At 35.7% G+C, this 72089-nt stretch overlaps 1 pseudogene; it reads left to right on the top strand.

Annotated features, from left to right (window-relative positions):
- Positions 1 to 45965: 45965 nt before the first annotated feature.
- LOC123815953 lies at positions 45966 to 51174 on the top strand (annotated as a pseudogene).
- The last annotated feature ends 20915 nt before the right edge of the window (positions 51175 to 72089 follow it).

The raw sequence follows: 72089 nt of genomic DNA, 5'->3' as shown, positions 1-72089 counted from the left end.
TATTCAGTTCCTTTGCCCCTTTTTTAATTGAGCTGTTTGCTTTTTGGGTCTTGAGTTCTGTAAGTTCTTTATAAATTTTGGATATTAATCTCTTGTCAGATGTATTGGCAAATGTGTTTTCCCATTTTGTGGATTGTCTTTTTATGGAACTCAACTATTAGTTGGCAAAGTCTGGATAGATTAGTAGGATCTGGATAGATGAGTGGGAGTTAGAAAAACAAGAGGAGATGGAAGGCATTTAGTGAAAAGAATAATATGCACACAGTTACATATGATAATTTAAATGATCAGATTATGCATTCCAAGAGATTCCAACTAGGTAAGAAAATAAATGATAGTTTACACATTATCCTGTGAGCAAAGGAAAGCCACAATTCTTTTTCTTAATAATATGAGAACTCGATCAGATTTAGTTTTAGAGAGATTAATTAGGACAAAACCAGTTTGCAGAAGATGACTTTTCTAAATATGCTGTGTTAGCTTTGGATATGTAGCCATTAATAATGTCAGGCTATTCTATTCTGTTATGTATATTTTATAGAGGAATTTTTAAGAGGCTATCTTGAATTAATCTTTGAATCATCTTTCATATAATTTTCATAAAATTCAAAACATCTGCCAAGAAATTATTTATCTGATATCCGATTTTGAAGCCTTATTTTCTCTTGACTAATGAAGGAATTTTCCTCCCCATACACATCCAGTGACCATTAAGGTTTAAAATACATCCAATTATAGAAATATCTTTCAAGTTAGATTTTGTTAAAAATTTTAACATACCTAACTAGAGAGAAAATGTCTTCTACTATATAATAATTCATATTCTTTTATTAAAAGTTTATTACAATTTTTCTATCTGCTACATGTGTTAAGACTCACTTATCAATTGTTCTGATATGAACATTCAATTTTCAGCAACTAACGTAATCCAGTTCGCTTCATATTAAGAGTGGGAAAATTTTTGTTAAAATGTTGAAATGCTACTTTCCTCTCTTTTTATCTCTATGCTATTGAATTAAATGTTTTTAAGAAGTAAACAACTCTATGTAATACTATTTTGTTCTCACATTATCTCCTGATAGTTTTTTTTATAATAGATCCAAGCCATTTGAGGTCTTCTGCACATTTCCCCTTTTGATCAAAACTATTAAATCAACAACAAGTATCTGAGTTAGAAAACTTAAACACTTTCAGTCTGAACTAAACTTATGCACATATGTGATATAATAGCTTTTACATATCCATATATTCATATATGTGTATACAAAATTTCATATATAAAGCAATCACTTGTTCAACACTTGTGTTGAATAAATGTTGACAATATCTATATTTTGTCTATCTATAGATAATATAACAATATCTATATTTTTGTTGTGCATTGCATTACATAGTATTGATTTTCTACTAACTAGTTGTGAAATATAAGTCATTTAAAATAACCAACAATAAATTCATGACCAATACATTGGGGTCATCATAAGTTTTTAAACCATGTCATAGAGCTTGATGAATGAGATAACTAGTGGAATAGCCTTTGGAAAAGCAAAATGTTCTATAAACATGGAAGGTTACATATATTTGTAATTATCATGGAAGACTCACCTCTGTGAAGATAAATTCAATATACTACTATGATTAATAATTAAATGAACATTTGCATATAACAGTTGTCTACACTACAAGTTTTCCTAGGTGATGTGACAAAATTTTCTGAGTCAAAAACAAGAAAACAAAAAACAAATGGCCAATTTTGCTACAAAATATTCACTTATTAATTTGTTACTTTTTCCTCACTCAGCTTTTTTAATTAAAAAATTTCAATTACAGTTTACAGTCAATATTATTTTATATTATTTTCAAGTGTACAGTATATTAATTAGACAATGAAATACTTTGCAAAGTGTTCCCCCTGATATTTCCTCTGCCCAACTGGCAACTTATACAGTCACATATTACAGTATTATTGACTGTATATTTCCAATGCTATACTTTACATCCCCCTGATTATGTGGGTTGGATATTTATAAACCAAAATGAACTATAAGAAAAGGAAACTAAGTAAGAAATTCTATTTACAACTACAATAAAAATATACGTAGGAATAAATTTAACCAAGGAGGTAAAAGTCCTATATTCAGAAAATTATAAGACACTGAGGAAATATAAATAAGTAAATAAGTAAATAAATAAATAAATAAATAGAATCATATACTGTGCTCATAGATAGGAAGAATTAACATTGTTAAAATGTCCATACTACCCCAAACAATCTATAGATTCAATGCAATTCCTATGAAAATACCAATGATGTATTTCATAGAATGAGAACGAACAATCAGAAAGTTTATATAGGACCACAAAAGACCCTGAATAGCCTCAGCAGTCCTAAGAAGGAAGAAAAAAGTTGTAGAAATAATTTTACCTGTATCAAATTATACTACAAGGGCATAGCAATAGAAAACAGCATGGTACTGGCATAAAAACAAACACGTAGATCAATGGAACAGAATAGAGAGCCCAGAAGTAAATCCATGCCTGTATGGTCAATTAATTAAGTTCTTTAATCAAATTTTAATTTAACTAAGATCTTTTAGTTTCAAGTGACAGAAACATAACTCTAATTTAAACTAAATGATTAATTAGTTTCCACTATCAGAATATATAATATTAGAGAAGTAAGTGTGCTTAAATTAGGTTGGCTTTAAGAGATCCAATGATTCATTAATATTTATTCTCTTTCCCTGTCTTATTTCCTGCTTGCTTTATCCTGTAGCAAACAAGGACATGAATGAATGCCCTACATTGACATCAGTGAAAAGAATTTTAGAAGGAAGTTACTCTTTCCTGAGAGATCCTGGAAGGCTTCAACTCCTCTCACTTTGTCTGAGCCCATCATTAAACCAATTACTGTGACCAGAACAATTCACTATTCTAATTGGCCAGAAAGGAAGTATGCTTTCCCTCACCTGGAGAGGAAGAGGGTATGATCAGAGCCAGACAGCCCAGACAAGGAGGATGGACAGAATAACAAAGCGATGCCAGGCAGACTAATGCATACATGCTTCACAGGAAAATGGGCACCTAATAAAGGAGAAAATAGGACAGCCTAACCTGAGTTCATGTTATTCCCCAAATTCTAGGAATCTCAGGGTGGGATCAGAAAATCCTTGCTTTGAAGTTTACTTCCATCACTTGATTAACCAGGGTTCTCAGGATGATGATGGTAATAATAATAATAATAAAGATTGCTAAAAAAGAAACAATAATCCCAAAATGGAGTCACTGGTGCTAAGCCCCATGTCAGCAAACCAAACCAAGATTTAATATATAACAACCCAATTGCAGTTTCAACCTTTCTCAGGAATGTAATCTTAACCAGTCAATCTAGAATATCCTGGTCAGCACTAGTGAGATGCTCGCCCAATAGACCCCATAAGAAAGCGACCTACATCTGAAACTATCCACTCTTTGCTATAAGAGCCTTTTCTTTTCTACTGCTCTTTAGAGTCTGTTTCTATCTGCTGGGTGGGATGCTGCTTGATTCATGAATTATTGAATAAAGCCAATTAGGTATTCAAATTTAATCTGTTACATTTTGTTTTTAATAGGGTGTATATAGTCTCCCTCTCTCTCTCTCTCTCTCTCTTCTATCTATCATCTATCTATCTATCATCTAGAAATAGGTTCATGCCATTGTGGAACCTGGCAAGTTCAAATCAGCAGAGTAAGCTGGCGGGATGGAAAATGAGGGAAAGCTTGCAGACTGAGTTTGGAGAGAGTCTGCTGGCAGAGTTCCTTCTTCTTTGGGGAAGGTAGGTCTTCTCCTAAAGGCCTTCAGCTCATTGGATGAAGTGTATTCCACATTATGGAAGCAATACGCTTTACTCATAATCTAATGATTTGCATAGTAATTGCATCCAAAATGTAGCTTCAACTATACATCCAGAATAGTGTTTTGCTAAAAACTGGAGTACTGTTGCCTTGCCAACTTGATACACGAAAGTAGTTTTTATAGTTACTTAGTGTTTATCTACCTTAGAAGGAAAATTTATTTTACTTAGCTTCAGTTTCATTTCCTATATAATGAAACTGATATAATCTATTTGTAAAACTATTAAGGAAATTAAACGGCTTGTGTGTCCTGTTAGCGTAGTGCCTGACACATCGTAAATGTTCAATAAATTATTGCTATTATTACATTTTAATTTAACTGGCATAATTTTTATTATATAATCCAATGCCATAAAAATTTATGTGCACTAGGTATTTGTTGTACATTTACATATTTAATCTTTCTATGTTCTTTATTACAAGACAGAAGCATTAAAAAAAGCTATTGGTGACAAAAAACACAAAATGATAGTATATGTTGAACCACTCAAATGGTCATTATTGGTGAATAGGCTATTTAAAGTACTTTCCCTATTATTATCTGCGGGGATGAACTAGGACCTGAGGGAGAGAATAGCAGAATGTACCAGCTCCAGCATTTAAGAGGATACATAACCTAACAAAATCAGTTAAAGAGAAAGGAAAAAATGACCCAACTGGAGCAGAAAGTATGAAATCTATTCATTATCATGACAAACATTATGAGGGATTTTTCAAATGAAATAGTAAAAAAAGGAAATATAATAAGTAAAATAGCAAAAATAATAATGTCATAATTTGCTTAACTAGCATGTGTGTCTAGAATTCTATCGATGTTTTCTTAAGATATTATAGCACCTATATTCAGTTTGCAAACATCGATTGAGTGGGTACTTCATTAAACATACAAGCTTCACAAATGCAAAGATTAAGCAACAAGCATCGTGTCCTGCAGATATACACAGGATGAGTTATTTGACTGTTTTCCCGTAAGCGTAAGAAGGGGAAACATATGAGCAACACATAAATAAATCCCCAGTACTTTCCTTCACAGGACCAGACAGTCAAACTTGCACAAGGCAAAGCAAACTAAGGGGCTATCTTTCCCTCTTAGCACAGCCTAGAGGCAGGATAACGAAAGGAGGCAACAGCAAAGAGGCATTTCTGTCCTGAGGCAGCTTCCGGCCATTGGGGCTGAAAAACACGCTCACCAGAAGCCTCAAGGAATGAATCTTTGCAAAAACAGCCCTTCAGAAATAATTCAGAACTTACTTGACACTAAATGTTACAAAACATTTTCTCCTTCATGGGCTAGAGACTTGCTGTTTTTGTGAATTTTGGTTATTCAGTTTTCAGTATTTGAAAGCATCAGAATTCTTTGAAAACAGTAGAAATTGACCAGATGTGAAATTGTATATGTGAACTTTTATTCTTGCTCTTAATCATGAATACTAAATTATTCCAACACAGTTTTTGAACATTTATCCTGCATGAGGCCCCTATCTACAGACTCTTGTTCACCCATGATGAGGCAGGGAACCTGCCTCACAGCATTATGGGAATGACCCATTTCCAGGCCATGCAACACTGATGACATCAAGCGCACTTTGTCTCTCATAGCCCAGAGGATGAACATGCCACAAAGGACAACATGAGTGTGAGGCTCAGAAACAGTGACCAACAGGATGAGGGCCGTAGGCAGCTGTCTTTGAGATATCAAGAGAATGGGGCTCCCACACAGAGTGTGATTAGCTTTTTGAATAAATCCACAGGCTGGCAGGGAACTGCACCTGTTGAGGAGCCCACAAGGAGGGTTGCTTCGTGAGGGACCTTATTCTTAGGAAAGGAGCAGAGAAGAAACTGTGTGGCTGGGCCCAGGTTTGACCAGATGTCAAAGCACCACCTAAAATCAGGCCCTGACTGATTTTATCATAAACCACAGCTTCAAATCCTCTCCCTGTTGTTTGTTTGTTAATTTGTATCCCATGGCAAGTGCCATCAAAAGCTGTCTTTTTAAACCACGTGTATAATGTTGAGGTTTCACGTTGACAGCCTTCAGCTGATTGGGGGCCACAGTCGTGTTTGTTTCAAGTGTTAACGAAATGTTTAACAGTGAAGTTTCAGCTGGGACCGGTCCTTTCCAGTTTGCCGCACACACAGTCTTTCTAAAGGAACACCCTCCGCTTATTCATCGTATGTGTTGCTCTTGGAATGCGTTTGAATTTGGGACTCTGAGTACCACTGATAATGGCATGACCCACAAGGCCTATTTCTCTTCATGGTGTGTCAGTCAAACAACACAAAACAAGTAACCAGAGTCACTTTCAAAGGGCTCCAGTTTCTTACAGATATTTCCCAAATAAAAAGAGTGGAAGCACAGAACACAGTGGTACTTCTTAAATACCTACCGATGACATGAGGTCATCACACACGGCAGAGCTTTTTCAGCCCTGTCTTTTCAAAATCTACCTAGTTTATGTGACCATTATTTTTCTGTGTCCTTTCCCAAATAATTGGCCACTGACCTTTTGTTGAGAGTTCTTCAGCTATAAGGCCAAAGGAATGAATAAAAAAAGCTAAACTTCCTAAGAGACTGTCAGGGAAGGAGACAGACCAATGAAAATTTTGAATTCTTTTTACAAACAGAAGAATAAAGGCTGGGTTATCTTAAAAATTAATGATGAAGGTGGCTTTTTATGTTTAATAATAATGTTAATTAGTTCATATGAGGAACTTTTTTATTACTCTCACAGGTAACTGGAGGTCTTAAAGGCACTCAGATTCTTGGGAGAGTCAATGGTAACAAAAAGAAGAGTAAAGGAAACAAAAAGGAATTAAACCAAGAAGAAAAGAGAAGAAGGAAAACATAAAAAGTCAAGAGTCACAGTGTAATGAAACACAGGATGAATAATGTTCTAATGCCTTTACTTTGCTCTTTAAAGTAAGGAATTAAATGAAAATCTTTTGAATGCAAATACTACTTTGTTCCCATCATTTTACATCCTAAACAAGTCCTAAAGAAATGTAGGATGCTTTTTTCTAAGAGTGAACTTGAAAGACACTATTAAGCTCCCCTACAATATTTTGTGAAATCCAAGCTGTACATTTTTACATTTAAGACTGATGAAATCTAGGGCACTTCCCAACCAGCACCTTCCAGGCAATGGGTCTGGAAGTGGCTCTCCCAGGAGAAGCAGGTACTTGCAAATTCAAACTTGCATAATAGATTTTATCAGCCTGGAAAGACACTCTGAAGAAAATGGTGGCACACTCATTTAAGAAATGCTACTTTTATAGAATTGTAGACTTGAAAGCTATATAATCTTATCAACCAATATCACCCCAATAAATTCAATTTAAAAATGCTATGTTGAAGATGCTTTGATGACACAGAAAAATGATGCTGCGTGGACAGACTGACATTAACCACTTTGAGATTAAATGTGATTCAGAAATACAACAACTCTGAATGAGCAGATATTTTTGAAAGCTTTAACCATTTTGTTTTATTTATATTTTCAATTGACTTGTGCTCCAGTTGGCTATATGATAAAAATGTATCTCAAAACTAGACTAATAAAGGTCACCCAACAAACAGGAGATAAAAATTCTAAATGATAAATTCTAAATCCTCATCTAAATGACAAGAAAATATTGTTTTATGTTTTAATTGCCAGTATTTTCTTATCATTACCTAAACAAATAGTGAATCACAGAATCAGTCTTTACTGCTCTTTGAGGAAAGCGGCTTCTTTGGGCCCTCATCTTGTAGCTACCATCCAGGTTGAGTAAGATAAGGTCAGATAATATGAGTGACTGGAGAACAATAAAATAGCTCCACGTTTTTGAAATGTACATATGTTTGTATCCTGTGAGGCATACACATAGATTTAAAACTTTTGGAATACTTGACATTACTGTGTATATACACATTATTCCATTTGCAAATCGCCAGAAAACTCTCAATGTGTCCTTATCTTTACTCTGGGAGAAATACATGTTTTAAATGTTTGCAAAAAGGTGAGAAGCAGTGGCACATACTTGTTGTTCCTTTTTATTTATTCTTTCTTCTTGTCTGTGCTTAAGTGGACATGTGTTTGGCTATTTTTTGAAATGTACTCAAGTGCTTTTTCTTTCGTTTTAGGTGGCTTAAGGAATGTTGTTGAAAAAACTAGAGATCATAATGACAGCAATATATTTATGATACTTCTACCATATTTTCCAAACCACAACTCACAGATAAAATATTTTCTGAGTTTGCTTTTGGGGTAAACAACACAAAATCAGCACTCTTAACCTTTGAGACCATGTTGTTCTCCAAGATTGGAAGAATTTTTTTAATCCTTGGAGTTTGGATTTTCCAAATAAAACTACCTTGGTTTGAAAAATACAGCAAGAAAGATATCTGTCTTCAAACAAAATGCTCTTTTTTTTCAACTTCCCATATATCTAAAATATAAAATCAGTCATTAAAAGCAAAATGACTGATTTCCATAGGGGGGAAATAAATGCTACAGTTTTGCTTGATATGAAAACCATGTGTGGCCCTGGCTGGCGTAGCTCAGTGGATTGATCGTGGGCTGCGAACCAAAGTATCGCAGGTTCGATTCCCAGCCAGGGCACATGCCAGGGTTGCAGGCCACGGCCCCCAGCAACCGCACATTGATGTTTCTCTCTCTCTCTCCCTCCCTTCCCTCTCTAAAAATAAATAAATAAATCTTAAAAAAAAAAGAAAACCATGTGTAAGACACACTGAATGAGTTGTAATTTTCCTCTGCAGTCTTCCACCAGAAATCACAGCAGTTTCTCCCAACCCCTCTTGCACGTGACATTACCATCTAACTGTTTCTCTTTGTCCTTGTTGATAAGTACTGCCCAACTGATGAAATTCCTCAAGAACATTTCTTCTAGGCCCATTTTTGAAACTAGCTGGGCATCCATGGACATCCTCCTGCTGGATCCCCATGTGCTTCCCCTCTCAACTCAAGCTCTCCCGTGGAGCATTTTCAGGTCCATCATTTGGCAAAAATAAAAAAGACTATGCTAAAGGTGTTGCAGTTGATTTTCTTCCACATTATTTTCATTTCCTTGGATAGCCAGTCCTTGTGGTTGAATTCTGCAACCGCTGCAGGGGTTTCCCGCCATGAACTGTCTTCCCTCCGGCTGTGCTCAGAGGTGGGGGCTCTGGTGAGAGGGTTTAGGCTTGTGACATCAGCTCCTACGTCCTCACTCCATCTGTCTGGATTTTTTCCTAACTTCGTTCTATCCTGCCTCAAAACTGTCTTAGATAGGATTTTTCTTCCCAATGTAACTCACAGTAAATATTGTTGCATGTTTTTTGCTTATCCTGGCATCTTTTCCTGAATGCAATCCTATCTTTCTTCTCTCTGTTCAATCAGGCTGAGTTAGCCGGTTCACCTGGCTGAGACTTTTTCCTGGCACGTACCAAATGCCACTCCTTGTTTCCTCAAACTCTAGAATGAAGCCCCACGTACTTCAATGTTTCTAAAGAAATTCTCTCTACCAGTATCTTCAAACTTCCAGTGAACTTTTTTTTGAAACTCTGTAATATTCTTCTTATAATATTTTATTAACTTTGTAAACCCTGGCACCATTGCTGTCAATATCACATTCACCTTAATCATGCCTTCTTGAAGTAAAATCTTAATACAGGCTACTCTGTCAATGTGACATTTTTATTAGTTCTATTATTTTTGTTGTGTATTTTCCATTACTAATCAGTCCCCATACAGTATTGTATTCAATCAGTACTCATGTAAGTTGCCTAGATTTGGGTAAAGAATATTGCTAGCAAAAGCAGTAATCTTTATTTGGCCTGTTTTTTGTAGATATAATTCAAACACACAATCTTAGGGTGTGGGAATACTTGGCATCTACTGAACTACACTGATCTTTGTAGGACTCTACAGAACAATGAAACAACAGAATAGCCTGGTTTATATATCTATTTATAATCTATCTGTATAACTATTTGGTAATATGTACATATATGTGCAGAAAAGCAGGTAGAGACCTAAAAGCAAGGAGGAAAAGGAAAATGAGGAAGAGGAGGAAAGGAGAGAAAGGGAGGAGAGGAGGAAAGGAGAGAAAGGGAGGAGGGTAATAAGGAAGAGAAGCAGAAGGAAGAGAAAGTCGTATGGAGATGATCTGGCAGTTTCCTTTAATGAACACCTTTCATACCCTCTTACTCAGTTTTGTTCTTTTCTCAAGAAAATTGGAAAATACTTGTCACATTGCATGTCAAGCAAAAAGTACATTCTGAAAAATGGCTCTTCACAGGTATAGATGTTGTGGGCAAAAAGTAAGTCCTTCCCCATGATCACAAGGAATGCATTCCACAGGCCCACGTATGGAAGACTGTGCAGTGGCATGGTTTATTTGTGTGGGGATAGAAGCTGCCCCCTTGGTTTCTAGTGTCCCTCATCCTCCATTTGCTCCACCACAGAAAGAGTCCAACTGCGTTTTCAGCGAGGCCAAGACAAAAGCTAGTTCCCAGAATTTATGCTTTGTATTAAAGTACAGTCTAGTCCAGAATCTGGCTAATTTACTGTGTGTTTCCAGCTGCTGTCTATTTCAGGCACCCTCCTGGAGGCCACGGGCTACATGGTTTCTAGGGCCACATGGAGACAGCAAGTGAATGCACTGTGCAAGTGCAGGCCAAGAGCAAAAGAGACAGAGAGAGAGAGAGAGAGAGAGAGAGAGTGCTTCTTTGTTCCCCTGGGGTTACAACCAGGAGCTTTAGTTTGGGTCCGATCACCAGGTGCCTTTTTCAAAAGGAGCAATGAACTTCCCAAGCTTCCATGAGCTTCAGATGGGGGCACCTCCCAACCAGGGGGTCCCTTTTTGTCCACACTAGACTGCCAGGTTTTTTGGTCAAGCACCTTCTCCTGCGCCATTTTGACTTACACACTGTGTGTACCAGTCTTGCCCTGCTCCTACCTGGAAATCTGTTATTAGAAGGGGTGGTGGGAGGGGGGGGGAGGAAAGTTAATCCACTTTATAGAGAAATGGTATAATTCCCTGGGGTGTGAAGCTATAGCTTCCTGGCTGAGCAAGCAAACAGGCTTTGCTCACAGTTTATTAAACTCAATGTCTAATTCCCTTTTCTCTCTTTCCTTTATCAATACCTAGCTAAACACCGACAGTAGCATAACCCGATTAAAGAATTATCCAGGAAATGTGGAAAAATGGCACAATCAGCCTGAAAAGGCTCATTGGGATTCAAGATATTTGAGTTTCTCTTGCCCCATTACTACAGACTTTCCTTGGCTGGGAATTAGAATTTTCTTATCAGACAAAAGAAAGAGGCAGGGTGCTGGCTGACAATGCTGACTAGCCAACGGGAAACATGCAGTCCTTCAGGGGGCATACTAGTTGTCACGTAGGCAAGAAACTGGTAATGAAACTAAATAATTTGTAAAATCAAAACAAACAAAACAGATTTCCAGTGAAGACCCAAACACTCCTTCAAAACTGATCACTGATGATTATTTAATCAAATTCATTGCAAAGCCTGCTGTTGAGAAACAAAAAAGATGTGTCTCAGATTTCCACTGATAGAGTATTATTGACGATGAGCTTTGCACAGCACTTGATACTGGGGATATTAAAGATAAATACCATTGGGTCCTTGACCTATAGGAATTATAAAAAAACTGAGGTAACAAATGAACACAATGTAATAATTCAGAGATTCTTTGAGTGTTTTTTAAAGCATTAGTGTTGCATGAGTTGCCATTTGCAGTTTGGTGGGCTGGGTGACTGTGCTCTGCTGTAGTTTCTTCTGTTGTACAAGGTGGACAAGACTAATTCTAGGGGGATTTTGTGTGTGCGTGGTTTTAAATTAAAACTTATCCACAAACTCAATTCCTTTCATGCAAAGTTATGTTAAGAATAGAGTTTTATCTTAGAATTGCTCATTAAATGGGAACCGTTGCTAATTTATGGGTAGTATTTTCACTATTATTATCCCATAAGGCTTTGATGTGATGACTACAACTGTGTCAGTCTCTGGGCCAAGGGAAATCTCAACAACAGAGGTAAAATAAAGAGGCTCCCAGAGGGTGAGGTTTAACACAGAAGTGGACGTAAAGAAAAGGAACACTTTTGTGCCCACACACTTGCTTATGCTTTTTTGTGAAATTAATTGTAAGAGAAATAAAAAATACTAACTTACACTCCCTCTATTTTCTGAAATCCAATGAAATACTAATCCCCATGAACATCTTGTTAAAAGCTGGAAATAAAATTACAAATACAGAGGCAATTTATTTCTGATTTTATTCCATAGCACCCCATGTGAGAAAAAAAAAAACATGCTGAAATAAACAAACTCATTTGGTTGCATTCAGATTGAAGAGAACACAAATTGTTTTTATTTTTAAATCCTAGAGAGTGAAAGAATAGGAATAATTTAACCAGAATGATTGTTTCCAAGATTCTTTTGCATCCGTTCATACACCAAAAAGTCTTAAATACATTATACTTAACATTGACTAATCTGATGAAGTCTGGAATCCTTCTTGGAATGACTCCTTGAGGTGAATGAGAGTTACTATTGAAAGAGATGTGTCCTCAAGACATTGCATCCTATTTCTAAGAGCTTGCTTCTCAAAATTAAGTGAAGGACATTATTTATGCTGTGAAAAGCTTAGAACTTGCTCTTTGATGTATCTTTTTTCAACATTAAACCTTTATCTATATTACCATTGTGCTAGATTCAAAATAATAAAATGGATTTACACAAGAAAATATATTGGATGGAATGATAAAAATCTGTCCACACATACTTACTTTTCCTTTTAAATTAAATTTTTAATGCCTCTTAGCATGTTTCCAAAGTTGATATCAGTCATCCTAATGCTTTCACATTTTACACGCACTGACCAACACTCAGCTGACACAGGTGATTAGCATACCAGAGAAATCTGAATACCAATGTGCTGTGGAAGTAGAAACGGGGAACAAAAAGTACAATTCTTATAAATAAATTACTTTGTTATGTATTATTTATGTAACACAAATTTAAACAATGTATAATACATGAGGAGAAATTTACTATGTTTGGAGGAAAAATAACTGAACAGTCTCCCAGGACCTTTATTAATATTTCAATATCAGTATTATTCTGCTGTATAATTGATTTTTGGAGAATATTTTGCATATGTTTTCTGAAATCTAATGACTAAAACTCAAAATTGTGAGAGTATACATGGGTTTGATACTACTTGTTTGGGGGCAAACTTCAGTCTAAAGCCAAGATGAGAGCCTTGTCAAGATGGGAGGCACTTCCAACAGCTTTCAGAATGATCCCCTTTAGGAGTTCCTCTCCACACATTTATTCTTTCCTTATGTCCTTTGCCCTAAGGGGCATGTCGCTGAATATACTGCTGTGTAAAATACCTGAAATTTTCCTACCCATGTTCCTCTCTAGGACTTTTATGGTGTTGTGACTTATATGTAAGTCTTTTATTCATCTTGAGTCAATTTTTGTGTATGGTAGACACAAAAAATTTTGTGATGGTGGTCATTTCATTTTTTTTGCATATAGTTGACCAGATCTCCTGACACCATTTGTATAACAGGCTATTTTTATTCCATTTTATGCCCCTGCCCTTTTTGTCTAATGCTAATTGACCAAAGACACTTGGGTTTATTTCTGGACTCTCTATTATGTCTCATTAATCTGTGCCTGCTCTTATGCCAATACCAAGCTGTTTTGATTATAGTGGCCTTATAATATAGTTTCATATCAGGTATTGTGATCCCTCCTACTTTGTTCTTCTTTCTCAGAATTGCTATAGCTATTTGGGGTCGTTCATGGTTCCATATAATTTTTTTTAATGTTTTTTCTATATCTGAGAAATATGTCATTGGTATTTTAATAGGGATTGAATTGAATTTATAGATTGCTTTGGGTAGTACAGACATTTTGATGATGTTAATTCCTTCACTTCATGCTCACAATCAATTGTATGAATGGAAAAAGATCATAGCCTGTTATTTTCCTTGTATTCTAAGCTTCATGGGTTTTTTATTTCCTTTGAGGGGAAAGCAAGAGAAGGAGTGTTGTTTTCAAATTCTTTAAAGGAAGGCTTGGCTTCATTATTTTACTAAATAATGGGGGGGGGGAACATGCTCTAAATGATCTGCCTTTGATTAATGCTCTGGATTACTGAATTTATAAACAATCCCAAGAAACTTTTTCCTTCTTTAACTAGTATTTGATCTCTCCTTTGAAAGAGCAGGAAGTGGGATTCAAAGTTTTATTAAGCTAAGGTGAAATGCTTTATATATGTAAAAAGGAATTAAATAGCTATCTGTGTAAAGAATGACTAAGTACAATAACTTTTTGTGCTCTTATTCTATAAGAAGAACTGTGCTAAAATTTTAGACAGACCTAAAAGGAAGTAGTTGTATACCAGTCTTCATGGCAAGATTGAGATAATGGAAATACTGGCAAACTCTTATTGAATGTTCAACATCCATTCTTCCTGGGTCACCTTTGTGAATCCTCAGAACAAACTCATAAGATACATACTTTTAGTATTATTATTCACAGTATTATCATCATACTTTTATAGACTGAAGGGAAATCTGAGACTCAGAAAAGCTAAGTGGCTCTGTACTCAAAATTTGTATATAGGCAATTTTGTTTTAGAAGCAATGTATTTATTGACTGTGCTATGTTGCTTCTCATATCATAGCATTACTATTATTTTTGACAAATGAAGTAATTGTTTTCAAGAATTAAGTTACAATTCAGAACCACAAGATAACACGTGAGTGGATCAGGAACTGAATTCCAACTCTAATTTACTCCAGTAACCACATTTTACCTCATCAGCATCAATGGAAGGGACACATGAGGTCAGGAAAACCATGTTTTATAATGTGTGCTAAAGTTCTAAATCTTAAAATTATAACTCATAAATCCAACTCCATAATTTCAGGAATAATTGCATTTTCCTGAAGAAATTTTTTTTTTTTCAGACAAAGTTTTGAGCATTTCTAAAATCATGCCATCAGACTGCTATTTTCTCTATATACTTGTAAGGTTATGTCTGACAAGTTTCTTGTATGAGGGCGTTTTTCTATACAAGGCACAAAATAACTTCCAAGACAGTATTGAATGAAAACCTAAATTTATTTAAAAGTGGCAAACAATCTTATAATTTTGTCATGGGTTTTGAAGAACAGATGCCCATAGGTTAGAAAATTCCCAAATTATACCTCCACATTTCTCACTTTCTTCCAGCATTATTTATCTTGACATTATTCATTTATCGATTCATATATTCAACAACTATTTATAAAGCACCTACTCAAGGCCAAGCTTTCAATTAGGTACTGGGAAGTTAGGAATAGGCATTAACCATACAGAGATTGTATTTCTGCTAGAGATACAATTAACTCTCTTTATGTGTGAAATAGAACTAGAATAAAGTTCAGAGGCAAATCATTTTATGAGGGCATAGATGAAGGGCCCTGAACCCAGATACCAGGACAGGAAGGGAATTTCCAATAGAAGAAATAGCAAGTATGAAAAGTCGGAAGTCACAAAAGCATACAAATTTGAGAAACTATACGAAGTGCTGAAGGAAATGGAGTTTGGATGAAAAACTAAGTAGTGAAATGTTGGAGGCTCAGAGAGAGTGAGAAAGGTTCTTCAAGATAGAGGGTGAGCTTAGCTCTGCATCTCTGAACATTCCCTCTGATGGTCATGTGGAACATTGGAAGAATGGAACCAGAAAACCAGAAAAAAAAAGCTACTTAAGAACAGAGGAATGATAAAAAGAAGGATGATCCAATGGAAGTAATGTGACTACAAAGGTGTTTTAGGAGTGTGAGAGCATCATGCTAAGTGAAGTAAGCCAGGAGGTGAAAGACAAGTACCATATGATCTCACCTATAAGTGGAACCTAAGGAACAAAACAAGCGAGAAAAATAGAACCAGAGACATTGAAATAAAGATCAAACTGACAGTACCCAGGGTGGGTGGGGGGAGGGAAATCATGTGGGAAAGAAGGGAAGGGTCGTAAATGAACATGTATAAAGGACTCATGAACAAAGCCAAAGGGGGGTTAGGATTGAGGGTGGGGGTGGGTAGGGAGGGAGAAAGTGGTGGTGGGAAAATGGAGACAAATGTACTCAAACATTAATAAAAAAATATATATGAAATAAGAGGAGTGTGTGGACATTAAGAATCATGGTGGACAGGCCAGTCAAATAAAAGCTGGATTGATAGACTGCTTTTCAGAACAGTTTCAAAATTTGGTCTATAAATTTTCACAGCAGGAGGTATACCATTATGCCAAAGTAACTGGAACTATAGATAAGCTGTAGATATGGGTAGGAATATAGATATAGATATATAGATACAGATAGATTCCCAAGAGTAATATGAACAATGTTTTCTATTCTATCCAATTACGTAAATCAACACTTGATTTGTGATTTTAAGATACCATTATTCATGGTGTAGTTGACACATTTATCCAAATAATTTACCCTTTCATCTCAACTGACCATTTGGTAGTATAAATACAATTTAGGGAGAAGACATAATTTTTCTCTTGTTTTTAATCACAAAAGGTAGCTCATTACATGTCTATAACCAGGAAGCAACAAAACGAAAATACTATCCTTATTTCTTTTTTAACTAAAGTGTAGCTATGGGGGAGAACAAGGCAAACCATTTAAAAAATATATTGAGAAGTAATTGAAATATAATACTATATTAGTTTCAAGAGTACGACATAAGGATGTAATATATGTAAATACTGCAACATGGGCATCACACTAAGTCTGTCACAAGTCATTCTTGCTTTAAGGATGTAAGGCTTCCTGAAGGGCAGCGGTGACTTGGAACCACTGACTGGCTTGATGCGGGGACTCATGTGCACCGCACGTGCACCTGTGCACCCAGCTCTGTTGTTCAGAGTTGGAAAACACTCCTGTTGGTGAGTTCCTGTCCAAATAAGATCATTACGTAGCTTCAACATCACCATCATGTTTGGATTCAGGACCACCCTTGCCCATTTACTCTCAAACATGAGGTACAGCCTTACGTCCTTCCCATTGTCATCAGGAAGAGGATAGAAGAAATAAGAAGGATGGGGGGGTATGATTATGGTTATCCTAAATCTACTTTGCATGCACAGCATAAAGCTTTGTGACTAGAAATGTTTCTAATATGCCAGAGGCAGTAATGACAGGTCATTTTATAACTGACACTGACAAATGGATCCTCCTGAAATCCCCAGGAATTTCTAATAAAATCTTGCTTTTTGTTAACTTTTTAAAAAGAAATTTAACATGACTGATAGTTGCTTTAGCTCTATTATGAATCCTGAAAGAAACATGAAAAAAGAATAAAGTGATAGCATTAAAAAATAGCAAACACCATTTCTTTCCATCTTTCATGTTATCTCCTGAGATTTCATATTCAAGCGATAGAGGAACTGACCCTAGTCAGCTTCTAAGAACAGACAAGATCACAGCTCAAGAGAGTATGTCTTTAGAAAAATGATACTTTTTTTCTTCCTGGCTATTGTTAGTACAAATGTCTCAATAAAGTTCTCGAAGTTTCCATTCCTCTCCTTGAAAGTTCTCAGTTTTCCATGTACTTTTGAAGAATGAATTGCACAGGTGGACAGGCCAAAGGTCCAAATGCATTCACACACACAATCTACATATTTCAATAAGCTATACCTAATAGTTTATAAGCCTAGTGTTTAAAATGTTTTGCTGAAGACTGCTAGATAAAATTTAAAGAAGCAACAATGTAGAAAATGATGGATAAATATTAGAGTTAATAAAACTTAATTCTCTGGACCTTTTACTTGCATAGACCTTTACAAGCCTCTGAAACTCATTTTGCAATTTGTATTTATAGTATTTTCATTTATGTTCTAAAGGAGAATACTCAGAATTGTATCATTCTCCAGTCCACAAAAACTTGATATGCTCTTGATTATAAAGAATTACCAGTTATGAATAATGTTCTCCTCCTTTTCTAACCCTAGTGGTATTAGTAGTCTTAGCAGTAGACTAACACTCATGCATGGATTCCCTAGCCACTGTTAATTGGATGGGAGGGTGGATGGATATATATATATATATATATATATATATATATATACACACACACACACACACACACCTTATGTATATATGTAAAGTCTAGCAACCACAGGCATTATTATTTCCACTACTACCACATAAAACCCCCTTGCCACCCCTACCTACAACCCTGCTTCTGCCTCATGTCTTACATGCAAATTTTTGGTTAGTCAAATACTATGTTCACAAATGATGCCTACACAATGAAGAAAACCAGGTCATTGACATTCAGGGCTATGCAGACACTCAGAAACCAACTTTATATTCAGCTATCCCTGAGAAACTACTCATCATATGACACATGCTCTCCTACAAGCTTTTACTGCCCACATAGCTAATCGCTGCAATTGCAGTAGCCACAATAAATAGGGGGTGTCTGATAATATCCTGGCTTTACCTTGAACAAAAATTCTGGCTCATTTTTCATAATGTTCAACATGATTACTCTGAATAATGCACCATTATGTCTTCTCAGGAATGTTGCCCTGGTCCTTGATCATCTACGGTCTCTTCTCAGCCCACCAGTAGGAAATGACGCAGCTGCAAACTGAATCAGTTTGTGTCACTTTTTATCAGTAACCATTCAGAGGCCATCTGATTTCAAGTGAGATCCAAAGTACCTGAAATGGCCTGCAATACCCTGCCTGTGTACGGCATGATCCTCACTCCCTGCTCTCTTCCCACTTTACCCCAGCCACACGGCCACCTTACACTGCTTCCCACAGCCAGAAATGCACATGTGCTCAGGGGCTTTGTAATTACTGCTCCCTGTCCTAGGATTCCCTTTGCCTGGATTTTGAATGCTTACCCATCAGCTCTTTGCTCAAATGTCATCATCTTGGTGAGATATTTCAATTAGTATTTTTGCTTCAAGTACAAGAATAAAAGCTCCCACATGCCTGTCATTGTTTCATCATTAATGTGTAGAAAACAGCCTGGCTTGTAGTAGGAACAAAATTAATATTTTATAAATAAATGAATGCATTATAGCTATATATTTCTGTACAATAAGGAATCAGTTTTTTTTTAGCTTTTACCATTCGAGAAATGTTTTTCCCTGATAAAAGTTTTTAGTTAATTTAGCACTTTTTAAGAAAAAGAAAGCACTGAGAGAGGAAAGATCTTCACAAGGAGACAGAAAAAGATACGTGAAGGTTAAAGCATAAATTCAACATGAAAGAATTTAAATTGTCCCTCTAATCTTACTAATCATTTGACTTTGAGCACGTCATTGACCTTTCTATGGTCCAGTTTCCATAAACTTAAAATGGGGATGATACGAGTACCTCTACCCTGTATTAGGTATGTGTTTATTATTTATTTTCCATAATTAAAACAAGTAATACACAAGTGTGTGACATATGGTTACTTTACAACAAATGTTAGATAGTAATATCTTCGCTGTAACATCTTGCAGAATGTAACAAAGAAAAGAACAAAACTCTTGATGGTCAGTATCCTAAGTGGGTTTGCGCACTAACAATGAATGAAACCCAATCCCTCAGGTATCGTTGAGCATCAGTCTCGATTATGACAGTTCTGTATTAGCAATTGCAGTAATATTGGTAACTGGCAAACACAAATTCTGTAAGATGTGCAGGTACTGACTAATTTAATCTCTGTAAGACATTTAAGAAGTAATTACTATTGTTTTCCCCCTTTTTCACAAATCAGGAAATTGAGACATAAAGTAGTTATTTAGCTTATCTAAGCCAAGATTCAAACTCAGGTAGTATACTTAACTATTACTTTGTATCTACTACATCTTCAATTATACTTAAGATTCTTTGTCGGGGACAGTGCAGATAAGAAAAGTAAAATCTGCTCACAGATCAGTGATTCAGGATTGATTGTGTCTGTCCGTGTGTGATACGCCTACTCTTCCAGAGGCTGACTCTTCATTTATTCTGCCCTTACCTGTTGTCTACAATGCTTTTAGTAGAATTTTCAAGTCATTGTTAAAGTTCTACATAAAGACAGAAGGATAGTTCTTACGAAATTTTATTTGGATAACTTCTACTCCTAATTTTCCTTCCTTTTTCCTTTTATCTGTAATTTTAAATATTGAGTACTGTTGAGACATTCAATGTACTCTGGTGACTATTCATATTGTAAAGATATGCATATGTACTGAGAATCATTGTATGTGTTATCTAAAATCAGGGATATGATTGCAATCTGTCATTTCATTGTCCAGGGAACTTTGACCTCTGTCTGCAGGTTTCACACACAGATATGCTTCCATTATTTTTACCAGACTGAGAGTGTGAGATTGATTTGGTAACCTCTTTCATCTCTCCCCTGTAACTCTTTTTTTGCGGTTTCCTGCTGGTTAGGCTCATAAAGTGCCCAGTAAACTGAATACCTAAAAATTATCTTTAGTCCACGTAATTTTACCAAGGCTGTTAGTGATCATAAGAATCTCACACTTTAAAAAGGTTCAAAAGAAATTATATAAAAGCCATAGATATTTATGTATATATTCACTTCTATGGCAAAAGTAGAGATACATTTCTTCACTTCTGGTGTATTACAGAACTTCCATGTTCCGCACTGGAAATGTAATTGGGTAATAAGAAAAATGACACTGCTAAATAAAACTAAGTTGACAGTCCCTGAATTTTCAGGAGTCAGATACTAGGGGATTTTTGTTTTATTAATTCATTTATCCATTCATTACATGATCTTTATTGAATGGTTATGAGGTACCCAGCAAGCTAAACATAAGAATTTCCAGATTATTAGAGGTTAAAGGGAAGCTGACCTTTAACAATTGAAAGTATGATTACTGTTAAATACATAGAAAAATCAAATACTTTATTTGGGAGAATAAAATAATGTTTCCTGAGAGATAATACATTAATAAGAATTAGCCAGGCAGAGACATATGAAGAGATGGGATGAAAAGTTAAAACCAAGTGGAATATGCAAGAATCTGCTTACCAGAGAGAAAAAAAATTCAGACAGCTGAGAAAGAGAATATTAGGGTCAGGATTAGAACTTAGAAAATCCTAGAGTGTAAAACCAGTTCATCTATCTGACTAGCTCTTGAGAGTAACATGGGAAAGACATTAGAAGCCCAGTATCTACCAGTGGGGATATGGCCTTGCCTTCACTTTGCTGCCTAATGCTAGTTTCCGATGCTCCTAATCTAAGTGATTACTATTCGCATGCCACTAACCTACAGCTTCCTGCTCCAAATACTTGTGTCCAATCTTTATGCCATTCATTCACTCATTTATTCATTCATTTGCTCATTCATTCTTTCACACTTTTATTCATGCATTCATTCATATACCATATATTGCTTTTATTAAATTATTCACTCATTGTGTGAGTATATAAAGCAAATGTTCATTGAGTTTCTACTATGAGTCACTCAAGATAGAGGAAATGCCTGCCTCTATGGAATATTTTAATTATAGAGAATAACATAAGTGACCCCAAAATTATATGTATATGAATAGTTCATATCATTATAAATATATGCATATATAAATTCTACTATCTCATTTTAGGCAGAAGACTGACTTAAATCCTAATCCATATGAATGAAACCAGAATATTTTCTCTATTCTTGCCACTTTTTGTCCCCAAGAAAATAGACTGGTGTTAAATGGAAACTTTTTCCAGTTTAGGCTTTCTTGGTTTTTGATAGGAACTTAGTTCAATTTCCAGTGATCTCTAATACTAAATATGACCCCTAGAACTAACCTACTTTATAATGTGTCATCTTTGCCACTTCCACTACATTTTCTTGTTACTTAACTACTCAGCCCTTTTGCTCCTTGAAGTCCAAGCATGCTTCATATCCATACTTGGTTAGGTGACTTCAACACAGTGATTTCTCTTTCATCTGAATACTCAACAAAGATTGTTTCTAGACAAAGCTTCTATTGCTTATAACTGTGTATTTATGTTATAAAGCCAAATTAACTCCTACATCTTGGTGGCATAAAACAAAACTTTATTTCTCACATCTCTACTTGTGTAATCCAGGTTGTTGGGAGCTTGCTTTGCTAGTCAGTCAGGGACCCAGGAAGATAAAGAACCCACCATCTTGTTATTCCAACATCTTAACACACAGCACCATGCCAAGCCAAGGATAAGGGAGCAAGAATCATGCCTGTGTTCAATTGCCTGAAATCAAGGATATGTATTTTATTTAAACAAATCTAAATGTAGGCAACTCCAGCTTTATTTGAGACCCAGTTATATTTGATATATAAATATCCACTTGTTACATTTATGTAGTGTTTAAAAAGTGTATTTCTATGTTTTCGCCCATTTATTCTTTTAATAAAAACATCTTTACCAAGAATTATTATACCCTCTTTAAAGAGGAGAAATAGCAGTCTCATAACACATGTCAAGTTCAAGATCACAAGGTCAGAAGGGATAAGATCTAGCAGGTCTAAACATCAAAATAAGGCCTGCTTTATTTTGAAATAAATTTACTTCTGTTCCCATTATACCATTTGTACCTTACTTAGAGTTTGTTCGTTAAACACATGTAAAGCAACATATTTTATGAAGATCAATGAGAACGTTCAGATAATATGATTGAATGTCCTCATTTGATAGATGAGAGCACCAAAAGCAAGGAAGGTTAAGTGTCTCAGCCAATGGACTCAGCTAACTTCAACTTATCCAACTTCAAAACTCATGCTTTTTTCTACTACTCCACAATACCAGTAGGTTAAGTGTTATTGGGTATGAAACACTCAATATATTTATAGTCAAAAGAGGTTTTATCACTGATGTATTATGTGACGTCTTCACTAGCTTGGTTGGAGACCTTCATTCACACCTTATGAGATTTCCATTATCACTTTATTGTCAAGGTTTTGGACCAAATTAACATGAAAACATGCTGTTCTTCTCTCCGTCTATCCTTATACACCTCAGACTCTGCCCTGCTGTTAGCAGTTCACCTGTCCATTTCTGTTCTAAATTGGCTCTTCACTAAGAAGTGATTCATCAATGATTATATTCTTAGTATTTCAACCTGCTAAAAAATTGGCAGCACAGTCTTTTTATAAGAGAGCTATTGAAAAGAGCCAACACAAGGGCATGTTCTGAAAAACATTTAACTCCCCACTCCATCACTCTCTCATCATTTTTTTTTCTTCTTAAATTCAGAATCATTCCAAACTCCTGGCTCCTGGGATGTCCAGAACTGATAAGACAGCTGAAATCCTTCAACTGAAAATTCAAATGCTCAAATTCGAAGATTCTCCATATGTAACCTTTATCTTATCCAAGAATGCTAAGGGTGACATCTCAAGGATGTATACTCATTTTCTTCCTTTATCTTTTCTCATTTTTCTATGATTAACCTAGTCTCACTTGGAACCACTGAAGTGTTACTTTTGATCAATGGTGGAGGGACATGATATGCAGTTCACAGTTTTTCTCATATAACTGTCCACCTACAACAAACTGTATTTATAGCATTGTATATTAGAAAACTATTAGCCCTAGCTGGTGTAGCTCAGTGGATTGAGCATGGGCCTATGAACCAAAGGGTCACCAGTTTGATTCCCAGGCAGGGCATATGCCTGGGTTGCGGGCCAGGTTCCCATTAGGGGGTGCATGAGAGGCAACCACACATTGATGTTTCTCTCCCTCTCTTCTTCCTTTCCCCTCTCTCTAAAAATAAATAAATAAATAAGAAAAATGAAAACTATTAACTTTATACTACAATTTAAAAGATATTAATAATAATATCCAAGAGGCATGGGAAATGACATTTTTTCAAGGCAACAGAAAAACATGATAAAGGTAATAAATTTGAAAGCCAGTGATGGTATTTGTTCAAAATTTAATATACCAAATATTTTCTGTGGGTAAAATTTGATATGTAGTCACAAGTGAGCATTTTTGTAAATTCATTAATATATCTCAGTTCCACTGGACATTATTACATCAAAGTAACATAGTATTGTTCTTAATAAAAGCTCTGATTAGATTACATCTATTCTTTGCATTATGAAAGTTACTTTCCTGGAATAAATACTTTTGTTGGGCACATCCTGTCCACATCTTCTTTAGAAACCAAATCTTAGTTATATTTAGGAAGGCTGAGTAAACTTAAGTAGTGTACAGAAGCGTGTTCCCTATAGTATAACTAGCATGCAATTAGTGACACCCAAGATTTACTTAGGTGTCACAGATATGTGGACCTTAGAATTATAAATGATAATCATAAATTGATTTAACATTCATTTGAAAAAATTATAATATAAATTAGCCAAGGTTGTGGTAGGCTATTAACAAGTTAGTGAAAATTGTTTAATAAGAGAAATATACAAAGATGTGGACAGAGTTAAAAGCCCAGAGTGATAAAGTCCTCCCGGCTGAACAGGAGTGGGAAAGCCTTCCCTACCCCTAGAACTGGTGAGACATGTGGGAGACAGATGAACAGAGACCTACTGCTTTAGAAGAGAGTTGTGCCCTTCGGTATAGGAATCTGGCTGTTGACTTCTTGAGAAACAGTAAAGCAAACCAGGGCAAGAAATAGCTATACCTTACCCTTTTCCCATTTTTACTCTCCAAAACCTGAAGCCATACGAAAACAGAGGTAAAAGGAGTGTAACTGATATGGTCCATCATCACAGAGAAGGGTAGAAAAGAGGAGAGAGTAAGTTAATATGATCTAAGAGTGTTAGCTAAAGAGGCAAATTGAGAGTATCAAGCACATCAGTTTTGCTGTTTTAGGAGATATTGTTGCTTTGATAGACATATAAATGAAAATGAATCTTTATTAACTTCAGTCAAAAAGAAGTTAATTTCATTTCCAAAAATTGCAGTGAAAACTCTAAGTGTGAAACTTTAAGAAAAATACAATCCACTGATATTATTAGAATTAATAAATGAACTCAGCAGTATTGCTGGACTAAATAATAAATATAGAACCCTGCAAATGAATGCTATATTTCATCACTAAATGAAAAGTGGCTAGAAAATATAATTTTTATAATGATATCATTACAACTGCTGCAAAAACATGAAGTGTCAGGAATAAACTTAACTTAAATATATAAGATATTTAATGAGAAAGTTATAAAACTATGATACGCAAACTAATTTTTATGAAAGATCAAAATCATTTTTATGAATTGAAAAACTCATTAAATTTATTATTGAAAAAATGTTGTCATAATTCATTTTTAATTCCAGTACACTCTAAATTAAAATAAACATATCAGTATTTTATCATACTTGGAATGCTCATTTAGATTTTATATTGATTATAAAGGGACAAGAATAGCCCCAGTCACACTAAAAGACAATGAAGTAGAAAGACTGACCTATCAAGCAATAGTGAGTACCTCAAGTTATGAGACAGAGCTATGAAGTTTTGTATATAATGTAAAACAGAGGGTGATTATTTTAATTCTTTTAATCCTCACTCAAAGACTTTTTTTCACTTGCTGTTTTTTAGAGAGACAGAGAGGAAGGGACAGAGACATACCAATAGGAGAGAGAAATATCGATTGTTTGCCCCCATATCTATGCAGACTGAGACCTGTACCCAGACCAGGATCGAACTCACAACCTAGGTGTGTGCCGTAACCAGGAATTGAACCCTCAACCTTTCTGTTACAGGAAGATGCTCCAACCAACGGATTTACATGGGCCATGGAAACATAGTGAAATATTTTTTTATAATCTCACTTTGAAAAAGATTTCTTATGGAAGACAAAAAATTTACTAATCATATTTCAAAGGATGTATTTGATTATGTTACAAGTAAGAACTCTTGATAAAAATCATTACAAAGGAACTAAAAAGAGTTGGTAACAACATATATGGAGGGGAATAAATAAAATGCAGAATGACTCAAGGGAAATACAGTAGTCACCCCCTCATTTGTAGTTTCAAGTTACCCACGATCAATCTCGGTCTGAAAATATTAAATGGACAAATCCAGAATTAAACCATAAGTAAGTTTTAAATCCTGTGCCATTCTCAGTGGCGTGCTGGAATCTAATGATAGTCTGCTGCGTTACCCTCAAGACGTGGATCCTCTCTTTGTCCAGAGCATCTACGCTCCATACACTGCGCATGCGTCAGTCACTCAGTTCACCAGATTGACTGCCACAGTGCCACAGTGCTTGTGTTTAGGTAACACTTATTTATTTATTTTTTAAAATAATGATCCCTCAGCACAGAAGAAGTGATGACGGCCATTTGGACATGCCAAAGAGAAGCTTTAAGTGGAAACTTGAGTGCAGTAGAATAAGATATTTTGAGAGATACTATACTCATGTCACTTTTAATACATTATCATAATTGTTCTATTTTATTATTATTACTGTTAATCTCTTACTGTGCCTAATTAGTAAACTGTATTACAGGTATGGATGTTTAGGAAAAAACAGTATGTGTAGGGTTTGGTGCTATCCTCAGTTTTAGGCATCCAAAGGGGGTCTTGGAACATATCTCATGCAGATAACGTGGTGGTGGGGGGGGTGGCTATTCTGGACAAAGAATCCATTAGAATAACGGTTGGCAGAAAACTTAACCAGGCACTTCACAAAAGGGTAATATAAATGACCAATAATTTCCAGCCTCATTAATAATCAGTTATATACATATTACAACCTCCCACAAATACCATTTTATATAGTTTTAAGAAGTTTGAAAGTATCAAATTTTGATGAGAACGCAGAGGTGTTATAAATTACTGGCCTCAATTTTTCACCCCTTCCCATATCTACACCTTTGCCGTGTAACCAAGTATTATCTCCCACTAAAGGGAGAGCACCTTTACCCTCTTTTGATTTTGTGATTAACCAGGTGGTCTGCTTTGGCCAATGGAATGTTAGTGAAGGTAGTATCACCAGTGGCTCCTGCCTCTGCTATCATCACGGAAAGAACAGGCCCCCGTCGCACCCTGATCTAGATGGGATGAGAGGAAAGCGGAACGAAACTAGGGCTTCGAGACTGCAGTGTCCATCAGAGACAACCCACGGATTATATAGAGAATCAATGAGTGCTGTGTTTAGCAACTGAGTTTGGGGTGGTTCAATGAACAGCATTATTGTAGTGGCAGCTAACCAATGCAGATGCAATGGGGCCTCTCACAAACTGGTGGTGACAGCACAAATTGGCACAGCATCATGGAAAGTAAATTTTCATCATTTGTCAAATATGAATAAGTATTTAGTTCCCTAAAACCCAGAAATTCTATTCCTAGGCAAATTCTTTAGAGAAAGTCAGGATACATTTAAAAGAATGTACAAAACTTCTGTAGTAGTCAAAACTGAAAAAAAAATAGTAAATAGAATAAATAAATATATACATTATAATATATTCATAAAACAGAATATAATGTTACCCTGGAAATCAACCTATTTGGCTATACATATCAATATGCATTCTGTGAACATAATGTTAACCAAAAGAATGTTGCTCCAAAACAATATATTTGGACTCTGTTTTATAACATTCCAATACAGGTAAAACTACATTGCTCAGAAATGCATTATAATATGGGTATATAAGAGACATGTCATCCTCTTGACTGACTTGCCTTTTGGCTTCCTTCTATTCAAGGGCATTTCCACCGTGAGAATCCCAGTGAATCCAACCCCTAGATGTGCAGCTGAATACTTCCACCGCCGTCCTGACACCTAAGTCATGAGTATGCAGTCCTGGCTCAGACAGTCAAACTTCTAGTAGAAAGTGAAGGCAGGGCAATGAAAAAGTTAAGTTGCTATAAAGCACAATGTTCTCCGTGTTTTTGAGTGTCTCTCTTAGGCAAGGTTTTGTCTGACATTCCAGCAGCACTCTAGTCTCCTTTGGATCTTGATGTATTTTTTTTTCATTCTAGTCCACCAAGCTCCTGAAACTTTTCTGTGCAAACTGCTACAGATCCAACAAAGGCTTCTCCTTAATGAGCCAGAGGTGATCCCTAGGTCTCCCTGCTAGGAAATCTGTGAGGTACAATCTCCCAAGATCTTAAAAGAGACATAGACCATTTAGGGTCTTTCTTTTAAATCTGGGTAAACAAGGTATTTAGAAAAAGAATACATTCACCTAACCTTACTACCAGGTATGTGAGGTCCTGGGCAAATCTGGGTCAGGGATGGATTCAAGCTTTCATGAGAGACACTATTACATGAATTACTTTGAAACCATGTCAGTGAGAAAAAAAAGGCCTTTGTTTTCTTTCCAGAATGTGCCATGAGGTTTGCTCCATGCCGTTTTGTGTTTCCACAGAAAATTGCCTCATTAATTTCTGTGACATTATAAAAGCAACCACATTACCTCATGTGGCTGGAAAGTATATCCAACTACCATTCGCTTGCTTAACTTAAGCATCCTCTGTGACTACTAAAAGGGAATTTGTCCCTTTGAAACTGTTACATACTTTTAGTTTTCATATTTAGTAATACAGAGCCCTTTGAAAAGCCTGGAAGGGTTTATAAACCATGATAATTTGTAACAAACAAAAACATAAAAGAAAAATGTTGTGCAGAACAGAGTAAATCCACATGAGACACTGGTTTCACATTCATTTTGACTCTGGCAGCACAGTAAGAGCGCCAGAGAATCAACAAAGGGAAAATAAAAGGTAGGAAAAACCAAAGGGCTGACAAAAGTTCTGAACATGAAATAAAGGCGGCAGCACAGAGAAAAAAACAAAGCTTAATAAGGCAAATAAAATGAAAAACAAACAAAAGTAACCTATCAGGAAGATAATTGACCAAAGCGGAAAATAATCAAGCGAAGCTGAATGATAGAGAAAAAAGGAAAGGAAGAAAACGTCAAATTCAGGTTTAATTCTCTCGAGCAAGAAAAGATACACTAAAAGAACAGGGTGAAGAGACCCTAGGAAAACAGAAAAACTATAATAGTGTGTGCAAGTTTTATTCCTTAAATCTTAAGATAATTGAGAGATCTGAGATATGCTCATTCCTTATTAAATACTCACAGAGACATATCTTGCTGTTCTCAGTACCCTGTACTTTTTGAGTGTCATAGGGTATAGAGGACTCAAAAGCAGAAGCAATCCCAAGTGGAGTTTTCAGGGTTAAATTAAGCTTTCATAAGCGCTTTTGTATGGGCATGAGATGAGCTTGAGAAGACGCACATGGTGGCATAGCACATTCTCAAAATCGGTAACCTGTCAGTCTAGAAACCTTTTAATAGTTTATTCAGCAACATATTTAATTGACAGATGCTTTCCTTCAAACTGGTGTGGGCCACTCTAATCATACGTCATTTCCAAGATGTCTGGTTGCACACAATTAAATTTAAGTAGGCATTTATTTGCAGTGCATGGGGATTTTCAAAAGAACCTCACAGGTATTAAAAGTTTCTGATTATTTAGGATCTCACAGTGTTACCACGCATTTAATAGGAAAAGGTAAGGGATATCTTACTTTATACCGTGTCATCTTCCAGCAGCCTTTGTCAACTGGATATAATCACCCGTGGTAGGGTTTGTCTTCATGTCTGTTGAAGTATGAGAGAGGAGAAGAGTTTAACTCGATGGAATACCAAGTGAATCAGTAAAAAAAGAAAAGATAAAATAAAAAGTATAAAAAAAGACATGTTCCAGAGCTGGAATGTATAAAGAATGCAAGTAACCTTTCATCCTAGGCCAAGTACTCTGATTTTTTTATTTTATGGGAAATAGAAAACCATCCAATTTGAGAGCAGCTTGGAAAAACTAAGAAGCCTTGAAGGAAACCAAATTAAAAACATTGTTGCTGGCTTTAAAGAGGAAAAAAAATAAAGATAAAAAACGTGGTGAGTGATGCATTTATAGTAGAGCCAACAGATAAAGTAGTAAGTACATCTGAACTACGCTGAAGTCAACATTGGTTTACTTCCCTAATTTAACTGAAGGCAGCTCTGAAACCAGTTAGTACCCAAAATCCCCAGGCCTCACTGACAGCTGCCCAAAGTTCTGGATTGGCTATAGCGTGCAGAAACTAATCTGGAACTTCAGACGTACTGCAAACTTTAGAGTTCAGGTAAAGTACATTTCCCTCTTTTGGAGGAAAGCTGTTGTTCACTTTATCTGTGATTTATTTATTTATTTATTTATTTATTTATTTATTTATTTATTTATTTTGGTCAGAGAGCCAATAAAATGATCAGTTAATCAGCCTGAAGTTCAGATTTTCCTTGAATGGTTATGTTGAGATTATGGAGTATACTGGGTAAAAGAGAGCTCATTGTCTGCTCACTTACTCACCAGAAGTTTAACATGTTGAGGAACATCTTGTATTATATCTGGACCCCATCCATCATTAAACTGAAATGAGAAAGAGACTGTGATATGCAAATGTGCTAATGCCAAATGGATACATGTATTAAAGATGGTGTAACCATCTGGACTCAATATGGGACCCAGAATGTTACTATTTATCAAATTATAATCTCCATACAATATTTTATATCTGTAATTCAATGTTGATAACAGAGTTGTTTTCAGTTTCTCAAAGTGGGCTTCCACAGTAGTGTAGGAAGTTAACACATTTATTAGAGAGGGTAAAGATTGGTGGAAAATGGAGAAACTTCACTAAAATCTCTTTGGTTTTGTAGGGTAAGCAAGCACAAGGACAAATATTAGTCACCATCCAAGTGGCATTAGAAAATTTAAAGAATAAATGTATTCAAAGGTTATTCTTATCCCCAGCTGTCTGAACTCACTTCCCAATCTTCAAATTGCTTTCCTTTCTCATTATTTATTTAAATATCAAACTGATTTCAAAGTTGAACTCAAGCTCCGTCACCCCCATGAAATTTTCCTCATCATTGCCATCTACTCCATTATAATGAGGTCTCTCTTCCTAAAACTGGAGACTGATCAATGGGTTTTGAACATGTGCTATCTACCTGTGCAAGAGAGGTCTTCACTCTTTTCTTTCTTCCTTCTTTTCTATCTAGCTAACATCTTCCTTCTCTTTTTTTTGCCCTTGAGCAACAATTTGTCATTCAAAATTGTATGCTAAACACAAATAAAAGATATAAGAATAAAATACAAAAAGAGGAATAAGGTTAGGTCCTGTACCTTGTCCAGCAGGCTTGTCTTGTACTCGCAGTTCCTCTATTAAAACCTGAAGATATTTCAATAGACCAGTAACAAAATCTGGGGGAAAAACAAATTAATATAAATCATTCTGTGGTAAATATTGACATTATCTTCACTTCCTGATATTGCTAGTTAGGATAACCAGTATTCCATTCCCCTCCCCCCACCACTGTTCTTAGATCATTTCTGGCAAGAGTACTCATTCACAAGAGCACTCAATCTATCCAGACTCCTTAGCTCTTCTCAGGGCTAGTCCAGAGAGGCATCTGTAATGGCAGAATTAAATGTATCAACCTGGAAAGTAAGAGAGAAGTAGAGGGAATGATCAAGCCCCTGGAAGCTCCTTCTTAGCAAGATGCCCTAGAATCTCACAGTTAAATTTCCATAATTTCCTAAATTTTCTTGCTCCCTGAAATATATAATCTTTCTTCGGTCCCTGAGTTTCTCAAAGGCCAAATACTAGAACTCAAAGTTCCCATTCAATGTAATTACCACCAAAGCAGTTATCTGGTTTTGTATCATATTCTTTATTGTATTTCCTATACTGCTTGGCATAGACTTATGAGGTGCTAAAAAGATTTTCTTAATGTATAAAACTTTTTTATTCCTAAAAGTTTGTAATAGAGAAAGTAAGATAGGGCAGGAAACTAAGCCATGTATTTCCTGCCACCATCACATTCTTTCTAGTGTTAAAATCTATTTTAAAACTCAAAATTATAATATACTTACATAAAAACAATTCATCAATATGTATTGACTACTTAAAATATACTATGTGCATTTTTCTGAGTGATGTACATGCATGTTATATCACATTTATAATTACTGTCATCCCACGAAGGAAATATGGTTTAACTAATTTTTCCTTGAATGCACTGGGTGACATTGGTTAATAAAATTATATAGGTTTCAGGTGTACAATTCTATAATACATCATCTACATACTGTATTGCGTGTTCACCACCCCAAGTCCAGTCTCCTTCCATCACCATTCATGCTCCCTCTTCTACCTCCTCCACCCCCTACCCCTCTGCAAATCACCATTCTGCTTTCTGAGCCTGTGAGGTTTTTTTCTTAATCCCTCACCTTTTTCACACAACCCCCCACTCTCTGATAGCTGTCAGTCTGTTCTCGATGAGTCTCTTTCTATCATGTTTGTTAGTTTATTTTGTTCATTAGATTCAACGTATGAGTGAAAACAAATAGAAACCTCATGTCAGAGAAGTTAAATAACATTTTTCAAAGTAACATTCCCCCTCTTAATAGGAGAATTATGTTTTGACTTCAGATTTAGGCTTTTTCAAAGTCCATATCCATTTTAATGCATTTACAGATGAGATTGGGCCACTTAATGCCAAAGATAGGAGAGGTGAAGCTGATTGAAAACCATGAGTTGTAGGCATGAAAGGGGCTATTCCTCTAGTTCATCAGATAAAAGTGTAAGATTAGAGACTAGTTGAGGAAATTGGCATCATTCACACATGCTCTCTCCTCTTTGCTGGCACCTGAACTTTCTTAGTCACAGCAACATTGCAAGGCATGGCAACTGGTATCAGTAATATACACAGTGTTTATTAACTAAATCCCTATGTGATATTGAACCTTCAGTGCCAACCAAAGAACCTACAAACATGGTCAGTCTGTTAGTTGAGACAGCCTGATATGACAATTTTATCTTTATAAAATATTTTCCATTCTGAATTTTAAATCTTTGGGGACTGATCTCTGTTTCATATATCTTCTAATAATTGTCTATAATGGTGACTTTCTCATAACAGATTCTCAGTAATATATAGTCTTTAGATTGACATCTAGACACTTCCTTTGATGATAGAATTTCAAAATTTCACTTGGTACTTGGTAAGGATGATGTCTTCTATATGAGGTCTGTCTGGAAAAAGTCCAGCCATTCATAACAAGAATAGTTTGTGTGACATCAAGGTCATCTGGCAGCCAAGGAGCGTGGCCTGGAATGCACATGTGTGAACAATAATGACATCACTGTACTAGCCAGTGGGGGTGGTAGATGTTATTGAGTGAGCATGTATTCTGTGTGGCCATCACATTCAAAATGACTGAATGAGTAGAACAAAGAATCTGCATCAAATTTTGCATGAAGCAGAATATTCCTCTGTGGAAACTATTCAGATGATTCACAAGGTCACAGCTATGGGCAACTGGTGATTGGCAGCTCCATCACAACAATGTGCCTGCCTATGCATCACATTTTATGCAGAAGTTTTTGGCAAAACATCCAGTCACCCAGGTGACTCAGCCCCCCTACAGCCCAACTTTGGTGGCCTGTAACTTCTGGTTTTTCCCAAAACTAAAATCACCTTTGAAAGGGAAGAGATTTCAGACTACTGATGAGGTTTAGGAAAATATGATGGGACAGCTATGGTGATTGGGAGAACTGTGTGAGGTCCCAAGGTGCCTGTTTTCAAGGGGACTGAGACATCATTGTGGACAATATTCCTTGTATCTTTTATCTTCTTCAATAAAGGTCTCTATCTTCAATTACATGGCTGGATACCCTCTGGACAGACCTTGTATATCCTGAGACAATTGTGATGTTTAAAATATTCATACTTGTTTATTTGTCTTTCAAGAAGTATTTAAACAGAATTCATAATATTTAGAAGAATATTTTCATTTCTAAAATGTGTCAAAAGGGATATGTTTAATTTTATTTTTATCAAAAATAATTATCATATAACATTGTATTAGTTCAGGCATACAAGAAAATGATTCAATATTTATATATATTGTGAAATAATCCCCATAATGAATGTAGTTGACATCTGTCACCATAATCTGGATGTGGCCCAACTCTCCAAGCAAGTTTATTTCTGCTGGATGTTACATCCTTGGGCAGTGCTGGAGATAAGGCTTGGGGAGTTAGAGCAGGGCTTCACGTCTCAGAAAGTAGGAGTGAATGGAGTCTGGGATGCATAATCAATCTTGGGTGCAGGCACGAGTTGAGGGACCAGAGCTGAGGACCTTCTGATTGAGTGAAGAAAAGGGTTCTGAGCTCAAGACTAAACATGCGTGTGTTGAGAAATGCAGTCTCACAGCATTTGGAATTTAAAGTGGCCATAGCCTGGGGTGGCATCTGATAATGCAGAACTGTGTAACTAGCCCGTCATCAAGCCTCCTGTCTTGGGATCATTGCTTTCCTTGGTTAACATCAGCAAGGTGCAGGCTCTAGGTACTGCCCACCTTCATACTTAGCAAGAGTGAGAGAAACCCACAAGCAACTGTTGATCCGCTGTTGAAAACTCAGTCCCCCAGCAGCAGTTGTGGGGTCCCATCTAGCAGAAACCTATAGCCCAGGATCTTACATCAGTTCTGGGTGGGGAGCAAGGCACCTCTGAGAATTGACATGACCCAGGAACAACTGCTCTGGCCATTCAGGGGCCAAGACATATCCCTTATGAATCTTACATCCTTAGGAGGTTCTGTGTCCCCCATAACAACTGAGCAGCTGGAACTCCTACTTCTGGAAGAAGTACCACACCTGGTGCCTTCTCCCAGGCCCTCAAAAAAAAAGTAAAAGAATTAGAAAGAAGTATTTTAAAAGATAATCAATTTAGCCTCATTGGCTATTCCCAGACTACAAGGGTTTGGTCCTAAGATTAATTTATTTTTTCTTTCTGTACTAACTTCCTAGTTTTCTTATTTACAGAGCACCCAAGTTTAGAGGTTCAAGTTCAAGTTGAGCTAGTACTTAGAAACTGAATTCCAGACATGTATATCCAACTACTTTTTCAGTATTTCCTTTGGAATATGTAATTGGTAACACTATCAGACTCCACCCAAACTGAGTATCTTACAAATATTGCTCATCTTAATAATGGAATCTCTTTTATTCCAGTGACTCAGTCAAAAATTTCAGAGATAACTTTGAATCTTGTTTCTGTCTCATTCTTTATTGAATCCATCAGCAAATTCTACAGTTCAATCATCAAAAAAATTCTGAAGTCTATTTTCCACCAATAATACCTAAGTCAACAACATATTGAAATATGATCATTGAAATTTCTTCTTAAATGGCCTTTCATTTCCCAATATTACCACCCCTTACACATATATACCTCTAAGTCCATGTTTTTGAACACTATTATTTTAATATGTGAATCTGTTCCTGATACTCTTGTAAATAAAGTTCTCCAATGGCTTTTCATCATACTTAGAAACATACATACATTTTCCCCTTGGCCTGTAAGTTCTGACATGAGCTGGCCTCTGATGGCCTCCCCTTCTCATATCCCATCACTTCTTTTCTCATTAAGTTCTTGTCACACTTTTACTATTTAAAAAACTCTCCTGCTTTGGGGTCATTGCACGGACTTCTCCCAATCTTCTTTTTTCTAGATAGCTCATGACTGCTTCCTCTTTCATACAGATGCCAGTTCAAATGTTTTGTCATCAGAAAGGCTTTTTCTGAGATCTCCCCAATTATATAGAAATCTTCTAAAATAAAAAAGAAGTTCTTCCTTTTTCTAAAAAAGTTATTTTACATGTGTTACTATATGACAGCATATAAATAAAATATATATCTCTAACTACATCACCAGAACAACGCCCTCTGTGTCTCTCACCTTCCAACTTTTCCATGATAAATGTATGTTAAAATCCAGTTGATTTACGAGATTGAGAGTCATCAAATGGACTGCAGTCTTATGTTTACTTAGTCTCAAGTTTGAATGTGGCCCAGGGTGCTATGTGGTGCATGCATCGGACCAGGAGGATCATGCATGGGAACTCCGAGCACAGGTCTGGAGAGGATATTATTAGCTCAGTGATGTCACCTTCTCTGGTTTATCCAACATCTTGCTTATTTGTGGGGCTGGAAGGATGTGGTCAAAAGTAGAATTTTGGTATTTTAAGGTTTTCTCAATCATCATATAATGGAATGATGAAATCTCATATTAAATACAAACACTTCGTGTGTATGCTTGTCTGTTTTTATACCCAAGATGAAAAAAAGAAGAAGACATAGATAGTTGGTATATTAATTAATTGGAAAAATGAAAGTTACTATAAAAGATATAAGCATTAGATTCCCCAACTAAAAAATGTTTACTGAGCAAGAAAGAAAAAGAAGAAAAAAATCAATCTACTAATGCTATGTGTATCTTCAGCAGACAAATTTGTGCCATGTCAGATGGCAGTTAGACTTATATCTGCTCTTTAAGAAATTCAACTTATTCTTTAAAGCCTGACTCAATTATTCTAAAAACTGTGTCTAATTTTTTCCAGGAGAACATGTGTCACTCAAAGAAATAATTTCAAAGTTTGCTGGGGGCAGGGTGGAAATGGGAGAGACGTGGGGAGCACTGGAGGGTGGGCTGGGATGGGAGTAAAAGTCAGAAAATTGTACTTGAACAACAATTAAAATTTTAAAAATGTTTTAAAAAGTTTGCTATATTGCATCCTTCTTTATTTTTTAATTTTTTCATTGTTATTCTATTACAGTTGCCCTAATATTTCCCCCTTTGCCCTCCTCCAGCCAGCCTACCTCCCTCTTCCACAGTCATTCCCCACGCTGTTGTCCATGTCCACGGGTCACTCATATGTGTTCTTTGTCCAGTCCCGTCCCCTTTATCCCTCTCCCCCCTCAACTCTGGTCACTGTCAGTCTGTTCCATGTGTTCATGCCTCTGGTTCTACTGTGCTCCTTAGTTTATGTTGCTCATTAGATTCCTCTTATAAGTGAGATCCTATGGTATCTTTCTTTAGTCAAGTGGCTTCTTTAATCAGTTCTTTTAAAATGAATTTAAATTATTCTTATGTTACCAAATTAACTGGGTATGTTGGAGTCATTTATTTGATAGGTAGATAGATAGATAAAATGTATTCAATACATTTTATTAAAATATATTCAGTACATTTAAAGAGAGAAATGCATCTCTCTTTCTCCCTTCCTCTATCTAGATATATAGATAGTCCTTCCCCACTTCTGTCAAATATTTCTTTTTTTAAGATTTCATTTATTTTTATTTTTAGAGACAGAAGGGAGGGAGAAAGAGAGAGAGAGAGAAACATGAATGTGCGGTTGCTGGGGGCCGAGGCCTGCAACCCAGGCATGTGCCCTGACTGGGAATTGAACCTGCAACACTTTGGTTCGCAGCCCGCACTCAATCCACTGAGCTACGCCAGCCAAGGCTTGTCAAATATTTCTTATAATTATATTTTTAAAAACTGATTGATCACTTTTTACCACACTCATTAATTACTGGTTTATTGAGAGTAATTAAACAATGTGCTTTTGTTGTCCTTGTACTTATTAGTACTGAATTGCTTTTAGCACAGTAGGGGCCCAATAAATGTCCTTTGAATAAAAAAAAGTGAATTGTTACTGCAGCATATTTGCCCAGACTCTTTAGCAGAAGTTTCACCTTCATTCATTTTCAAGGAGACCACATTTCACCTGAGTTTTTTTTTCCTTTCTCTACGAATAGTAATCAGAAAGAATCTTTCCCTCAGGGTCTTTCTGCACCGACTCACTAATAAGTATCAATTGCCTGTAACCGCATAATATCTTTGCAAGAAAACACTTATAAATTTCTTAAAATCTCAAATGAAATACTTATAGACATCAAACACTGTTACTGAGTTAGAAAAGGGGATTTTTAAAGAAAATCCATGTGCTTTTTGGACTCTTGTATTATAGATCATAGGAAAGAGTCTAAGCTTTCTACACGTTAAGGTGACTTGGTCTGAAACTATTCATAACTGAATTACTGATTCATTGAGAAAACTTCGATGACAGATGAAATACTCACACACTGAAGGTAAATGATGTCAGTGAAGAAAACAGTCATCATGACCTGCACCAGAAAAAAAGTTAAGATTCATTTAAAGGGAAACACTGTGCAAGTTGCCTTAATAAGTTTACTGTATGACAGGTACTTCTCCAACAGGAATTGAAAAAAATGATACATGAAAAAAAAATCACAGAAACTATCATTGATTTTGGCAGAGAATAATGATAAGGGAATGTGATTCCATGTGATAGAAAACATAAGGTGAGAAGAAATTGAAAGGGATCAGTTAGCCCTTGGCAGGGCCTAAATATGTAAAAGGGACAACTAGACATCTATCCACTCTTAGCAAATTTCAGGTATACAATATAGTACCGTAACCCTCATCACCATGCTGTACATTAGATCTCCAGAATGCATGCATCTTGCATAACTGAAACTTTGTATCTTAGGCCAACATCTCATTTTCCTCGTCCAGCTCCCTAACTCTGGCAACCACCTTTCTAGTCTTTGGTTCTATGACTTTGATTGTTTTATATTTTACATGTAAGGGAGTTCATGCAACATTTGTCTTTATGTATCTGGCTTGTATTTAATCTTCTCACCATACATATATACACATGTGTACACACACACACACACACTTTGCTTGTATCACACAAGAATAATTTAACATTTCTGACTCTGTGAAGAGATGGCTGCTGGGTCATAAAAAAGAAAAACAAACATTTTGAGGGAGATTGAGAGAGGAACAATATCTTAAGACTAATATTCAGAGTTCTCGGAAACTTTAAAAAATATAAAACATTGTCAGGCTTCATTGGGAAAGGAGGTGCTGTCACACGCTGTATGTAATGGCACATGAAACAATGGAGGTTTAGTGTGATTAAGTAACTTCTCATGTGTTCTTTCTGATGGGTTGGAGCTTTGATGTAATTCCATAGCTGATTCCAAAATCCTTGCAGATTAGTCTATTATTTTGATTTTTATATAAAGAATGTGAGCATATATTTCCGTCATTATATTTTAAAACTGGTTTTCTATATAACAATGCATAACAACAAAATCATGTGGAATTTGATATTAGGGACTTAGATTTGAGTCTGAGGTTTGCTGTCGATAGCTATGGATCTTAGAAAAGTCACTTAGACTCTCAAAGATTTAGTTTCCTCATGTGTAAGTTTATATAGCAAGATATAGTCACAGAATTGTCAGGTAATAAGAGATGATGTGTTTAAAAAGCACTTTGAAACTAGAAGGTACAAAATATATTTTCTGCTATGCCACATAAAAAAGGCACTTGGGAAAATTTCATTAAATGCCGCGTTTAATTTTTTAAAAAAGTCAAACAGAATGATTTATTTTGCTTTTAAAAAGACACTTCATATCCAAAAGAACTGCTTTCCTAAATGATGCTATGAACATAGAATTATACCCAGGGGGTGGGTTTCTCTAAGAGCTGTTCCCTCTGCAAGACGTTTGATAGGTGTGAACACATTTGAGCCCTGCTCCTAACTATGCATAAAAGACGGGAGAGAATGGCAACATCAATAGGCTCCTTATTTCTCTTGCTTTCTAATGGCACTTTACACTGTTGAGATAATATTCAGAGCTGTGGACAAGGATGGTATTTTTCTCTCACAATGAAAAAAAACCTCAGTGTCCGACTTTGACAGTACTTAAGCAGTATCTTTTCTTGACTGACAACTTTTAAGCCAACACTACTTCGCCCAAGGAATGACTGAGATATCGGACTTCATAGTTAAGGATGTTATTTAGGAAATCCAGGGGGTTGTGATGTTCTTACTGTTTAACAAGTGTAAGCAAGAGATCCCACAAGGCTGCTGTACCAAATCCCTTTTTCATTCCACTTAATCCCCTTCACCCTTTCTTCTCCTGAGCCTTGGCTACACGGCCACTTTAGTTCTTTGAAGATTGTTTTTCTGCCGTCCATCCATGCGAATCACTGCAGGCCAAATTCTGCTCTTACAAGTACAGGGCAGACCAGGGGAGCTGCCAGGCTGGATCTAAAGGCTGAATTTAGCACCACAGGTGGCAGCTGTTCTCTAACAAGTGTAAACAAACCCATCAGAAGGAGCAGCTCAACCAGGCGAGTGTTCTTGTTCGGGGGTCTTTACAAGACCAGTGGAGGGGCCAGATAAATATTTTTATAAGACCTTACAGAATTCATTGTATTTTTTTCTTATTTTTTATTTTCTGTATTTCCAGGTCCACTGTGACTTAAAAAAAGGAATAAAAACTCTCCAGATTGCTTAAAAGATTGTAGAGTTTTTTTTAAAAATAACATCTAATAAAACAGTAATATTACTCTAGTTTATATTCAAAAATATTTTCAAGTTCTCTCTTCATGACATACTTAGGGTGGCTTCTAATAGATAAAGTTGATAAATTTAATTTTACGGTTATAAAAGTATGGGTTTCAAAGTATTTGTAAATGAGAGAGCTAATTCAATTATAAATCAATCTGACTGCATTCATTGTATTCAACAAATATGTGAAGTATTATTTTAAATAACCTAATGGGACTCTTAATTTGAGTTAATACAATTTCAGCAGGTGATTCACCCTCTTCTTAGAGTGTAGTAGTTAATAATTTTTTTTGCTACATGTCTAACATCTGTGTAATGCTCTTAGTCTACAGATTTTTTCCTATTAGCTTCAGTAATTCTAGCACTATATATAAATTGGTAATAAAAAGATATTTAAGCATGCCACTTACAGCAGAGAAAATAAATTAACTTAATTGCATACATCTTGAAAAGAGAGCAAAGGTATAAATCATTATTTCCCCCCCAAACAGCTCAAACACAGCACTAATTCAGTAAAAGCTAACAGATGCTCGTCTAAAGGAGGGTTGGTTCTATTATATTATAAATTTATAAACTCTGAATTAAACTCAAAAACATTTTTTGTTATTTCACTTGGCATAGCCTTCACCTCATCTATTTTGCAACCATACTCAACCATTTCTGTGAGCATCCTAACTACTAGTGATTTGAGCTCTGCATCTGATAGGTTGACTATTTCTCCATTGCATAGTTCCATTGCATAGTTGCTATTTTTGGAGCTTTGATCTGTTCTTTCATTTAGGCCACATTTGTCTTTTTGTTTCAGCACACCTGTTATGTATAAGGGGCGGAGCCATAGGTATTCACCAGGGTGGGGCAACCCACATCTCTGCGTTATGTTGCTATATGTGGGGGAGGGGTCTGAGAGGGAACAATGCCACTTGCTTGGCTCTCTGCTATCTTTTAGTCACTTATCTCACTCCCACAAGCAAATTGGGCCCTCTGGTGCTGATTCCCAGGTGGGTGGGCTTGTGTATGTTCTAGAACCTTGTGGGTCTCTCCAACAGACTCTGTGTGAAGCTGAAAGTTTCTCCAACACACCCACCTGTTTTTTCAGTCAGAGATTTTGAGGCTTTATTTCCCTGTGCTAGAAACCTGGGTTGCAAGGTCTGTCTCACTCCTCAGTTGTTCCTCCTGGTTTATCTGCATGTAAATGTGGGACCGCCTGGTCCTCCAGCCACTGCCTTGTTGTGCATCCTTTCTGCTCTGGCTGCCTATCTCCACCCCTCCTACCAGTCTGGATGAATGTTTCTTCTTTAACTCCTTGGTTGTCAGACTTCCATGCAGTTTTATTTTCTGGTAGTTCTGGTTATTTTCTGTTTTAAATTTGTTGTTGACCTTTCTTTGGTTGTGTGAAGAGTCAAAGTGTATCTATCTATGCCTCCATTTTGGCCAGAGTTCATTACCAAGCCCTTATTATATGAAATGTTAAAGGTACTTATCTAAGAAAAAGATGACCAAAAATATATGAAGAGTAAAATGACAACAGACTCACAACTATCAACAACTGAATCTAAAAACAAAAAGAAAAGCAAACTAAGCAAACAACTAAAACAGAATCACAGAAATAGACATCACATAGAGGGTTGTCAGCAGGGAGGAGGAGGGGGAGAATGGGAGAAAACATACAGGGAATAAGATGCATAAATACTAGATACAGAACAGACAAGGGGAGGTTAAGAATAGTATGGGAAATGGAGAAGACAAAGAACTATACGTATGACTATGGACATGAACTTATGTGAGGAAATACTGGTGGGGGGGGTATGCGGGGTGGAAAGGAGTAAAGGGGAGAAAAAATGGGACAACTGTAATAGCATAATCAATAAAATATATTAAAAATACAAAAAAATTAAAAAGAATGAACATTTTAAATTAGATTAAAAAGTTAAAAACAAAGTTTAAACAGTTTATTATTGTAACATTTGACAGATTTCAATATAATAATAGGCATTGTGACTATCTAAGACAAGAATGTAAAATTTGTTATTTCTTTATATCATTCATTGTTAACATCCCCACCTCTCGGAAGGAGGGTTGGGTGAGGTGGCATCACTGCTAATATCCATTAATTTGTGAAATTTGTGTTGTATTGGAAATATTTTTGGAAATGTTTTAAATCATGAAAGCCTTTATTTGTCTATTTGCATGAAATCATTGCTTAAGGCAGCTTATATATTGTGACAGACCAGATATACTACTAAATATACACTTAGTACAGTCATACATATAAACGTACATATACAGCACATTGATTTATTATGCATCATGCATCATTCCATCATGCATCCCTACAGTCACTGGACCGCCCCTCACAGTTTGGTTGCAGCCTTGTTGCTGCACCCACATAGCTATCTTTTCTTGGGTAGGTCGTTATCGATATTGCAGCTTGGTTTCTGTATTTACAAAATAAAGCACATAGATTAGATTAGCAGAAATCAGCACATTAAAATCACCCAGGGATTAAAAAAAAGCGATTTCTAAACTTTACCTCTAAAATGTTTTATTTAATTTGTCAAGGTATTTTGCAAAAGCCCCCCCAGGAGATTCTAATGTGCATCTAGGCAGATGCACACTTAAATACTATGATGATTTATATCTCTCAAGTATAGTTATTTATATCATTGATCCTTTCAATTCTGTTATTAACCCAAACTTATTAGAATGTTTATTATGTGTTTCCACAAGGCTTTTGATGTTCAAGGCCCATCTAATTTCTACTGTTTGGATGATAGCTACATGAAAGTAATGAACCGAAGATAGTTGGTTGAATATGACAAAGTCCCTCATCTCAATGTGTGTGCCAGAAAATTGACTTTCTTCAGTGTTTTGAGCCATGGCATATGAAAATATGACTAAAAGAGCTTTACTTGTAACCTTGACTCACTGCTGTTGCTCAATACCTTTTTTTCCAATTTGTTTTCTAGATCCATAAGGAGAGCAACCTTTAGCCAAATGAGTCTATTCTGACCTTACGCTGATTTTCCATAAAATGCAAGGGGCTTTGCCTAAAAGAAGGGATGGTCAGAGGTTGAAGAGAACACATTTTAGCTCTCATGCATTGACCAAAAGTAATCCACTGTCTTAAAGGTGGTTTTTAGAAACCTTGGAAATAGTTTCTGGAGGATCCTAAAAGGGAGTGAAAAAATAGGACGTAACAGAGGCAAAAAGGTGGGTTTAGATTAAATGTGGCTGTTATTGTAGGTATTTAACTAGAAAAGAATTAAACATTGAGCTTAATAAACTTGGCAGCCTTGTAGCCAGGAAGCTACAGCATTTACAGGGTCACTCACTCACGCACTCCAGTGGCTGCCACTGAGGAGACTTTCCTGGGATCACAGGAAATACCAGGGGACTGTCTGTCCCCTGGTACTGAACTGTTGGGGGAAGCAGGAGAAAGTGCTTGACCATAGAGGCCTGTCAGTCTCACGAGGGGGCAGGCCCATCATAAAATCTTGGGAAGTTGATTGGTTATTTTGGAAAAGCTCCTGGTTATACCCCAGGGAAACAAAAATCTCTCTTTTTCACTTGGTGACTCACACTTGCCCCATTCATTCCTGTGCTCTTTTTTGCTCAGGAACACATGCCAGTGTGTGGGTTTAGCAGCTACCAGGGCCCATATTAGACTGCATGGGATCCAAAGGACTAAACGTTAATGTGAAGCAGAATTTATAGACACTGGCCTTGGCTTTGGCTTTGCTGAGGACACAATTGGACTTTTTCCATGGTAAGACAGAGGGTGATGGGACATTGGAAACACAGGGTCATCTTTCAACCCAAATAAATCTTACTACAAAACCACACCTCCCATACAGGCCCCTGCGATGCTTTCCCTGGGATCTGTTGGAAGAACCTGATTTACACTGACAACATTTGGCCGGCTGGGCAGGACTGGGAGGAGTGGTAGACTATGGTAACTGGTCGATCTTGACTCTACTCGTCTCTCACTGCCTTTCTGTTAGCAACAAACCCCATCTTCATGCAGCAGGAATCTCTAATGCATAAGTATCACCAGAGAGATGTGTCTTCTTTTGAGGAAAAGGGCCAGGCTGTTGAACTCCTTTATTGGTGCGTCACTGACCCACATGGCTTTGGGACTGAGGTGGGTGTGAAAAATCCCACAAACATCTCTGAGAAAGGTGGTTCTAGGCCAGAGAAATTCTCCAAAGAGGAGTGAAGCTATGAACTATTAACAGTTACTACTCAGCAATTGAGAGGACAGGCTGTGTACTGAAGGGGCATAATCTAGATGGGGCACTAAAGCACCGACAATAGTCTACAAGTAGCATTGCTCAGGTACAAGGTACACTTACAGTTACAGATGCGTTTATTCCATGACAGTGGAACTTCAGGATTCTAACTGGTCATAGTTTCTATGTATATGTTGAATAAAAATTATACAATGAGATGGGTTGATATACATATACACAGTGAAATGATTACTAGAATCAAGCACATCACCTGCTCACAGTTACCACTGTTGTGTGTGATGAGTAAACCTGAATTCCTACTATTTTAGCGTACTTCCAGTATTTAATACAGCAGTATCATCTGTAGTCATTGTGCTTGTACATCAGCTCTCTAAAATTACTCACCCTACAGAACTACATAAGTTCATACTTTTGACCAAAAACTCCCATTTCCCCTACCTCCCCACTCCTAGTAATGACAGTTTTACTCTCTGCTTCTGTGAGTTTAATGTATGCACCACCATTACAGTATTATTTTGAGTTTGATTATAGTCTTACCTCACAGTTTTATATTTTAAATATTTTCATGTTTCAGTACTTTTATTTCAACTTTAAAATTCCCTTTAAAATTTCTTTCAAGGTGCGTCTAATAGCTATGAACTCCCACAGCTTTTGTTCATCTGTGAAAGTCTTTATCTCTCCTTCGATCTTTAGCTCCTATGAAGGTGGCCAGGGATGTTGCTAAGTATTCTACAACGCACAGGGTAGATTGCAACATCCACAGTGAAAAATGATCAATGCCAAACCATCAACAACACTGAGGCTGAGAAATACTTGTCTACAACTTTTGAATAAATATAGTTAGCCACTCAATTTTCCAGAGCTATATGATAGTTTTTTGTTTTGTTTTGTTTTGTTTTTAAGGATTCCTATTTTTCTAAGCTTTTTGGTATTTTCCTCCAAGCATGTCATGGAAGGTCAGGTATCTATACTACATTTAAAGTGGACCATCACTTTCCCCAATCTTTCAGGTGTCATCTCATCAGCATGTTAAACAAGATCCAGGTGCCTCTGCCAAAACGTTGCATTCTAAGGCATGAAACAGTGTATCTATATCAACCAGATCTCCTTTATCCAGCTTTATATTCTGCTCATCTCCGATTTAGTACTAAAGGATTCTCAGCCAGTCTTATTCAGCCACATCCTCCAAGTACACGCTAGCTATGTGCTACAGCTTCTTTAATATAAAATTCCTCTTTTAGCAGATCCAGCACTTTCCCAGTCAGATCATGCTGAAATCTGACCTTAGTTATTGCTTTTATGCCATGAGAGAAAGTGAGATGTGTTTAGGAAGGCCGGTATCGGAAGACATTCACCTTTTTGAAGCTTCCCTTCAGTTATAGGGTTGAAGAAGGCTTGTTTTTTAACCCATTTTTTAACAGAGCAAAGGAAGCCACTTTTGTTAACCCAGGAGGTTCAGAAAAATAATTTGTTTTAAGAGTCTCACATGCGTCTACACAGAAATCTCCACCCTCAATGCACCCTTCTTCTTCCCTATCCGAACCATGACTTTGGCAGGAAACAGTGACCTCGACCAGTGATTTTCAGCTGATGTGCCACAAGAATTTTTAGGACATGCAATACCTGACTCGTCAGAGGCACTGACTTCTTTTCACTTACATTGTCTAGTTAAAAAATAACAACAGCCAACACAAATATAGTCAGTGGTATAAATGAGTCAAAATTATAGCTTTTTTTTTTGGTCAGATCAGCTAAAAACACATTTTTGGTGTGTAGATGAATTTGAGTAATTAGTTTTCATGTGCCATGAGATGAAAAAGGCTGAAAATTGCTAGCCTAGGCTGATATTTGATCATTTTTTTCCTGTCATTCTTCCAATAAAGCACAATTTTTCAGTTTAGTGTTTTGTGATAAGAGACTCTGAATCAAATGTTTTAAGTCTGGTGACATTTTTCAAACCTAACCTCTCCATTCCTTCCTTTCTGCTCACAATCTTCTACTAAAGCTTGGGTGCTGCCTTAATTAGTACTGGTAGGACTCAAGTCACATGCATGGCTCCATCACCTAACTACAAGAAAGCTTCGAAACCAGCATCTTCCCCTGGTCTCTCAAGACATTTTGGGTCTGCTGGGAAGCTGGACTGCTTTCTTGTAAATAATAAATATATGGAAATAATAAATCTTTTCATAATCTCTTAGTGTGTGTATGACATCATCAATTTCCATACTCAAACCACATTTTGAGTAGTGATACTTTCTACTTATGTACAGAGGCTGTAATATCTGCCCTCCAGATATACAAACTTAAGGTAGATTGGAAAGTTTTCAAAAATGCCTTTGATGCTCACATTTTTAAAAAGTGTGAAAAATAGATGGCAAAAAAGCCCCATGGCCTTAACAGTATCCGCCCAACTCCACAGTGCTTGTGGGAATCATTTCCCTCAGACACCTCCACTGTCAGGAACATCTCACCAGGTAGAATATGTCTTCTACTCCGATCTCATCCCGGTTTACAAAAACAGAATGTGTCCACAGTCACACTTCTAGAGCATGCCAATGACTGTCAGTGCTTGACCCAGTGCCCATCATAGGGTGGTCACGGCCATTCAGGAAACAAGTTATACAAATCTAGAATTCCCTCCTTAAAGTTCACTTTTTGGGAGTATATCTAGTACCAACTCTCTTGGGTCGTATTCTCTAAGCAGTGTCCCAGATGGGATTTCTTACATAAGAGTTCTTTTCAAGAATGTGCTTTAGGTGAAACAGAAATCTGGAGGGAAGAAATTAGAATTGGTCAGGATAAGAAGCTAGGTACAGCCTGATCCCACAGCTTTGGAGCATGAATGTCTCTCCAGGATTGTTACCATCTTGAGACTCAAGGGCTGGACTTCATGCTCCCATATCAGTTACTCATTGGCTGAGGCTGTCTCTCTTGGAAAGCATAATTACCACCTAGCTGTATCTGGGCAAAGTGACTTCCGTTGCTGAGGACACCTTTCCAGAATTAACAGCTAAACTCCAAAGTGGCTGGTGGACAGGTAAACCAACCTAGTAAAGGGGAATCTGTGTGATACATCAAGAATATGTACTACATCATTAGACAAATGTAAGTGAGACAAACACTCCAGCTAATTATTGGAAAGACATGCATTTTACCAGTTCCAGTGGGCTAGGGGAGAGTGATCCAAAATGAAGTAGAAAAGGTAGGTAGGGGTTATTCAGATAAGCTATTTAAGGCTAAGATAAAAGAGTCTGAATTTATCTTAAAGGTGAGGAGAAGATTTTAAATGAATTTAAGAAAGGGAGAGGAAGAATCTGGTATTATTCTTTTATAGTTGATATGTTGAAGAGAGTCAATAAGCCTTTGTCAGTGACTCTTAGCCTGATGAAGAATATTAAAAAGAATTTTCAAAGGAGAGTTGGGGAGTAGGGGTGGTGACATACTCCTTCCGAAATTATTAATGTTTTGATATGAAGATAAAAGGCAAGGTGGCAAATAAAAAAATGATTGTAAAAACAAAAATGTCACAGACTTCTCATTTAGTTTGATGAGATAAAAAAATATGTAATGAGAAATAAAATATTTTTTAAAACTTTTTTTGCACACTGTTAGTTGGAAGGCAAATCACACTTATTACAGTGTGGCAGTTGTATCTAAAAAACAAGTTACCCTGGGGAGGGGCCTATGCTGTGTCATTCAGAACATGGCAAGAAGTTTTGGGCATTATCCTGTGACAGAAAGACAGGAGTTTCTCCTAGTGCAGAGTCTCCATATGCATGTGAACTCTGTTAATGTGATTTTATTTCACAGGAGACAGGAAAAAATATGAAAACATATTCCAAAGTGTCCCTATTATTTTATTTTGTAACACTCATTACCATATAACTATTTTATTAAGTTTAATATTATGCTGACCAAACATATTTTTGAGAAGTACTTCCTCATAACTGACAAATTTTAAATAATGTTAGATATAGCTGCCATATAGTTTATTTTAATAGAAAATGAGCTTTTATACATTGTTCTCATTTTAGTGTAATCATTTATAATATGTCAATAGTCTTACTTGTAGGAAGAAAGGTATTTTATAGTTGGGATTAACTGTTGCAGTAATTATTAATGATGTGCAGTATGTAAGATGTTAACCACTGAATAAAATATAAAAAATTAATTTTTCACCTTTTAATTTACCTACATAAATATAGTTTCATTGACACTTGATGATAAATAAATTTTATGTTTAACAATAGAATTATAGGAGAATACAAAATAAATAGATGAAAAGTATACTGTGCTGTATTTAAATATAAACAAAATATACCTTCTTTTACATTTTATGTATAGTAATATGCATATATCTTATACATACATTCAATACCATTATAATGACTACAATAGGTTTTTTATTTAACTGGAACTCTCCTACTTTTAATTACTTGCAATTTCTCATCATCACATTCCAGTCAATTAAAATATAGGCCATAAAGATAAAAGATAAATAAGCTTTTTTCCCCCTATGATATTGATATTCTGAAATTAATGATTCTGCAGGGGATGTGGGCATCCCAGGCTACAAACAGATCGATGGTCATGAATGTGAAATCTCAGCGATAGGATTTTGAATTGAACTGTGAAATGAGTGAAGTTTCACAGATAATGCAAAGAAAACAAATATATATTTTGGAGCCACATTTTCCCTGCAGTTCCTCATTATCAAGCATGCACTGACTCTCTTGCATCATATGCACTCGCTTTAGGAAAAAATTGAGATTTCACTGCTAGAAAAATAGCCAAGATTTTTAGTTCAACTGGAATTTTATGGAATTCAGCATTAAAGAAAACTTCTCTCCAAGACAATTTTTTTATAACACATTTTTCAATAGACAACAACTGTAGCTCTCAGCCAGCTTTTCATCTCTTATAATTTAATTATGTATAGTTTTATGTAGTTATGGGAAATAAAAAGTGAATAAAATACTTTTCATTTATGTTTAACAGTGTTTGAGACAGTAAAATGAGAGATACTAAATATTATCAGCTGGATTTTATCTATCCCACCAAAAAAGACATGATGAAGTTCTAATCCACAGTACCCCATTACCCCAGAAAGGGAACTTACTTGGAAATAGGGTCATTACAGAGGTAATCAAGTTAAAATGACATCATTAGAATGGGCCTAATACAATGGGACTGAAGTTCTTTTAAACACAAGAAACATGGATGCACAGACACACATAGTGTGAAGATGCTAAAAGAGACAAAAGTAAAACATCATGTAAAGATGGAGAGAGAGATTAGAGTTACACTGACATAAACCAAGGGACATCCGGGGCTATCAGAAGCTAGAAGAGGCAAACAAACAAACAAAATTTTTTATATACATATAAAAAATTTATATAAATAAAATTTTTAATATATATAAAATATATAAATTAAATATGAAATATATAAAAATATGTGTCTATATATACATATTTTATATATATTTCTATACAGCATCCAAAACATAAGGAATAAATTTCTGTTGTTTTTAGCACCCAATTAACTAATTTGTAAACTAATAGTAGGAATATAACTCTGATGATTAAATGATTAGATTAAGGTAGAGAAATTCAGATTGAAATAAAGAAAGAAAGTGCACTAGAAAAGGAATAACTAATAATAAAATACTTTAACTTTTTCTTATTTTAATTAACAAATAAGTTTGTTCAAAATAATAACAGCAGCAACTTATTTGATAAATATAGCTAATAAGTAAAATGAATAGCAGTAATGATACTAGGGAAGCTGGGTAGGGATTAAGAATGTTTGTAATTAGGAAGAGTGGCTGGCCGCAGTGCCAAGTGGGAGAGGCAGGAAAAACAAGGGGAGCAGGACTGGTGGGGGGGGGGGGAGATGAGGGGTGGGGGGCAGTGTTGGCACCGTGGTAGGGATCACCACCATGAAGGCAGTGGAACTCAAGTTCCAAGTTCTACAGCAGCAGGCCCATGATGCAGAGGAGAGGTCCAAGCACCTCTAGCGGGAACTGGAGGGAGAAAGTGGGTCCTGGAACACGCTGAGACTAAGGTAGCCTCCTTGACCCACAAGATCCAGCTTGTTGAAAAGGAGTTGGAGGGTGCTCAGGAGGGTCTGGCCTCTGCCCTTCAAAAGGTGGAGAAAGCTGAGGAAGCTGCTGATGAAAGCGAGAGAGGTATGAAGGTCATTGAAAACTGAGCTTGAAAAGATGAAGAAAAGATGGAACTCTAAGAAATCCAACTCAAAGAAGCTAAGCACATTGCAGAAGAGGAAGATAGGAAGTGTGAAGAGGTGCCTTGTAAGTTGGTGATTATTGAAGGAGACTTGAAACACTCAGAGGACAGAGCTGAGCTGACAGAATCCCATTGTCAGAGATAGATGATCAGATCAGACTGATGGACCAGACCCTGAAGTGGCCGAGTGCTGCTGAAGGAAAAATATATATAATAAAGAATATAAATTAATTAATTAATAATTAATTTAAAATCTTAAAAAAGAAAACAACAAAAAGTACTCTCAAAAAGAAGAGTAAAAGTAAGCAAATATGAGTAAGAGATAAAGATTCTTACTGATAAACTCAAGGAGGCAGAGACCTGTGATGAGTTGGCTGAGAGATCAGGTAGCCACGCTGGAAAAGACAGCTGATGATTTGGAAAATAACCTGAAATGCACCAAAGAGGAACTCCTCTGTGCACAGGGATGCTGGACCAGATTCTGCCTGACCTGAATGAGATGTAGAGCACCCCAGTCCTGCCCTGGCGCTGCTCCACCCTCCGACACTGACTCCACCAGGGGCCAGCCTTCCAGAAGCTGACCTTTAAACTGAGCGCTGATCTTCAACTGCAAAGCTGCTTTCTCGTTCCATTCCTCGCCACTCATGCTCGCTCAACAGTGTCTATAGCCCCCAACTGACCATACAGTGAAGTTGTCATTGTTCATGCCTGCAAATTTCAGTCCTCTCTCCTTGGCTGCCAGGTTACATTGATGTCCCCCAAACCATTCTCATTATATTAACAATGACTGGACTTGTTCTGGACAGGCCTCATATATTGTTTATATATTTTATATTATATATTATTGGTAATTATTGTACTCATATTTTATATGTTGTATTTTGTATTTTATATTGTTATAGTCAATAACCCAAAATGTCTTCTAGAAAAAGATCTTCTTTTATTACCTAAAAAGTGTTTATTAAAATGACAGTTCTGAGTTGTCTTGAAATGCCATTCAAGGTATTCAACCTCCTTTTTTTTTCCAGATTTTCAAGCACACACATTTTCTTTCACTGTGAATGAGGATTAATACAATTATCACAAGACATTTTCCTAAGTATTTTATTTGCAAAATGAAGGTGTTAGATATAATCATCATTTTGAACATTGTCAGTTTTAAAATTATTTTAGCTATGCTTTGCTTTTTATTATTTTCAATTCTTAATAATGATAATATAATATTTAATCAACAAAATGCTCAAAATGTTACATGTATTATCCTCATTTTAAAGGTGAAGAAACCAAGGACTTACATAGTTCATTATATTAAATATTTGAACCAGCATTCAAATTTTACAACATAAACATTAATAGCTTGCAGTATAGTAAGTACTACAAGGACAAGGGGAACAGAAACAGAGGTCATAATAAATATGACTCCAGATCTTGTTTTTTTCTCCTAATTAGATGTGTCCTTAATCAAATTTTTAATCTCCCTAAGCTTCAATTCCCTCACTCTTATAAGCAGACATTTACGGAACAAATCTTTGTTTTTTTATTTCCTTCTAAATAAGTTAGAACTCAGAGTTCATTATTTGCCTAGGAATCTAGGGGGATTTATTCAGCTGCAGAATAAATAACCAATTCTTTGTGTTTTTTTATCATGCAAGTGGATTTTATTGGCTTCAAAGCAGAATGGCTTTAAATGCCTGAGTTTGTTTTTTTTTTAATTTAAATTATTTTTAAATTGCTAGCATATGGATTTTTCCAGTTTATGCTCAGGTTAGTAATGCCATGTCCAATGTTTGTCATTTTAATGGCTTCTAATTGCACTTTGGTCAATATTAGAATATTTTAAATATGACTTTCTTGCAGTTGGTCCACATGTAGCCATCATTACTGGAACATTCAAATATGTAGAGAAAGCTGGATAGCAAATTCACAATTAATTACTTCCTTTTAATTTTTTTTATTTTCAATTATAGTTGATTTTCAATACTATTTTATATTAGTTTCAGGTGCACATTTGTGTTTTACTCCTGCTTAAATGTCACACATAACATAAGTCATAGAATTCTAGAAATAACTAGTCTCATAGAGACCACTAACTCTATGAAATTCTTTGCATAGAAAACAGGTAAAGACAAATGTAGGAGTTATATTTAATGACAGAATGAAGAGAAAAATACAGAATAATGCATTTGTTTCTGTACCAGCCTCCAGCATTTTATTTATTGCACATCCCATATTTCACCAACTTAACTGCAAGAGGTATTGATGAACTTAAGATGTGACTTTGACATTTCCCTACGAAAAGAAAATACAGTAAAAATAGTATAACATATACTTAGTGATTAAGACAAACCATGATTGTTTAATGGATAACTACCCTCAATAGATTATTACAATCATTTTGGCAATGCAGTCTAGAATTTTCAGCAATTAAATTAATATTTACCTCTTGGTAGTTTACTGATGACAATATTTTCTAGTTCAAGGTGTTAGCAGGGTTGGTTTCTCCAGAGCCCTCTCTGTTTGACTTCTAGATGGTCATCTTCCCCCAGGGTTTTCAGATGGGGTTCCTTCTATGTCTACCTGTGTCCTAATCTCATTTTCTTATAAGGAACCCAGCTATATTGCATGATGGCCCATCCAAATGACATCATGTTAATTTAATCACTTCCTTAATGACCCTATGTCCAAATACAATAACATTCACTGGGGATTAGGAATTCAAATATGAATTTGAGGACAGGGGATACAATTCAGCCTTTAATATCTGGCTACCTCCAATAGCACAAGTACATATGAGTGGAAATTCAGCGAGGCAGGAACTGAGGTACAAATGAACTATTGCTGCCGGGACAAAGTCTATGTGGGTGTCAAGAAATAGTGTTTAGGAATTAATGCTAGTAAGTAGTTGTCATTGGGAGGAAAAAATAATTTTAAAACGTGTCCAGTTCAGTGGTGATAATGTAGTGAAGTTCAGACCAGAGGAATTCATTAGCTTATAAAAAGATACAAACCAAAAGCAAGATTCCATATGTAGGACTAGAATTCTCTAGACTTAACCTGGCAAAAACAACTTATTGCACCAATCTTATATGAAAAATACAGCAAAATTAGTCCATTTAAAAGAAATGGGGTATAAAATTAATACTGGATATCAGGAACAATGGCACATGGGATTTATTCATTTATCCATTTATTCAATAATTTATTTAGTAAAAGTTATCAAAAATATCTATGAACCACCCATTATTATTATTATTATTATTATTTAATTGTTATTATAAGCATTGGATTGGCCAAAAAGTCTATTTAGTTTTTTCCATAAAATAAAAGACACATTTTTCATTTTCACCAATAACTTTATTGATTTGGGTATTTTGAGTGTGTTGACTATCTTCTGCATGGTATAACATTGATTGTTCTCAATTAATGTCTCGATTTGCTCACTATCAACTTCAACTGGTCTACCCAGCCATGGAGTGTTGCCCAGTGAAAAATCGCTAGCACAAAACTTCACAAACCACTTTTGATACATTTCATCAGTCATAGCGCCTTCTCCATGCACTGCACAAATCTTTTTGGGGGAGTTTCAATTGTGTTTTGACTTTTCTTAAAATAATAAAACAAAATATGTCAAAACTGTTGCTTATTTCTTCCATTTTCAGTATTAAAATGGCTACACAAAAATTCACAAATCCTGCTAAGTTTTTTTAAATGTGCATTGATATGATAGCTGTCACAATACAATCTAACAAAATTGTTTCAAATGAAGTTAAAGTCAACTAAGTGTTACTAGAACCATTTTACAGAAAAAGCAAAGGAATATTTTGGCCAACCCAATACAAATGAGGAATTTATTATTATGATAGACAAGATGGATATTTGCATTCTCATTTAACAGATGAGGAATCTGAGCCTTAAAGAGGCCAGTCTATTGGTCAGAAGTAGCTGAACTGAAGGCTATTTCCATGTCCTTATTTTGAACAAGTTAAGAGGTTTGAAAGTGATTTTTCACATTGCTGTCCACCATTTTTTCAACTATGTGTAGGTAGAAGTAAGGATCTAAAGCAAGTTTTGCTAAGGTTGTGTAAGCTTTAGTATTAGATTGGATCCAGTATATGTTTAGTAGTTTAAAATATAAAGAAATGTCACTTCCTACCTGTTAGGATGTCCATTATCAAAAAAAACCACAAAAACAAAACCAAAACAAGAGATAACAGATGCTAGCAAGAGTTTGGGGATAATGGAACCATTTTACAATGTAGGTGAGAGTGCATATTGGCACAAGCTATTATGGAAAACAGAAGGGAGGTTCCTCAAGAAATTCAAAATATAATCTAACCCTACTTTTGCATCACCATGTATATGGCAAATAATTTATTCATTTTCCTGGCATTGGTCATTGGACTTGTTTGTAGATTTTTGTGTTTAGAAATGGTGCTGCTGGGAACAACTTTGTGCATGCCTTCTGATGCATGTACAAAGTTTCTGAAAATATATGACTGGTGGTACAATTGCTGGAAGATTAAATATGTTAAAAATTTCATCTTTAAAAGGTAGTACCAAGTTATTTTCCAATAACAAGTTGTACCAATTTATACTGTTGTCAACAGTGTTTAAGAGATATTTAAACACTTGCTTACCCTTGATCTTATCAATATTATATTATAAACTTTTGCTCATCTAGTGGATATAAATGATATTTTATACATTTTCTGATTGTTAAAATTTGAGTTTTAGTTCACATTTCTAGCACACAAAAATAGATCTGTCACACAATCCAGCAATCCCTCTTCTGTAGGTATATATTCAATAAAATGAAACCTTTACTTTGAAGACATGTCTACACTCTTACATTCACTGTAGCTATATTCTCAGAGCTAAAGTGTGCAAACAACCTAAGTGTCTGCCAATGGATGAATGAATTAAAAAAATGTGATTTTATATATACACATATACATATACAATAAAATATCACTTAGCATTAAGAAAGAAGTAAATCCTGCTTTTGCAACAACGTGAATAGACCCAAACAACATTCATCTGAGTGAAATAAGCCAGACAGAGCAAGACAAAATCTACATGATATCGCTCCTATATAGAATGTAAAAAAAAGAAAAGTTGAAGTCAAACAGAGAATAGAGAGTAGAGGAGTGGTTACTATGGGTTATGGGTGGGGAAAACAGAGAAGTTAGGAAAAGAGCATAAACCTTTAGTTTTAAGATAAATCAGGTTTGAAGATCTAATGTGCAATATGCTGACTATAGTTGATAGCACTGTATTGTATAATTTAAATTTGCTAAGAGTTTAAAACCTAATGGTCCTCATCACCCCCCCTAAAAAAAGGAAATATGTGAGGTGATGGATGTATTAACAACTCACTGTGGGGAACCCTTTTACGGTCAATGCATATATCAAATCATGTTGTACACTTTAAAGATTCTTACAGTTTTATCAAATATAGTTCAATAACAATACACTTAAAATAAATTATAAATAAATGTAAAGATTAAAAAATATGATAGGTTACAGGTTCCTTGTTTTGTAACTATTCTAGGGTAGGTTCCAGACCAGTATACTGGAAAGATTAAAATAACTAGTTAAAATACACTAGTCATCTCTCCTTAACTATCAAAATCTAATCTGATCCTACAGACAGGGGTAGAGATGGGTTAGCATGGATAAATAATCCTGCTTATAGAAAGGAAAAGGGATAAGAAAAGAATAAAATGAAGTAACTTAATAAGAACCAATTTTTACATTTAATCATTTAATTTGCCTAATAACCCAAATGTTATTTTTTCAGATGAGTACAGAAAGTCTGAGAACAATTAGAAATCTTACAAATAACCAGGTCTGTTTTGGTTGTGATTCTTAACCCAAGGACATATGTCTCATTTGCTCATGGTCTTTTTAAATTATATGTCTAGGAATCAAGTAAAAAATAACAGAATCCCTCTCACACCATCTTCTGTATATTCTGTTGACAAATGTGACCTCAGTGTGATTGGAATGCAATGATTTCTTCATGTTTTCCCTTCCTTCTGGGTTTTACTTTTTCCATTTCACTCAGTGATAACCCTACTGATCAGAAATGCATTTCTTTAGTGAGATACAATCTTCTTTGTAATTTCTAAAGTGTATTGGTAGAAAGAATAGTATTAACAAAAATATTGATGATCAATCTATTCTAGGCCCTCTTTTAAACACTTTTTATTCCTTAATTTATGTAATCCCCCTACACTTTATGGTGTATATACTACTTTTATCCCTATGTTACAAATTGCAATCTGAAGTTTAGAAATGTTAAATGACCTCTCCATGATCACCTCCCCCCTAGACTCCAAAGTAATGGAATCACTATGTATTTATGCTAACTTACTTTTTTTCTGGGGATTAAGAATATACAAATAAAAGACATAACACAATGATCATTTTATTGTTAGTATTCTTTTTAAAACATATTTTATGTATTTATTTGTAGAGAGAGGGGAAGGGAAGGAGAAAGAGAGAAAGAAACATGAATGTGTAGTTCCCTCTCACTTGCACCTTACAGTCTGGCATGTGTCGAAAGGGAATAGAACCCATGCCCCTTTGGTTCCAGCGGACGCTGGCACCGCAACCCACTGAGCACACCAGCCAGGGCGAGTGTTAGTATTGTTTTGTAAACAAGACTACTTTACTGGAATTCCCATGGTAGGGAAATTTTAAGTTTCTCAGGGAACATGTTATGTGCCTAAATAAACATAAAGCTAGAGTTTATGGCACATAAAATGCTTAGGGAAATAATCTAATTAAAGAAAAATAACAGTTCAGAGAAGAAAGACATTAATTTTATTGGAGTCACACTTAAAAACTATCAAGATTTTCTGTTGAGTCTTTTATTGTAGAACAAAATCTAAAAAACTAAAAATTATTCCACGATATTATTAAAGTTTCCATTTTGTTTGGAATACTCAGTCATTTCTGTGTTATACCTAAACATCTATTTGAGGACTGGGAACAAAAAATGTTTCTGGAAACCAAAAAGTACACATTATTATTCTGATTTTTTTATGTTTGAGCTTAACTTAAAGTTAAAATTTAATATGCATATTTCCTGTTGGGAAATGGACTCCTCCAATTATTTTGGGTATTGAAATTATATGCCTTTTTCAAGACATCTTTATCATAGAAAGTAAGCATTTGTAGCATCATTAAATGAATGGCCAAGTAGAAATTAACTTTATCCATTCAACATTAATTAAGAAATAATTGTATTGAATTTACTAGGTACTGAGTTACAACAATGAATAAAATAGATGAAGATCCTTGTATTGCCACAGTGCTATCAGTCTAATAGTCCTTGCTTATATGCCTAAAATTAAATTAATTTTAGGTGCCCATAATATATGAAATAAGCCTCTTAGGAAAATACAACAATAATAATGTTTGCTATTTATTAAGACTTTGGTAAGCAATTTTAAGTGTGTCAATCACATTACCTCATTTAATACATACAGTATCCCCTCACTGTCACCATTTTTAGTGAGAAAAAATGAGTTTTGAAGTAATTAGGAATATTACCCAAAGAATCACATAAGAAGCAAATAGCAAAATTGGAATTTTAACATGGGTTTTCATATTTCCAAAGTAAGATCTTTAAATCCCACTGCAATAAACTGGTCATATTATTTAATTTCATAAATATTATAAATTATAATATCATTTCAATGTCATAAAATTATAAATTTCCTGAATAAAATAGTATTTTCCATATCAGAAACTACTTGCACATGAAGTGTGATCATTTATCTCACATTTAATAATTATTCATCCTTTTTCTCTGTAGGAGAATTAAAAAATCAGAAGGGTTTTCTACTTCATAAAAATATTTAAAACATTTACAAAATATGGCAGTCAGCTAGAGAGCTAACCTAATTTTAAATATAAATGAATTTACTACTTGAAGCTGAACTATACATTCTGGAAAAACGTAGATTTGCTTGTATTCATTGAACTGCTAATCTGGAAAGGATATTAAGAGAAATCTAAGATAGGGGTTTTTTTGAGAGGGAATGCAAAAACTTGAGCTAATGTCAGAAGGCAACGTTTGGATACCGGCATGTGGAAGTCAGCCCTACATACACTTCCATGCACAAAATGAGAAACCTAACTCACTCAGAGCTTCCAGAGTGAGACTCTTAGGAGCTGAACCCTAATTCCAGTAACACATCTTCTTATTTTTTCTAGCACTATCACAAAAAATTATCAATCATATACCACATTTATGTCTCCAACCTGGAGTGGAGACTCATAATCTTGGATAGAACACCTTGACCTCACTTAAAAATCTATACGTATTTAAAAAATAAAAATAATAAAAACACCGTTTCTTGGACAGTTTCTTTCTGCATCTTTCTCACTAACAAACAACAACAACAAAAACACCCAAAAAGCAAACCCACAAGGTTTAGAAGTCATATTAGAATGGCTTCCTATTCCCTGGCTAGCGTAGCTCAGTGGATTGAGCACGGGTTGCGAACCAAAGTGTTGCAGGTTCGATTCCCAGTCAGGGTACATGCCTGGGTTGCAGGCCACAGCCCCCAGCAACCGCACATTGATGTTTCTCTCTCTCCCTCTCTCTCTCTCTCTCCTTTCCCTCTCTAAGAAATAAATAAAATCTTAAAAAAAAAGAATGACTTCCTTTTGCCACATCTCCACACAAATACAATTGACTGATTCAGTTCAAAATATTTTTATGTATCTTTTTTATTGAATGTATGGGGTGATACGGGTTAATAAAATTATACAGGTTTCAGGTGTACAATTCCATAATGGTGATGAAAAGAGACTTGGGGTGGTGAACACACAATACAATATACAGATGATGGATTGTATTCAGGTGCTTTTTATTTCTTCTCGTTTGATCACTGTGGTTAGGACTTCCAGTACTATGTTGTCTAAGAGTGGTAAAAGCAGACACCCCTGCCTTGTTCCTGACCTTAAGGGAAATGCTTTCAGCTTTTGCCTATTGACTATGATGTTGGCAGTAAGTTTTTCATATATGGTTATTATCATGTCGATGTATGCTTCCTCTATTTCCTCATTGCTGAGTGTTTTTATCAAAAAGAGCATTGGGTTTTATCAAATGTTTTTTTTCTGCATGTATTGATATGATCATGTGGTTTTTGTCTTTCACTTTGTTTATGTGGTGCATCACACTTATTGATTTTCAAATATTGTACCACTTTTGCATCCCTGGAATAAATCCCACTTTGTCATGGTGTATGTTCTTTTTGATGTACCGCTGGATCTGGTTTGCTGAGGTTTTAACATCTATGTTCATCAGAGATATTGGCCTGTCATTTTCTTTCTTTGTTGTGTCTTTACCTGGTTTTGGAATTAGGATAATACTGGCCTCATAAAAAGAGTTTGGAAGTCTTTCCTCTTCTTGAATTTTTTGGAATAGTTTGAGAAGGACAGGGGTTAGTTCTTTCAGTGACTGGTAGACTCACCCGTGATGCCTATGGCCCAGCACTTTTGTGAGTCTGGGGTTTTCTGATTACTGCTGCGATTCCACAATTTGTATCGGTCTATTCAGGTTTTCTGTTTCTTCTTGATTCAGCTTTGGAAGATCATATGTTTCTAGAAATTTATCCATTTCATCCACGTTGTCCAGGTTTTTGGCATATCTTTGTTCATAGCAATCTCTTACAATCCTTTGTATTTCTGTAGTATCGATTGTTACATCTTCTCTTTTGTTCTGATTTCATTTATTTGGGCCCTCTCTCTCTTTTTCTTGATAAGTCTTGTTAAAGATTCATCAATTTTGTTTATATCTACAAAGAACCAGCTCCTAGATTCATTTATTCTTTGAATTTTTTTTTCAGTCTCTGTGTCATTTTGTCATTTATTTCTGCTCTTCTCTTGATTATTTCCTCCCTTCTACTTGCTCTGGGCTTTATTCATTTTTGTTTTTCTAGTTCTTTTAGGTTTAAGGTTAGGTTGTTTATTTGAGATGTTTCTGTCTTCTTTAGATAGGACTGTACTGCCATGAACTTCCCTCTCAGGACTGCATTGGCTGTGTCCCATAAGTTTTAGGTTGTCATGTGTTCATTGTCATTTGTTGACAAGTGCTTTTTGATGTCCTCCTTGATTTCATTTTTCACCCATTCATTATGTAACAACACGTTATTTAGTCTCCATGTATTTGAATGTTTTTTTTTCTTTAGGTTGATTTCTAGTTTCAATCCACTGTGATTTGAAAAAAATGCATGCTTGCTATGATCTTGAATTTTAAGGCTTATTTTGTGTCCTACCATGTGGTCTGTCTTTGAGAATGATCCATGTGCACTTGAGAAGAATGCATATTTTGCTTCTTTAGGGTGAAATGTTCTGTAGATATCAATTAAGTCAACTTGATCTAGTGTATTTGAAAGACAACTACCATATGATCTCACTTATAAGAGGATCCTAATGAACAAAATAAACTAATGAGCAAAATAGAACCAGAGGCATAGAATCATGGAACAGACTGACAGCTGTAAGAGTGGAAGAGGGAAGTGGGGACTAATTGAAGGAAGGGATTTGTCAAAGAACATATATGAAGGACCCAGGGACATGGACAGTGGTGTGAGGACTATGGGAGTGGGGGCAGGCTTCGTGGAGGGGGGCAAAGGGAAAAATTGGGACAACTGTAATAGCTTAAGCAATAAAATATTTAAAAAAACAGAGTTTTTGCATACTCACCATTGTAAACCTACTTTTCCCCCTCTCTGTATATGTACATACATACTCATATATATCTGTATGTGTTAATTATACGCTTTTTAAAAATTTTGTGTCTTGCTATATCACTACATGTATATATTGTAAAAGGTCAAATTGCAAAACAAACAAACACAAATTCCACTAACAGTTTTTCCCACATTCCTTTTTCTCACATCTCTGTCAACCAAAAGTGTTTGGGGAATGTCTGTAACAGGTACCCTCATCTTTTGGCTTTTGCAGGACAGGTTCTTAAATTATCAAGGGCATGTTTGACTTTGAGGTTCTGCATTAGCTGAGCTTTGTGGGTACTATGCACAGAAAGGATCCTTGTAAGAATAGAGAATTTTAAGTTCTAAATAACTCCCTTTTGTATTATTTATTTTATTTTCACCAGAAACTTGTGCTATAAAGAAAGCAACACAATTATGTCCACTTCACAGAAGAGGGCACTCGGCAGGGGAGAAATCAGTCTCTTACATAAAGTCAGAAAAATTGGAACAAAGAACCAAACCTTTGTTTGTACCCTATAACTGCATATTCTAGAAACACAAAGGGAACAGTTTACCAATGCCAGAAATAGGAAATATCTCATGTAAAATTTACATTTCATTCACAGTAAATCAGATGTTTTATATTTATGTGTGTGTGTGTGTGTGTGTGCTTATATATATGCTTGGAAATTTATCTTTATAATTACTTACAGAGTATTAAATCTACCAGAGGCATGAGAGATTAAACCTAAGCCTTGAATTCTACCTATGGCAACATATATAGAGGCAAGATAATTTTGATTTTTTCTCAACTAGTCAGTAGCTCACATCATAGAAAATTAGTTTCCTGACTCCAATGCCAATGTTTTAATCCTATCCCACCACTGACTTTTAGCCATTTAAAAAGGAAGTTATTTCTGTTCAGACAGGACAAGAGAACCTGGTCAAAAAAAGAGTTGCTTTTATGTCTAAAGCATAGTGATGGATTTTGATTGGTGATCTAAGGGAGAATGGGTCACAATTCTATTACTAATCTAATGAATTATACATTATTACACTAAACAACTTTTAACTTTTAATGCAAATGAGTCACTGTTCAATATTTCTACTGAGTATCTCATAGCATTACCCAGTTGACTGGATACTACATAAAAGTGAATATTTTATTTTCACTAAACAAAGAATATAAATGTTTCTTTGGATATTTGTTGTCCCTTCAAATGAAAAATGTAATTATTTCATAAGTTATAGTTTTATTTTTTTAATTTTTGTCCCTAAAGCAAATTTATAAAAAGGACTTAGCTAGTTCTACATTATTTCTGTAAAAGGCATAGTTAAAATGACCAAACTCTTTAATTACTTAACACCTTTGAATATTTTCAAGTTGGAGGTGTTTCTCACCTAAAGAATTTATTTATCTAGAAATATAGTCAGAAAAAGCTGTTCCAACTTCTGTGGGGCTGACATACAGGCATGTTGTGTCCAAGGTTCGCCATGCTTGTCAGACATGCACATTGGAAGAACCAGTCCCTCCAACACCTTCCTAACAAAGGGGACAGGAAGAGTCTGTGTTTTAAAGGCCACGGTCCTGATGGTAACATTTCAGTGCATGATTTCTGGTGTCTTGCAGCGATGGTGTCTCACTGGGCCCCACAGGAGCCATCTAATGGTATGATTTGGCCATTATTCCTGCCTGGATGGCCCTCAGGCCTATTTCTCTATCTTTTGGGAGATTCTGTGAGCTTCCTAACATTCTTTATTATATTGATTGTCTCAACAAACCAGTTATAGGAGCTTTCTACTTTTTTGGTAATGAAGATCCTCATCTGATACAAAGAGTAATGAATCAATTAACTGGCCTATTGAACTATCATCACTTATCTAGATTTTCAAACAAGGTATGGCAGGTGGGTTTGTTAATATAAACATTTTTTTACCAGTTTGTGTGTTTACTGTGAAAATAAGAGTAAAAAATTTTTAAAAGTATCCAGTTTTCAAGTTGTTCACAGTCTACAAAGTAGACAAATATGTAGTTCATTAACGTACAGCATGATATGTTCTATGATAATGCGAATATGAGTTCATTGTGGAAACACAGAAGACCTCAAAAATTCTGTCTGGGTTTTGTGCAAAATACATAGAAAAGGCATTCTATGAGGAGAGAAGAACACGAGAAAATGCACATAGGCTGAAAGTGAACGTTGTACTGACAATCCAATGCGTAGCCATATATGTAAAAGTTGCAGGATACAGTTAGAATATTCCGGATGGCAGGAGAGCAGTGAAAGGCAGTTTGAGAGCAGATGATGAAGGACCTTAGCAATATGCTAAGGATTTGAATGTACGCTGTGGTAGGTTGTATAATGGCCACACAAAGATACCTGCACCCTAATTTCTAAAGTCTATTCTACCACAAATGGTAAAAAGAACTTTGTGGATATGATTAAGTACTTTGAGAAAGGAAGATCATCCTATATGAACAAGATATGTAGTCTTAATATAGTAACCTATATTGTCAATTATAATAACTGTGATCACAAGGGTCCTTCTAAGAGGGAAACAGGAGAATCTGAGTCAGTAGTAGGAAATGTGACTACAGGAGCAAGACATCAGAGTGATGCTTTGAGGCAACCAAGAGCCCAAGGTGTGAGAAGCCTCTAGAATCTGAAAGACAAGGAAATGGATTTGTCCTTGAAGTCTCTGAAAGGAACAGGGATCTGTTACCAGATTGCTTTTAGATTTCTGAATTCCAGAACTATAAAAAATTAAATGTGTTGTTTCAAGCTGCTCAGCTTGTGAAAATTTGCAGCAGCAATAGGCAAGTAATACATATAACCCAGAAGGAAAGGGGACATTATTAAAACATTTGTAATTTTTGTGAGATATGTGCCAGATCATGATTTTAGAAAGCAGACTTGAACGAAGCATGAAGTCTTAATTAGAGGGAAGTTAAGAGTTAGGGAAAATAGATGGCCTTTGCAATAATTAGTATAAATTCTCCATAAATGAGAAAGGAAAGGAAGAGAGAATTGTGAGAGATAATATAGTGGTAGAATTTGTTGATTTAAGGGATGTGGCATACTAAAAAGAGGGAGGTATTTAAGATATTAATCATGTTATTCAAAATATAGTAAACATTTATAAGATAGCAGGTATTGCACTAAGAATTTTACATTAACTGCCTTAGTTGAATTTTATATCAGCTCTATGAGTTGGATACTATTATTACCATCCCCAGTTAATGAAACTAAAATAAAATTGTACATTGGTTAGGCAGAGTAACCTGTCACAAGTCTCAGAGCAACTGAACTTTCATGGTAATTGATCATCACAGACAGAAATAAAGACATCATGCCTGGGACAACAGAGCTACTGAGTACATAAACATGCTCTTGTTTATTTGAGGAAGGAAAGGGAACCTTCAAATACTCTCAGGATATGGTTTTGCATAATGCCCCCTTGGTAATACAACTACTGAGGAATATATAACTTTGGGGGAAATATCAATCTCCAGAAACAGAGTCCCAAAGGACCACTGAGCAATTCTCAAAGCAGTATTCATCTCTCGTGCCTGGAGGAGTTGTACAGGAGTGTCTACGGAGTGACACTGAAAAAGTTTCCTTAGGTTCCATTGAGCTACATACTTGCTAACCCATACTTGGAAGTTATATTCCACTGCAAACTCAAGCTGAGCAAAGGGTCATATACGATTTGTCATATATGAGTTTGCATTTTTTCTTGTGATGCTTTCATATGAAAGAACAGTGAAATTAGAAAATCTTTAAGGTTCATCCTTTGGAAATTCCAGGTTGCATTATGGTTGAAGATTTAATATTGTAAAATAGGGAATACATTTTAGTATCCTCATTTTCACAGAAGCACATAACACAGAGCTAACTACTGGTGGTAAGGCTCTGAATTTTGTTTTAAAAACTATTTGTGGGATAAAGACTAGTTAAAAGCAAAATGTTATTTTTTTAAATTGAATCAATAAAAACTTATCTAGAAATCCTCTACGGTAATGCTCTCAGATTCTTAAAAAAGAAAATAAAATGTCAAACAATAAAAAAAAACTTTGAGAGCAGTTTGAAAATTGTACGAATCTTGTAAAGTGATTTTAATGTTTAAAATAAAAAATGGTTAGATTTTTAATATATTATTTTAAGCATCAGGGAAAAACCATCCTATCTATGTGTGACCTTAGGAAGGATATTTATAAATAAAGTGCATGAAATACTTGACCTAGAAATCTTTGTCTTACCAACCAATTAAATCTAAGGCAATAAAATTTGGCCGATGAAACTGAATGATCACTTCATGTTTTTATTGAAGGCTTGTTTGTGAGAAGACCAGAGTGTATTTTTTGGCCAGTGCATGGACATATGTTTGAAACAGCACAAAATGTTGACAAAAGCTGTTATTCTGATGGATCGAGGAATAGAATCCTCCAGATGAAGTAATGAAAGGATTTTTCAATAAATATATTAAACATCTGCTCAAGAAAAATAATATACTTACCAAAATGACTTGAACATTGTAGTAGATTAAATTTGGCTGTGAATTCTTCATTAAAGTGTAAGATTTTTTCCCCATCTCTTTAAAAGTTGGACAATATTTCATCCTTTGAAAGTGTATAAAGGACCCACGGACAACAGGGTGGGGTATGACTGAGAGAGAGGTGGGGTAGGTGAAGGGGAGATCAACAGGGGGAAATTCAAGATGATTGTAACTGAAGAACAATTGAAAAAATAAGGACTGTGTGACCCCTTTGACCAATGGAGCTCAGTGGCAATGATGCTGCCCCAGATCCAGGCTTTAGGTGGCTTTGTCCTACCCTCTTGGAGCTCTAAGCCACCATTTTTGGGATCTGTACTTTCTGCTGCAAAGACCATGTGGAAAAAATATAAAACTACGTGGATAGATGGGGAGCCCATCTGAGCTTTATCTTTTAGTTGTTCCTGCCAGGCACCAATCCTGTAAGGGACACCATCTCGACCCCTCCAGGCCAGACCAGCTACCAGGTAAATACTACCCAGTCACCCAGTTTATGGCGCATGGAACATCAGATATACCATCTGGTCCCATCTGATATTCATGACCTTCAAAACCAAGAGAGAGAAAAAAATGACAGTTGTTTTATGCCAGTAAGTTGTGGGTGCTTATGTGCAATTTGCTGAACTCTGCTCCTCACTTCCTTCAGCTATAAAAATGGCTCAACAGTCATGTACGTTTGTTTGGGGCATTAATTGAGTTAGTGCAAAGAAAAAGGTCAAACTATCACTTATTGATTCTTATTGATTCATTTGGCATATAGCAATAAGAACTGATATTTTTGAAGAAATTCCTAATGCTAGACAGTGTGTGGAGAATCAGTATATGGTTGCCCCTCATGCCAAAAAATTACACTGCTAAATCTCTGTGGCTGAATAAGCACTTTAATTTCCTCCATTATAGGATTGGGTAACACTGATTCATCTGTGTCCAATCATCTTGTTTTATTTTATTATTGAAGAGCAACATTTTGCAAAGCAGTTGATCATGGTTACAGGAAACCTAACCATCTAATTTTATGAATGAATATATGACTCTCACTACATAAACAAAAATATTTTCCACTTGTAAGACTTATACTTTCTAACATGTCATGTGTTTTGAGTCTAACAAATAAATCTTGTGAAGTACAGAGTGAAGAATTATTATCCCCAACTTGAAGGTGAAAAGCATAAGATTCAGGAGCAAGAGTGATATGTGAAGATCAATGTTAAATGTATGAATGAAATGAGAACAAGTTGAGACCTTTTTCTGCACATTTTGCAGGAGTCTTCCTTTGTAGCTTCTCTAATAATTTTCCTCAGTTTTTGATATCCAGATTATTTTCTTCTAGAAAGATAAATATCAATATAAAATACTGATTTCAAGAGTGCAAATTACATTTGCTTAGAAGTCTCTATCAGGTTCAGCATTTGGATAAACAAATTCAAAAATAAAATTCCAAAACAATACTCAGAGCAAAAATCTGAGTAAACAATCAAAAACTTTTTCCGTAAGCATGGTGCAAAATTCTTTATTCTAAGAGGGAAAAAAGCAGTCCCACTTACAGTGCCTTAACATGGATGCTTAACGTGTGACAAGTGTCGTTTCCAGGCAACTTCTGGGACAGGTGTTTAACAATGTTCCAGCTTCACAGTAAGGGATGCTGCTGTGCTGTTGCACACTTGAGATGTGCTGGTGGAGTCTGGGCCTTGAATTCCATATAATGCATGTAGAAAGGGAAATCTCAGTAATGCGTGCGACTAAACAAAGTGCCTTTTTTTGAAAATCTTAGTGTAAAATTTAAAATTAAGGTAGCTTTCATTTTATTACATTCTTTGCTAAGAGTGAGTGTCTAGATTTAAATTACTGGGATCATACTGAAGGTGAAAAATAAATAAGTAGAAAAATGTGTCCCTCTAAAAAGTACCTCAACACCTGCATTTTTCTAATATTAATTTTTAAATTTGCGGCAGTAGAGAATGAGGTCCTTCCTGTGAGCGCCCCCCTACATAACATTTGTTAGTCAGATGACTGCTATAATGCAAAAAGTCTGCGTATGGATTCGCCATTCACAAGGCATGATATTTAGTACTTAGTCCTTTACATTTTATTTCTGTAACTACAAATACTAGCAAACCCATTTCAGTTTTAGTTTTCTGTAAAACAAGACTAAAAATAGAGCCTGTCTCAAAGGCAAGTAGTAAGTATGATGTGAGATACCCTTACGAATGTCCAGCATATTGTTAAACACAAAGCTCATCTCACGGTGAACGCAGAAAGGCTGAATGGATAGTGTTTCAGAACATGGACCCAAAGGGTCTGGGTCTAAATCCAGGTTCCACACCTTGAACAGTAAAACTAAAGCACAGGAATCGCCCTCCCCCAACTCATTTTCATCTGCTGACAAATGAGGAAAATAGCAGTCTACCTGTAAAACTGGGATAAGAATTGAGTTGGAGCACATGCAACAATACCTGGATCATGCGAAAGCCTTGATAAATATTGTCATTTTAAGAGGAATAGTAAAAATATTTACCGAAAATGCATTTTTTACAAAGATATCTGATGCGTGGGTGACAACGAATGAAAACTGTACAGACACAACATGAATTGAATAAATATACTGGTGTTTATATGTATGTGTGTGTATATATATATACACACACTACATCTATGTATCTATTATCTATATATTTTATATTGATATATATATTTTGTTCTGGTGGTAGTAAGAGAGATAGCTAAGTCTGTGGCTGTATTCGATTTTAGATTATAATTAATTTTTTCTGTGTTTTCTTTTTGGTTTCTCATAGACCTAGTACCTAGATACTGAGACTATATGACCATAAGATTTCCATATTACTAAAGTAATGTTCACAATTTAAGTAACAAATGTGAACATTAATATTGCCATGTGTTCATTTATTCCTTTATTAAATCAAAAATATTTAATCAACACCACTTATACACTGTAGACTGTGACACATACTGGGATTAAATAGAGAGCGAAAACAAACCATCGCTCCATTATTCTTTAATGATACCCAAGTGCCACGGGATCTCCTACTACTCAAGGGGTCAGTGTTGGTACAATAATAATTTGTTTGAAATTCCCCTATTTGAAATATAAACCATTCTCTTTATAGAACTTGGAATTAAAACCATAGAATCTCCTGGGATGATTAAGTTGTTTCAGAATCTCATTTGTATCACTAACAAAGTATACCTATAGGGAAGAAGGTCATGATTTACATGATCATGTCAGAAATGGGTATGCTTGTAAATGTCACCAGACATGAGATCTCCATCTAGCACAGTGCGCAATGCATAGGTGATGCTCATAGAAATGCTGATGAAATGGATTAATGAATAAATGCTTCTAATTACAATAGCAACTACCCTAACAATTTTCTGTTCAGTAAATATACTTCACATATTTTATTTCTAAACCTTACAGTAACCTTGATAATTAGACATTATTTAAATTTTATGTAAAATCAAACTGAGTGACATAGAGCTTAAGAACATATGGAGGAATTCTTAAGAATAAGGGATCAAACTTTTCAACTTGCAATTTAGGGGAAATAACCAGAGTGAACTGCAAAGACACTGGACATTCTCTAAGAACATGCTTTGACTAGACGACCATGAACCAGACTATAGGCAAGATGAAAACAGGTAGTAAGACAGTCTATTGCAGGTATCCCTGTACCATCATGGGGGTCCTTGTTTCAGAACATTAGCAAGAGACTTAGAAAACTATCAGAGTTGACCCACAGGCCGGCTCTACTTCCTCTCTCTAGGAGACAATAATTCACTGATGCCAAGTTCTATTTAGGTATCAAAAAAGCTAGATGTCTGTAAAAAGCAAAAGAAAAGTCACAAAGAAGTTGACTGTATCTGTGATCCAAAGGATATTTCTCTGAATGTCACCCAGAGCTACATGTCTGTAAGGCATCTCTCTCTCTGTGTCTCTGTCTCTCTCTGTCTCTCTCTCTCTGTCTCTCTTAGTTTTCACAGCTAAATATATCACTTTGTTAGAGGGCATGCCTGTAGGGTGCCCTGTAACAATAAGCAGCCCACTTGGAATGCTCAGCAAGGTGCATAGAATGTAAGGCAGTATACAAATGTGTTTTGGAGAATTCATGAAACTGCTGAAGTTCAATGTAAAAGTGGCCATGCAATTTCTTTTTTAGTATTTTTAAAGCAAAAAAAAATCTCCTATTAAGAAGCTCAAATGATTTAGTAAACCAAATGATTTAGGTCTATTGGAAGACATATACAATAAATGCCTTTACATACAGTGTGTGACAGAAATGCACAAGGGTTGCCATGGGATTTGAGATTAGAGTCACCTGGTTCAGATAAAGACATCACAGAACAATTCCAGCAAAAAAGTAATGCTTAAAATTACCTTTAAATGATGAGTGGGAGTTAACAGATTGCTGTAAGATGGAAAGAACACTTTTAGAGACAGAAAAAGTAAGTGCAAAGATACGGAATTTCTAAAGACCTTATTCTTCATGAAAATGGCAAATCGTTCAATATGGTCAGAATTAAGGGTGAAAATAGAATCATTGTAAAAAGTAAAAGCTTGTTTCCTGGCTTAACTATTAAATTATTCCAGTTCAAGTTCTTTTTAAGCACTAAGTGACCGAATCTGTTGTTATCTGACAATCAGCCTATGGCAGCGATTTTCAACCTTTCATGAGAAAAAAAAAAGGGTTGAAGACAGCGGGCCTATGGCCAAGGATGCTAAAGAACAATAATAGAAACCAGGTGGAGAGGGCAGGGGATCAAGAAGATACTTACTTTACATTTTGGAAAAATACTTATTTTCAATAAGAATTTCATCCTTCAAAGAAAAATAATAATAAGATGAAAAAAAATGCTCAGTTTACAATATGATTCCTTGAAACCAAAGATTATCTTTTTCCTGCACCCTTATGATTAGAATGTCAGAACACTTGAAGTTGTCCTAGAGGCTGCCTACACTATCTTTGTTTTTTTTTTTTAATTATTTTTTTCTTCTTGTTCTGATTGCTTGTTTTTTTTTTCCTTCCTTACTTTACAAATGATTGGTTTGATTCTAGGCTTCATCCACTCCACTGCTGGTCTCCTGTAAATTTTTCTTTATTTTACTTAGTGTAACCTTCATTTCTGCCTGGGTCTTTTTTATGCTGTTGAAGGACCCAGTGAGTTCCTTGAGCATCCTGATAACCAATGCTTTGAACTCTGTATCTGATAGGTTCCTTATCTTCATTTCATTTAGTTCTTTCTCTAGAGTTTTGTTCTGTTCTTTCATTTGGACCATATTTCTTTATCTCCTCATTTTGACAGCCTCCCTGAGTCTGTTTCTGTGTATTAGGTAGACTGCTTTGACTCTCTGTCTTAGAAGTGTGGCCTATTTTAGAAAAGTGCACTGGTATTTTGGATGGGGTGGAGCATTGGGTAACTGCCAAGGCTTTGCATGGGGGAGGGCTCAGAGAAGGGCCAATGTTGGTGCCTGGCCTCTGCAGTTTTGTCTGGGAGGAAGCTGTCTCCTGAAACTAACCCTGATGCCATATACTTCAGTTTCTCCCCATATTCCACTGGTGACCTTCCAGTTGTTTCCCTGGTGCTGGAGCCCAGAGAGAGTGAGTCTACAAAAGTCCTAAGTCCACTGAAAGCCTTTAAGGGGAGACTCCTGAGAATCCTGCAGTTTCTTCCACTGCCCCAACCCCCACTGGTTTCTACAGACAGAAGTTATGGGGACTTATCTTCCTGGCACTAGAACCCTGGGCTGGGTGGTCTGGTGTCGGGCTGGGATCCCTCGCTCCCAAGGTATCCCTTATGATTTTTATGCACCACACATGGGTGTGGGACTGCCCACTCCCTGTCTCCATGTCTCTCCACACATCTCTGCTTCTTCACCCTCCTACCCATCTGGATGAATGTGGCTGCCTTAATTCCTTAGTTGTCTGATTTCCATACAGCTCAACTTTCTGATGATTGTGGTGATATTTGTCTCATAGTCTAGGTGTAATTTTTGCTGTGGTTTGAATTCAGCAGTTATTAAAACAGATGATAAAAATTATTTGAATTTAGGAAATTTAAAAAAAATTATCAAACAGTATAATCTATCTGATTGCCATTTTGAAATATAATGTCT

Source organism: Phyllostomus hastatus, unplaced genomic scaffold (genome assembly GCF_019186645.2).
Source record: "Phyllostomus hastatus isolate PE091 unplaced genomic scaffold, TTU_PhHast_1.1 phas_contig_196, whole genome shotgun sequence".
Lineage (NCBI taxonomy): Eukaryota > Metazoa > Chordata > Mammalia > Chiroptera > Phyllostomidae > Phyllostomus > Phyllostomus hastatus.
This window is presented reverse-complemented; position numbering and strand designations above follow the sequence as displayed.